This window comes from Camellia sinensis, chromosome 6 (genome assembly GCF_055761805.1).
Source record: "Camellia sinensis isolate YWXY chromosome 6, ASM5576180v1, whole genome shotgun sequence".
Classification (NCBI taxonomy): Eukaryota; Viridiplantae; Streptophyta; class Magnoliopsida; order Ericales; family Theaceae; genus Camellia; species Camellia sinensis.
This window is the reverse complement of record NC_138966.1, coordinates 77,234,402-77,306,490: the sequence shown is the minus strand read 5'-3', so window position 1 is coordinate 77,306,490 and position 72,089 is coordinate 77,234,402. Positions and strand designations below refer to the sequence as shown.

Sequence of the window (72,089 nt, the reverse complement as noted above, 5' to 3'; positions counted from 1 at the left end):
AACGACAACCTCTACATGTTGTACCCCCATTGATTTGGTCAGCAATAACATGTTCTGAAATTCTTTGTCATTGTCCAAATCATATCTATTAATTCCAAGTAGCCGACAGAACAATGAAATAAAACAAGTAGACAGCTCACTCAATTTTTCACACAAACACTCCACCAAACGCGAATAACACAATGCGTGAATTACATTTATTATAGTTGTACTGCAACCATATGTGCATACCAACATCGTAAAGGTATCCATCTCCTGTAAAAACACAATAATACAACAATCAACAACCACATTACAACCATACGAACAACAACGCATACAATAATCCACACAATATGAAAATTCACATTGTGCAGAAGTAAATGCCTATGTGTACAGTTCCACTGCTAAAGCCATTATGAAAATTATCACCACCATCCTTACACAACATAAAACATTTTACAATATCAAAATGACACCACCAAAATGAGGTGACAGTACACAACATGCAAGTAACCCTCCATAACTTCATATTGATAAAATGTGAACATTCACATTGTTACAGATACTCTGAATTATCTTGCCCATATGGAGCCTTATTAAGCAAATATCAAAAACTCATCAAACAAACACTTGCATTACCACATAAATCAAAACATAAAATAAAACGAATGTATATGTACATTTTACACTGTCAAAACCAAACTCAAAATATAACCATCATCATTAGAAATAAAATGTGAATGTGGGAGCCGAATTAAACTGGATCAATAGGGACGAATGGACCGGACCGGTCCGGTCTGAAACGTAACATCTATTCGGCATTTATCCTAGTCAATCGAAGAAAGAATAAAATAACTGGCACTCCAGCCAATAGAACAAAGGCCGAGTAGAAGTACATACAAAGGGTCAAGGATGGGCCTGGCCCTAAGGCCCAAAGAGAACACTATAAATACAGAATCATCAGTCAGAGAAAGGTATGTAAGAACCATTACACTTAACTTAAAATACAAGTAATTCAGACAGTAGAGACTGACTTGCCCGTCGGAGTGCTAATTCTGGCACCCCAGAGCGGAGTGTTAATTCTTTTTGAGGTGACGAGCTGAGGATCACTAGCGTCCCCCAGGATCTGAAGAGTATTTCCAAACCACTTCTCCATAATTGGCGCCGTTTGTGGGAACACTCAAATACACCCATGGCGGGCGTAACGGAAGACCCTCCGATAGTCACTAATGAAACCACTCAGAGAGACGACCTCACTCCAGAAAACATGCTTGGACCAGAGACTATCCCTGTAAGACGCGCTTTGAACTTCGCCTCACCCTCGACTTCAGAGCATGAGGCAATGTAAGCGATCATGGAACAAGCGAAGCAAAACGAACAGAGGTTGGAGAACATGATCGCTGAGAACGAACGTCTCTGTCAGGACTTAGCCTTAGAGATGGCAAAGTCCAAACAAGCTGTACGCCAAGATCCAAAACGACCTCTGAGGGCAGGTGGTCGACGACCTCGAGCCCTACAACATGACACTGATAGTGACTCCGACTTATTATCCCCGGAGCCCAAGAAGAAGGGACGACTCGAGACTTCCAGTTCCTCTGAAGAAAGTCCACAAATAAGGCATAAGCGCAGAAGAAACAGTTCAGATGAGGAAGACCAGCATAATCCCTTTGTGCAACGGATCGCAAGGGCGGTTCTGCCCAAAAAGTTCAAAGCTCCGTCGTTCACTCTCTATGATGGAAAATCTGACCCCACCAATCATATCCGTCACTACAAGCAAGCCATGACATTGCATGCAGACGATGAGGCCCTCATGTACCGAATATTTCCCAGCAGTTTGGGACCATTGGCTGTCAGGTGGTATTATAAACTGAAGCCGGCTTCGATCAAAAGCTTCCATCAATTATAGAAATCCTTCAGGGCCAGATTCATCACCAACGAGGTCTAGCCAAAACAAGCCGACTCTCTCTGGGCAATGCAGATCCAGCCAGGAGAAACACTAAGAGCGTATTCGGCGTGCTATTGGGAGTGCTTTAATCTTGTTGACGACGCCTGCAACGACTCGATGGCCATCACCACCTTCAAAATGGGTTTGCATCCTGACAGTGCTCTCCGTAGTTCCTTGACTAGAAGACCCCCCAAAACAGTCTGGTCGTTGATGAAGAAAGTTGAGGAATATTGCAAAGAGGAGGATGACGCCTTGCGAGTTAAAGCCGGAAACATGGCCAACAAGCCGGCCCCTTCTGAAATTGCTCAACCAATAAATTCTGTACCACTTCAGAGCCCCAAGCCATGGCATTGGGCTAAACGAGACAAGAGACGGGATTCTCGCTGATCAAGTGACCAATGCTCCCACTGAGCAAATGAACAACTACAAATTGATAGCAGGCGCACGAGGCACGCCGACAAGAAATATACGGAGTTGACAGAGCTGACTAATGCTGTTATGTCCAAAGCCCAATACCTTTCGTTCTTCAAATGGCCGTCCAAAATGGTGGGATCTCCCGACACGAGAAGGCGGGATAGACGGTGTGAGTATCATAAGGACCATGGCCATGATACTGAGAGTTGTTATGCATTGAAGGATCACTTGGAGGAATTGGTACAAGATGGTCGGCTACAACAGTGCGTCCGAAAAGGCAACTCAACCAAATCACTAGCCTTAAGACAGGATTCCCCTCCACTCGGCATGATCCACATGATATATAGCCTGCCAATGTCATCCACGGTGCATACGATTCAGTCAAATCCCGACCCTCAAAGTCAACTCACTCCGACTAAACGGCCCCATGAAGCTGCGAGCATTGCTTTTGATGATTCAGATTTGGCTGGAGTGACACTTCCCTACATCAATCCCTTGGTAATTGAGTTATGCGTAAACCGATTCACAGTGGAGCGCGTACTCATTGATCTGGGGAGCACATCGAAAGTTATGTACTACAAGACATTCACCAAACTTGGTTTCTCCGAATTGGATTTCTCTTCGGCTCCTTATCCACTATTTGGCTTTAACGCCAATCTAGAGTACCCGTTGGGAAAAATCACACTACCCGTTCGAGCGGGCTCCCGAATAGTGGATGTGGAATTCTTGGTCGTCAAGCTACCATCGTCGTACAATCTCATCATGCGGCGATCTTGATTGCATGTTATGCAGGCCGTGCCAAGCACCTATCATCAGCTGCTACGCTTCCCGACAGAACGCGGCATTGAGCAAATCTGTGGCTCTCAGAAATCGACACATGCATGTTATCTCCTTGCTTAAAAGACACCAAAGGAGTTACAAGTGAACTCTATTGAGGTAATAGATTGGGAAAGCCTCGACGATGTTGGGCAGCTCCCAAATGAAAAGGCCCTGGAAGACCTAGATCTAGTTAAAATCAACGACAACCCAAACAGGTTCTTCATGGTCGGCGCCTCCCTCAATCAAGCCGACAGACAGCAGCTAATTTCCTTTCTACTCGGCAACCTTGATGTATTTGCGTGGACTCCTTATAAGATGCCGGGTGTAGATCCGTCTGTTTCGCAACACCATTTAAATGTTGACCCTACATGCAAGCTGATCATTCAGAAAAGTCGGCGATCAGCTGTAGAGCACACTGCCGCAGTTGTTGAAGAGGTTGATCAGTTGCTTGACGCCGGGGCAATCAGGGAAGTGACTTACCCTACATGGCTCTCTAATACTGTGGTTGTGAAGAAGAAAAATGGGACGTGGCGAGTCTGCGTTGATTTCACGGACCTAAACAAAGCCTGCCCCAAAGATTATTTTCCTCTCCCTAGGATAGACCAACTGGTAGATGCTACAGCACGTTATCAGCATATGAGCTTCCTCGATGCCTACAGAGGCTACCATCAAATTGCCATGTATCCAGAGGACTAAGACAAAACTGCATTCCTCACCCCAAGAGGAACCTATTGCTATAAGGTTATGCCTTTTGGGCTGAAGAATGCAGGGGCAACTTACCAGAGACTAGTCACCACCATGTTCAAGGAGCAACTCGGCCACACTATGGAAGTGTACATTGACGACATGGTGGTCAAATCCAAGGAAGAACAGAATCATATAGCCGATCTGGAGGAGACATTCGGCATTCTACGCAAATATGGAATGAAGCTGAACGGTTCCAAATGTGCGTTTGGGATCGACTCTGGTAAATTCTTGGGTTACATTGTCAACCACCGAGGAATCGAAGCCAATCCAAGGCAAATCACAGCAATCCTGGAACTCGGCTCCCCTCGATCGGTCAAGGAGGTTCAGAAGTTAATGGGGATGGCCGCCGCACTTAACAAGTTCATCAGTCGTTCCATGGACCGCTACCGACAATTCTTTCATACACTTCGGCAGGGCAACGCTTTTGAATGGTCCACCGAGTGTGAAGCCACTTTTAATGGCCTCAAAACCTACCTCCGATCAGTTGCACTCTTGACAACACCTTCGGCAGATGACTCGCTCATTTTGTATCTAACAGTTTCCGACCGGGTCGTCAGTGCCGTATTGATAAAAGAAGAGCTGGGGGAGCAGCGGCCAATATATTATGTGAGCAAGGCAATGATCGACGCCGAAACACGCTACATTCCACTGGAAAAACTCATCCTTGCCCTAGTCATAGCGGTAAGAAAACTGATGCATTACTTCCAGGGGCATAGCATCGGGGTACAAACAGATTACCCCTCCGATCAATACAACGCAGTGCGGAAGCATCAAGACGCATTTCAAAGTGGGCTCTTGAACTCAGCCAGTACGATATTCAGTTTCTTCTTAGAACCTCATTCAAGGGACAGGTGCTTGCCGACTTTGTGACCGAATTCGCTAGGGGTCTTGCCGACTTCAAGTCTGATGAAGTTCGACCTAAGCCGAACTGGAGAATTTATGTTGGGGACATTTGGCAGTTGTACTGTGATGGATCATCCAATCAATGGGGCAGCGGAGCTGGAGTAGTAATTATGGCTCCCGACGGCGCAATAATTGAGCAGGCCGTCAAACTTGGCTTCGAAGCATCAAATAACGAGGCCGAATACGAAGTCCTTTTGGCCGGTTTGAGGAATGCACACATTCTGGGTGCTCGGCGTTTGCTGGTATTTTGCTATTCAAAATTGGTGATCAACCAGCTAAAGGGAGAGTATGCAGCCAAAAATGACCGTATGGCGGCTTACATGAAATCGGCTAGCGCTTTGCTGGCCAAATTTGACCATCATGAATTGAATCAGATAACACGTGACCAGAACACATATGCAGACGCCCTAGCTTGCCTAGCCTCTGCCATTAACTCAGAGATTAAACGGACCATCGAAGTAGGTTTTATCCTGGAGCCGAGCATTGGCCCTTCGGAGGAAATCCAGGTCAATGTCATAGAGTCAAGACCGAGTTAGATGGACCCCATTGCTGCATTCCTGTCTTCCGAACAGCTCCTAGCGGACAAAAAAGAAGCGCACAAGCTGCAAAACAAAGCCCTGCGATACTACTTGGATCCACAAGGAAAGCTTTATAAAAAATCCATTTCTGGTCTATACCTGGAATGTGTACACCCGGACAAAGTCGAAGAGTTTCTGATTGAAATACATGAAGGCAGTTGTGGTGCCCATTCTAACGGGTGCTCTTTGGCCCATCGAGCCATACCACAGGGGTATTACTGGCCGACAATGAGAGCTGATGCCGAATGCTATGTGAAGAAATGTGAACAGTGCCAGACGTTCTCCCCGTTAGCCCATCTGCCTGTTGAAGAGTTAAGCTCCATTACCAGTCCCTGGTCGTTCGCCCAGTGGGGACTTGATATCGTAGGACCATTGCCGAGGGCCCCAAGGAACAAGCGATACTTGATCGTCGCGACAGATTACTTCACAAAATGGGTCGAAGTGGAGATATTAACCCACATTCAAGATGCTGATGTTAAGCGCTTTGTATAGAGAAATATCATAACACAATTCGGCATTCCAAGAGCTCTTATTTCAAACAACGGCACCCAGTTTGATTGTGGCGTCTACCGAGAGCTGTGCAGTAAGTATGGTATCCGGTCTTACTTTTCTACACCGGCTTACCCACAAAGCAATGGTCAAGCCGAAGCCTCTAACAAATCCATCTTGGACGGCATCAAGAAGAGGAGAAAGATAAAGGCAAATGGGTCGAAGAGTTGCCGAGTGTATTGTGGGCTCAGCGAACTACACTGAGGCGATCCACTGGAGAAACACTGTTTGCTCTATGCTTTGGAACCCAAGCGATCATACCCCTAGAGATCAGCCACCCAACCCTGAAATCGCAAGTTTTTGATATGGACTGAAACGACATGATGCTGGCTTTGGATTTGATTATGATCGAAGAACGACGAGACCGTGCCCTTGCGTCCATGGCGCGATACCAGTAGCAGCTTACCAAGTCATATAATCAACGTGTTCAGCTGCGCCGCTACACACTAGGAGAGTTGGTCCTGAAGAAGGTAGTTCCAGCTGCCAAGAAACTAGCGGATGAAAAATTGGGTCCAAACTGAGACAGCCCCTATCAGATTGATTCGATCGCAGGAGTAGGGGCATATCGGCTCAAAGACATGTCTGCAAGGAGTTTGCCACGGCCTTGGAATTCAACGCACTTGCGCAAATTCTATCATTCCACTTTTGTAATGCAAAGATTCCTGTTTACTCATTGTGCAATCCAGTTCAAAAGATTTTTTATAAAAGCCTCCGAATTCGGAGCGCCGTTTGTGGATATCACGATTGGCCAAATAAAGTCTCTGGATTCGGAGCCCAATCGGCACATGACGTCTTTGGGCCGAAAAAGCCTCCGGATTCAGGGCACCCTTCGTAGATATCACGATTGGCCAAAGTCTCCGGATTCAGAGCCCCATCGGCGCATGACGTCTTTGGGCTAAAAAAGCCTCTGGATTTAGAGCGCCCTTCGTGTATATCACGATTGGCCGAATAAAGTCTCCGAATTTGGAGCGCCCTTCATGGATATCACGATTGGCCAAACAGTCTCCGGATCCGGAGCCTTATCGGCGCATGACGCCTTTGGGCCGAAAAAGCCTCCGGATTCGGAGTGCCCTTCGTAGATATCACGATTGGCCAAAGTCTCCGGATTCAGAGCACCCTTCGTGGATATCACGATTGGCCGAATAAAGTCTCCGGATTTGGAGCGCCCTTCATGGATATCACGATTGGCCAAACAGTCTTCGGATTCGGAGCCTCATCGGCGCATGACGCCTTTGGGCCGAAAAAGCCTCCGGATTCAGAGTGCCCTTCGTGGATATCACGATTGGCCAAATAAAGTCTCCGGATTCAGAGCCCCATCGGCGCATGACGTCTTTGGGCAGAAAAAGCCTCCGGATTCGGAGTGCCCTTTATGGATATCACAATTGGCCAAAGTCTCCAGATTCGAAGCGCCCTTCGTGGATATCACGATTGGCCAAAGAGTCTCCGGATTCGGTGCCCCATCGGCGCATGACGCCTTTGGGCCGAAAAAGCCTCCAGATTCGGAGCGCCCTTTGTGGATATCACGATTAGCCAAATAAAGTCTCCGGATTCGGAGCCCCATCGGCGCATGACGTCTTTGGGCTGAAAAAGCCTCCGGATTTGGAGCGCTCTTCGTGGATATCACGACTGGTCGAATAAAGACTTCGGATTCGGAGCCCCCATCAGCGCATAACGCCTTTGGGCCAAAAAATCCTCCGGATTCGGAGCGCCCTTCGTGGATATCACGATTGGCAATGTTTCTCCAAATTGGGAGCCAGGGCCGTGCGTAACACATGTATGCCGAATAGATGTTTTATGAAGAATGCTCTGTTATGTCGAGCCAGCAAAAACTGTTTATACATTAAAGCATTTAAAATACATTTATTCAAACATTTATACAATGAGACATGCAAACACGTGTGTGCCGAATAAAAAACGAAACACAAACATTGAAAGTAAAACATTTTATTCGATCAACCAATGATTACATAGTTTTGAACGCAATATGCGTTTGAGTATTACAATGAATATTTTTATCTGGCAGCTCCCTTATCGTCACTTTTCTCAACTGCAAAAGTAGAAAAGGGGAAATCATTCTGTTGGTACAACGGCAACACAGAATTTACACCTGCTGCCTGGAGAGCCTCAGCTTCCTGAAGTGCCTTGATCCAGCCGTGTCTAAACCCACGATTTTCACATTGGCGAACTTCTTCGGCGAGTTTTTCCTTGGGCTTCTGAATTCCAACCTTTTAGCCATCATGAAAGCCTTTTTCATAGGCCGCGGTCGCAGTCTCAATCGCGAACATGCTAACCGTGTTCTGATCGGCAATAGCATCACTAATCAGCCTTTGAGTCACTCTCTCTTCTGCAATTGGGTTGGAATGGCTGGCTGATTGAAACTTGACGGACTTTATTTTCCTTAGCTCACACTCGGCCTTCTCCGCGCGAGCTTCTAACTTCCGAATGCGTTCATCTCTCTGCTCTATATTGCGCCGAGCGGTGCGGAGACGCATGTTGATTTCATAAGCACTGTACAGCCCCTTCACCGCCCCGTGAACGCCTTCACGAAACACTTCAAAGTCCTGCCGACCTACCATCTACTGCTGAACTTCGGGTGGAAAAATCTGTCGAGCGAACTCGACTGCCACATTTGGATCTCGAACGATCGAATCTGCCTCTGTCATTGGTCTATTTTCCACAAAGACCGCAAAACTCAATGGGCGCGGAGTCGCGTCGGATTCCCTTCCAGAATGGGGTTAAGGAGATTTGCCCTGTGGCTGCTTGTCCCTCATGGGCGACCTACTTCGACGACGAGGAGATTGGTGTCTCTTCCGTTCCCTCGAAGTCCTACTTCCCGTGCGTGAAGGTTCACCACTTCGACTCATATCTCCTCCCAGCTTAGCTAGCTCCTCACTTCCCCTCTGCTATTGAAGAAAAGTCTATTCGACATTCGAACTTGTTTGGCCTTCCTCAAAGAGCTGGACTGAGTTACTGACTGAGCATATAAATAGGACCTTCGTTCACAAAGTACACACCCATTTATTCCCTACGAGGGCAGCACCTCCTAGGCAATCTCATTAGTATCGAAACCTCAACAGCCCGGAACCGATTGACTCACATGCCCCAATCGCCCCATCAATCTCTGTTATTTGGCGTTCTATGCTCATGAACTAGCTGGGGCAAGGGCAGATTCATCAATCTAGTTGGCTTGAGTGCCCCAGCCATTCCACGAATCGATTCATCAGTACAATATTCATAAGTTCATTTTATTCGGCGTTTTATGCTCATTTCGTTCTAGTTCACGAACCTCCATTATTCGTCATTCTATGTTCATAAACCAGCTGGGGCAAGGGCAGATTCATCAATCTAGTTAGCTTAAGTGCCCCAGCCGTTCCACGAATCGATTCATCAGTACAATATTCATAAGTTTGTTTCATTTGGCGTTCTATGTTCATGAACCAGCTGGTGCAAGGGCAGATTCATCAATCTAGTCGGCTTAAGTGCCCCAGCCGTTCCACAAATCGATTCATCAGTACAATATTCATAAGTTCATTTTATTCGGCGTTTTATGCTCATTTTGTTCTAGTTCACAAACCTCCGTTATTCGGTGTTCTTGTTCGTGAACCAGCTAAAGGCAGATTCGTCAAGCTGCCTTATGAGCTAACCTATCGGCACCTCATGAATTCATTTTATTTATGATTAAATCAAATTCATTAATTTAATTGGCTATTAAGTTTTCCGTCTCACGTAGTCGTGACATTTTGTTCTAACTGCTGATTCTTTTAATTTTGTACTCATACAGCAAACAATACAAGCAATAACTTGAGAGCATAGAAAATTTTCATTCATAAATTGGGCGCTAACAGCGGACATTTTACACATGAAAATCCAAAAAAGATGAAAATCAACTAATAAAAAACATACATTGAAATCAAAAATACCTAACAAAAATAATTTGATCCCCAAAATCAATCCTCGGGATCAGATTCTAGCAGCTCAACGTCCACTTGCTCGTATGGAATCGACATGTCCAATGTCACTCCAGCGGCAGCAAGGGCTTTGAGCCAGCCATGTTTGAATCCCCGGTTCTTGAATTTGGGGACATTTTCTACATAGTTTTCTAGAGCGGCGCTCTTCCCAGCCTCGAATGCTTCGGAAGCCTCGGAGTTGGCCTTTTCTTTCGCCGCCTTCAACTCTACCAATTTGGCCTCCAGCTTGGTAAGCACCTCCTTGGCTAACTTGAGCGATTCCTCACTCGCGTTTTCCCTCTCCTCGGCGTCCGATCTGAGTTGGTTAGCAGTCCGCGCCCTTTCCTTCTCGGCTTCGACCCGCGCACTCTCTATTGTGGCCCTCATCGCCTCAAACTCGGCCCTGCTCCTCTGACCGTCGACCTCCGACTGCAAACAGCCAATCCTTTCAACAGCATCATGCTGGCGGCGCCCTAATTCGGCGATCCTTCCGACCATCTGCAAAACAAGTTGGGATCGTCAGATACCAAGAAATACCGTATGCAATCAAAACCAAAACAAGGAGTTAGGATGAAGTCACATACCAGGAGGGCCGACTGGGCAGCTAACGCTATGGCTACCAAATCTGGCTCCGCCCGAAAGGTTGCCTTGTCACCCGGCAACGAGACCGAGGCAGCCAAGCTTAACGCCACAGCGGGATCCTTCAAGGCCGACGCTTTGGAGTAGATCGGCGTGTTTTTTATCTTTGGTTGAACAACGAAAGGAACAACCACATCCGACTACTCTAAACGTGGCCGTTTATCAACAGGGTTCTCTTCAGAGCCGGCCTCGCTCTCGGCGGCACGTTTCTCTCCCCGATCTTTTGAAATCAGCAGTTCTTCTGGATCCGGCCGATCGACTTCCTTTTCTGTCTCAGCCACGTCAATGTGAGTCATTTCCTCTACAATAATGGGTTCAGAAGATTCAGTTGGGGCAGGTACAGAACGGGTGGCCTCGGCTTTCTGTCGGGCAGCCAGGCGTTTGGCATTTCTCTTTCGCGCCATCTGCATGAGACTTTCCCCAGCCATACCCTCAGAATAAGCGCTGGGAAGGTCTTCCAAATTTGTAAAAATATCTTCGAAGACGTCCTCTCGGCCTGATGTGGACGGAGGGTCGAACGAGTTCAGTCCAGCTTCCTCAAAAGTTGAGTTAACAACTTCGTCAACCTCCGCTGCCAACTGATCCGAGTCCTCGGCGATTGGTTCCGCTGCTTGTTCTTCTAAGTGTTCAGAATCGAATGTTTCTAAACCGATATGCCTCAAGTTTTTAAAGCTGGGAAAGATGAGAGATGTAAGATGGTTGTTGCCTCGCACAATCGGAATGTTGTCTGCCGCCGAGAATGTAGTATAAGTCGGCTCGTACCGCAGGAGAATGTGGGCTGCCCTCCCTTGTTTTTGAAGGTTTGGACGGCCGACGAACTGTAGTGCGGTCTTAATTTCTACAAGCATAACGTCATCTTTTGAAACTAACACTCTCTTCAAGTCGCTGCTTGCACAAACAAAACGATTAGATGTGTATAGTGCCGAACACAGATACGGAAATAACAGAAACAAGTGATCTAATCGGCCACCTGGTTCACTTTTTCGCCTTGGAACAGGGTCTAGGCGATCTTCACCTTCGCCGAATTCTCAATTGCCACGGACGACGACCATCACATCATCGATACGCTGGCCAGAGCTGGCAAGCATAGTCACTAAGTAATGATCGGTATCCTTGGCTCTAAGAATGTAGCGTCCTAGCCGGCCGGTAGATTTGGCTAGGACATAACAGTGCTAAATGGTGGATATACTTAAATTAATCCTAAGACACCGATTTATCTCTACAATTCCCATTATGATGCGAAAGAAATTTACGTTGGGCTAGGAAGGGATTAGATCCCAGTATCGAAGAACGACCCTCAAAAATGGGTGAAGAGGAAAGCGGACTCCGCCCTCAGCAATTGATAGGAGAGAAAAGACGATTGTGCTCACATCTTCCCTCTCCATATCAGTAGTGTTGTCTGCCAAAAGTGACAGATGGACGTCATCGGGGATGAAAAAATGACGTCGAAAGCCAGAGATTCGATCCGCTGAAAGGAGCTCCTTCATATGTTTTTCCATTTTGGCCAAACCAAGGACTATGGAAAACTAAAAGCAAACAAGGAAGCGAGATCAAAAATGAAGGAGAAAAAAACTTACAGGAGACGAAGGAACAAGGAGTTGCAGGAGCCGCGAAGTGAATGAGTTGCACTAGAAGGCGAGCCAGATATCTTTGAGTATTCAAAACATACATTCGAAGAGAAAATTTCAAATCGCATTAAATGGAGGCAGTGTACGAAGGGAAGGGAAAGCGTTACAATGACCAAAAAGCGTGTACGCATTCTGACATGCATTGGGAAGAGGGTTAACCGCCGATTTTTTGACTTCCCAGGCTAGAAGCCAAACACGCCGACTAACTGATGATAGTGGGGTGTTTGGGGGGCAATGGTGGGAGCCAAATCAAACTGGATCAGTAGGGATAAATGGACCCGCCCGGTCCGAAACGTAACATCTATTCGGCATTTATCCTAGTCAATCGAAGAGCCGAATAAAATAACCGACACTCCAGCCAATAGAACAAAGGCCGAGTAGAAGTACATATAAAGGGTCAAGGATGGGCCTGGCCCTAAAGCCCAAAGAGAACACTATAAATACGGGATCATCAGTCAGAGAAAGGTATGTGAGAACCATTACACTTAACTTAAATTACAAGTAATTTAGAGAGTAGAGACTGACTTGTCCGTCGGAGTGCTAATTCTGGCACCCCCGACCAGAGTGTTAATTCTTTTTGAGGTGACTAGCTGAGGATCACTAGTGTCTCCCAAGATCTGAAGAGTATTTCCAAATCACTTCTCCACAGTGAACATCCACATTCTTCACATAATCTGAATTACCTTCCCACCATATGGTCACGTAAAATGCATATAATTGAACAACCAAAGCATCCGATCCATATCAAACAAAAAACAGAGCATCCAATCCATTAGACAATTCAAAACATAAATTGAACATGCAGTCATAACCAAAATGATACTAACCTTAGTCATGCAATCCTGCACTCATCCTCTACCTCGAAAACGACTTATTTCAACTAGTTATAATCCAAAAAATGTCACAACCGAACACCGTTTGAGCCGTTGTCTTCACTCCTAAATCACTGAACCCTACCACAACAGCAACAATGAAACGCTAGCACATCGAAGCCTTCAAACGAGCCAACAAAATTGAAACGTATCCATCTAAATTAGAATCATGATCAAAAGTGTGAATATAAAAACTACCAAAATAGAATGAACAAAGACAAAAGGAAATGTCTATATCTGATATTTCTATCAACACTATAGATAAGGGCATAATAGTCCATTAAAAAATATAAAATTAGTAAAAAGGATCTCATGGAATAAAAAGATAAGTACATGGGACTAATCAGGCTATAACAATCCTTTGTGGACTTAATGGGTTACAACAACTCTAAAATGGATTTATTAATAAAAACCCCTAAATAAAAACAAACATATTCATATTTAACAAATTAAATTACAGAACATGAAATCACGGGAAATTACAACTAAATTGAACAAAAATACATAACAAGATAAAACGAGAAAAGAAAGCAAACCGAAGCCTATGTGATACCACAATCTCCTTAAAACAGATTTGCCTCCTCACCATGGGTACTGGAGGTATATCGGCTTCTGTCTCCCAAGATACGATAGTATAGACCTACTAATGCAAAAGCACCTTCTGTTTAGCTCCGACGAACTGACAATGGCAGCACTCTCTCACACAAGAAGAAGAATATATGAACACACTGACTGTATAATATGAGCTCAAAAAATTCTGTGTAGAAACCAAGGAAGGTGGCCTCCTTTTATACACAATGAGGGAGAGATGAGAAGCCTTCCAGCTATGAAGGCTGGTAACAAATGTAGCCAATTACTCCTACAAAACTAATAGAGTAATCCACAGAACTAATGGGGAATAAGTGTGTGAGTTACACATTCTATATACATATGTATATATCTGCAACAACCAAACAGTCCTGCCCCAAAAAAATTAGCTTGATGGGCCACCAATCTAGCCTAACCTAAACCTAACTCATTCCAGCAAGCCTCAAGCCTCAAGATCCAAGATCCAAGATCCACGATCCACAGACCACGGACCCGGACCTGGTCCAGTCCGATCTGGTGTAGTGAGTGGCACGTGTGTGCACACGCATGTGGCAATTTTTTGCATAACCAACTTGGACCATAGTTTTGGCACAAGCCCATCCTTGAAGCATCTATAACTCCCTTCCTTCGAAAAATTTAGATGCCCCAAAGGGCTTATGCCCTTGTCAAAATCTTAAAGTTTAAATACCCATCAATGCTTTCCTTTACAATCAATATGGGATTGATAGTTATACACAATTCCCAATATCTCATCCAAGAGGCCAACTTTATGAGACAATTTCTCATTCAATTTTTAATGATTTTTCGTTATTCTTTTTGTGGTATAAAGATCTTGTTACAAAGAATCTAAACATATTTGATCCTACCTCAACCAATGGTTAAGACCTACTTTAATTTCCCATTAAAGTCACCATGAAACCATTTTTTTCTAACAATCCCCTATGTGAATAAAATTGACCGAATAAAGAAAATAGACAACGTTTACAACAAAGACTCGGAGAGAGAGAAAGGACACAGACTAATCCTGCATCAGAAAAGGTAGCTATTGGCCTTGAACCTTTCACAGTGAAAGCCTATCAAATTTACTACCTGACCAGTGAACGTGATGTCTTGAACTGTTATGTCATTTGTGTAAACCGAGATACTAGACCTCACACTCGAGTTAGTCTACCCATTGTTCTTGTTCTCATTGGTGTGTCTGGTATGGCCCTAAAACATTAGCCTGATTTAGTGAGTGTTTTTAAAGAAGTCAACCTTACTAATTCATAAAGAAGTGGCCCCACTTCGCACTCACATGGGTGACCTATATGAGGTATCTCATTATACCACGATTGATTATTCAAATCATTTAGGTCATTAAAAGCATTAGCTTAACCTTCCACCCCCACAGGGTATCACTGTACAAAGGAACGGACAAGAGGATTTACCCCTTCAGTAACTCTCCTGTTATACACAATTAGTTTGTCCCTTTGAACCTAGATCTTGAGATCTCCAATCAACTAGGTTTGGTTTTCCGTTCCGGTGACATTACTAAAAGCCTTAACCCTATTCCTCTTGACGACTTTTTTACTAACTCTCGAGTTAAGTCTTTGATTAGTGAATCCGCAATGTTGTCCTTAGACTTTACATAGTCACAACTCCAATAGAGAGTAGTTGTTGTATGGAATTATGTCTACGATGGATATGTCTAGACTTTCCATTATGCATATTACTCTGTGCTCAACCAATCGCTGATTGGCTATCACAATGAATATAGATAGCAAGTACAAGTTTCAGCCGACGTAGAATATGCTTAACGAACTAGCGAAGCCATTCAGCTTCTTTAGTTGGTTTATCTAAAGCAATTAATTCAGATTCCATCATTGATCTCAATATACACGTCTGCTTGGAAGATTTCTAAGACACAGTTGCCCCTCCGAGGGTAAACACATAACCACTAGTGGATTTAGGGTCTTTTATATCAGATATCCAATTAGCGTCACTATACCCTTCTAGTACCGTTGGGTATTTGGTATAATGTAGCCCATAATCCCGAGTGTAGCGTAGATAACCTAACACCTACATAATGCTCTTCAAATGAGCAGCATTAAGATTACTCGTATATCTACTAAGCCTGCTAACAAAGTAGGTTATATCCTGCCTTGTACAACTCATTAGATATATCAAACTCCTAATGACCCAAGAATATTCTAGCTGAAAAACACTTTCACCATTATTCTTGTTTAAGTGTAGACTCAAGTTTGCCGATGTCCTAAACACACTCATATCTAATTTACCAATTTTCACAAGTATCTTCTCAACATAGTGAGGTTGAGAAAGTACAATACCACAAGATGTTCTAATAATCTTAATACCTAGAATCACATCTGCAAGATCCATATCTTTTGTGTCAAACTTAGAGTTTAATAATCTCTTGGTAGTTCTATTCATTTCATCATTACTACCAACAATGAGTATGTCATCGACGTATAAACATAAAATGACATAACCACTGTCAGTATCTTTGACATATGCGCATTTGTCACACTCATTGATTCTAAACCCACTTGACAACATAGCACTGTCAAACTTCTCATGCCATTGCTTAGGAGGTTGCTTCAAACCATATAATGACTTGACAAGCTTACAAACTTTCTTATTTTGCCTTGGAGCTGAAAACCCCTCAGGTTGCTCCATGTATATTTCTTCATCTAAATCTCCGTTTAAGAAAGCTATCTTCACATCCATTTGATGTATCTCCAGATCACGTAAAGCAGCTATCGTAATCACTATGCGAATGGATGTTATCCTTGTCACAGGTGAATACGTATCAAAGTAATCTGGGCCTTCTCGCTACCTATATCATTTGATAACTAGCCTAGCTTTATACTTATCAATTGACCCATCAGCCTTCATTTTTCTTCTAAAGATACACTTACTCCCCAAGGCCTTACAGCCTGGGGGTAGATCAACCATTCCCAAGTATGGTTTTGTAAGATGGAGTCAATTTCACTTTTAATCACTTCTTTCCACAAAGGACTTTCAGGTGAAGTGATAGCTTCATGGAAAGTTTGAGGTTCTCCCTCTAACATATAAGTCAATAAGTCCTGTAATAACCCAACCCTCTCCTATGCTTTAATTCCCTCTTATGTGTGTGATTATATATGTGGTTAAATGTTTAATATGAAATAAATGCTTCAATGTGTGAATTATATGTTTATCAATTTGTATCTGTCGGTTATGAGAAAATATGTTAAAATTATCACATTTGGATTAAAAATTGAAGGCCTTAGAGGCGCAATAACCCAAAATTGACTTTATAGTTATGATTAGTATGATTTTTAGGACATAATATGAAGTTTTATAAAATTTTGATTCGTAATGATTTAATTGGCTTTATTTGGTTAATTTCTTAATTAAGCTCACTTTTGACTAAAATAAGCCAAGCTTAGTCAAAAAGAGATATATAAGAGGGCCTTATAAGGGATTTAGAAGTCAAAAACTCATAACAACACAAAAGTTCTCCTGGGAGGAGCTCTAGAGAAGGAAAGAAGAGAAAAGAGAGAAAGAAGTAAGAACTCAACCTAGGGTTTGAAGAATTGAAGAGGGGATTCAACGAATTTAGCTTAAGGTATGTTTAACTCATCAAGAATACTCTATATCTTCGCTCAATTTACTAGAATCAAGACTCAAAATGAACCTTTGATACCCTTGGAGGTTAGGGTTTATGAGGCATGGTTTTGTTTGACCAAATCATGAAATGATCATGAATATTCTACATTTCTTTGATTTAAGAGCTAATTATTGTATGTTTAGTTTGGTTTGAGTTGGATATGAGAAATTGCTGTCTCATCTTCTTTCTTCAATGCCTTGGGCTCATGTTGGATATGAGAAATTGTTATCTCATCTTCTTTCTTCAATGCCTTGGGTTCATGTATCTATGTGCATATATGTGTATCTATGTGCATATATGTATATCTATGAAAAAGTGAAGGAAAATGGAAAATTCATGGAAATTAGAGTCCTATTTGAAGTTGATTTCATGGAGCTTATATTTCATGCTTAGTATGTTCCTATATTATGTTTGTTGAAGAGGAATTGCTTGACTTGAGCCTTGGAAATGTATTTGAAAAGCTTGTTGTTGTTGCATTTTTAAATTGTCAAACAGGGGTCAAAACCGCACATGTGGGGCTCATGGCCGCACGTACGAAATGCACAGCTGCACGTGTGGGGCTCACAGCCGCACGTACGGAAAATATGGGAGACTGAGGTTAGTATTCTGAAATAAAAGCACATGCGGGGTTGCACGTGCAGCACACCTCACCACACGTGCCGTGAGGGACCTCCGCACGTGCGGGAAGAGGGGAAAAATTTTGTTGCTTTTCGGTACCCTTTTCGACTTTTTGAATGTTAATATGTATCTTTTGTCCTTCCAAAATACTTAAAGAATGAATAGAAAGTAAACGAAACAAAAGAATGAGGAAAGACAAGAACGAAGAAAATAATGCATTACTTATCAGTTTCTGTGTATGATGTGTAGGTCACTCGCCAAAAGAAATCATTGCACAACTGGATCACTGTAAGTAATATTAATGTAACACTATGTTGAAAGTTATGAATTTTATATTTTTGTCCATGAATGATATTGTTTATATAACTTGTGCTTGGGTTAAATTAGTTGAACACTTAACCACAATGACTTATGAAATGGGACTGAGGTCGTTCTGTTATTATTGGGCCCGAGGCCACCGTTCTGTTATCATTGGGCTTGAGGTCGTTCTGTTATTATTGGGCCTAAGGCCGTTCCGGAATGTGTTGATGTAAAGGACATACGCGCAATACATGCATATTCTTCAAGACACATGCTTATTTATATGCCTTCATATGTTATTATTATTCACTGAGTCTGACTCATTCCGTATTCATGTATGTTTTGCAGGTGGTCAACTTGGAGGCCAGCCCTAGGTCAACTTCAAGAGCCTTTTGTGGACATTTTTGTTAAGTCCTACGTTGGAGTCTATTTTCTCTTAAGGAGGTCAACGCCACATTTTGTTAAGCTTTTGGTGGCTTTTGGTCAACATGTTATGATTTTGTAACTTATGGGTTATTACTCTTCGTATTTACACACATGACTTGGACTTGTATTTACCTAAACTAGGTACGTGGACTTTTCCGCCTACAATTAGTTGTGTAATGATCCTGGCATATATGCACCCCTCAATGGACATTCTATTATTTTATTGCTTCTGTTTTGGGCTCCCTTAGTGAATGAAATATTTGTTTTGGAACTTTTGATTTGAGGCCTAAGTACAGGCCGGTCATGTCCTAAACTTTTAGGGGCAGGTTTAGGTCGTGACAGTTGGTATCAAAGCACGAGTGAATACCGCACACACATGTCCATTGAGCTATAAGGAGTCTAGAAAAGACTTAGGCCACATGCATGATGTTTCTCTCCTCTGTGAATTTCCTATGAAAGATGACTAATGATCATTGTCTATATACACTTGTGTCTCTTTTGTGTGTATTATAGTCCTTTGATATGTAGATCATGGTGAGGACAATAATGGATGATATGGAAGACTCTACCTCTGCAAGGCTTGATTGGTTAGAAAGGATGATTGCAGACATGATAGAAACTATGAAACAACAATAGGAACAACAACAACCACCATCGCCACCAGTGCCTATACCACCACCTGTGGTGCAAGACCATCAAGTTGAGGACCGAACCATTGCAATGACAAAGGAGTTTAAGAAAATGAAGCTGCAGTCGTTTAAGGGAGACATTGAGCCAATGAAAGCTGAGGCATGGGTACTAGGCATAGAGAAATTGTTTGAGGTCTTTCCTTGCACCGAGGCACAGAAAGTACAACTTACTACTTTTACTCTTGAAGATGAAGCACGAAAATGGTGGATGCTCACTAGGAATGAACATCAATGATTGACCTGGGGTCGATTTTTGGAGCTTTTCTATGACAAGTATTTTCCATAATGTATGAGGGATAAGAAAGTGATAGAATTCGAGACTTTGAGGCAAGAGAACAAGACAGTGGCAGAGTATGAAGCCTAATTTTTTGAGTTGGCCCGTTTCGCACCACACATGGTGGATACGAACTACAAGAAAGCAAGAAAATTTGAAGGACGACTCTGAAATGCTATTCTGGATCGGATTAATGTGTTGAAATTGCCTACCTATGTCGATGTGCTGGAAAGGGCAGTAGTAGCCGAAGGCAATATAGCTGCTCAAAACCAGATTTCTGAGTAGAAGGGGAAAAGACAGAATACACAAGCACCAAAGGGACCGGTAGCATCACAGAACAAGAAACCGAACTTGGGCACCTCTAGTACTTCTACCTCTACTTGTGAATCAGCACCAGTTTGTTCGGATTGTGGGAGGAGACACCGCGGGATTTGTCATCGGGTAACTAGAGCTTGCTTCAAGTGTGGAAAAATGGGACATTTAGCAAGAGATTTCCCTCAGAGAAACCAATAAAATGGGAATAGAACTACTACAAGTTCAGCCGGCTCAACTCCAGCTCCAACTACAAAGACTGCTGCAAAACCCACCAATACCAGAGATAATGCTAAACAGGGCAGGTTATTTGCCCTCATTCTTGGTGATGTGCAAAATACTGAGACTGTGGTGTCAGATACTTTCTCTATCGATGGTCACTCTGCTTATGTATTATTTGATTTGGGTTTTACCCACTCTTTTGTGTCAAAAACCTTTGCTAGTAATTTGAATAGACCTAAGGAATCGTTGCATTATGTGTTATGTGTCTCTTAACCATCGGGGGGTTCCATGTTATGTACGTCTATTTATCCTGCATGTGAGATCTTGATTGGGGATCTTCAGTTATATGCTGACTTGTTGGCTCTTGATATGGATTATTTTGATATAATATTGGGAATGGATTGGCTAAGTAAATACCATGTGACTATTGAGTGTATGTCTAAGCAAATCATTTTCCGCCCTCTGGGACACTTTGAATTTATTTTTACGGGCCATGGGTAATTCCACCGCCGTACTTGATCTTAGCTATGAAAGCGTGTAAGCTGTTGCAAAAACATTGTCAGGGATATTTGTGTAGTATTTTGAATGGACAACCAACAGATGTGTGCGTTTATAATATTCCAATTGTTCAAGAATTCCCAGATGTTTTTTCAGAACAATTACCAGGAGAGCTAGTGGACCGTGAAATTGAATTTGTAATTGATCTAGTGCCGGGAACTCAAACAATTTCAAAAACTCCATATAGAATGTCACCAGCTGAAATGAAAGAATTGAAGGCACAGCTGCAAGACTTACTAGATAAAGGGTTCATTCGCCCGAAAACCTCTCCTTGGGGCGCACCAGTTCTCTTCGTAAAGAAGAAAGATGGACGCTGCGGTTATGTGTTGACTACCGGGAACTCAATAAAGTAACTATAAAGAATAAGTATCCCTTGCCTAGAATCGATGATTTATTTGATCAACTACAAGGTGCACAAGTCTTTTCAAAGATAGATTTGAGGTCCGGATATCATCAATTAAAGGTGAAAGCTGAAGACATTGAAAAGACTGCCTTCCAAACCAGATATGGGCATTACGAATTTTTGGTTATGCCATTCAGGGTTACTAATGCACCGGCGGCCTTTATGGATTTGATGAACCGTGTTTTTAAACCTTATTTGGATGACTTTGTGGTTATGTTTATTGACGACATACTCATTTATTTGAAAAGCACAGAAGCTCAGGAGAACCATTTATGAGTAATTTTTCAAACATTGAGAGAGAAGAAATTGTACGCGAAATTGAAGAAGTGTGAATTTTGGTTGCATGAAGTGATATTCTTAGGGCATGTCATTAATATAAAGGGTGTCTCTGTGGATCCACATAAAATAGAAGCCATTGTGAATTGGCCAACTCTTACGAATGTGTTAAAAGTGCATAACTTCCTGGGTTTAGTAGGGTACTACCGGAGATTTGTACAAGATTTTTCTAAGATTGCAATACCACTTACCCAATTGACCCAAAAGGGGGTTCCGTATGAGTGGACAGAACAAAGGGAATCTGCTTTCCAAGAGTTGAAAATAAGGTTAACTACAACATCCGTTCTTGCTCTACCAATCGGTATCGAGGGGTTTATTATCTACAGTGACGTTTCTTACAAGGGATTGGGCTATGTTCTCATGCAAAATGGAAGGGTCATTGCCTATGCTTCTCGTCAACTTAAGCCTCATAAAAAGAATTACCCCACACATGACTTGGAGTTAGCCGCCGTGGTGTTTGCTTTGAAGATATGGCAGCATTATTTGTATGGTACCACATGTGAGGTTTATATCGACCATAAGAGTTTAAAGTTCTTTTTTACCCAAAAGGAATTAAACATGAGACAAAGATAATGGTTAGAACTTATCAAAGGTTATGACCTGCAAATCCATTATCACCCTGGCAAAGCTAATACAGTTGCAGATGCTCTTAGCAGAAAAGTTATGGGGAACTTGGCTAGCTTGTTTATAGGACAAAAAGAGTTGTTATTTGAACTAGAAAGAATGGATATGGAAATCGTGCTACATGGTCAAGATGCAGTATTAGCACCAATGTCAACTCAACCGGCACTTATTGAAGAAATCAAACAAAAACAAATGGAAGATAAGTTCCTAAAGAAAATTTGTGATGAAATAGAAACAAAGCCAAGGCCTAGGTCCATTCTTGAAAGTTTAGGGTTGAAATTTAAAGACAGATTGTGTATTTCAAATGTTCTAGAAATTAAGAGAAGGATTATAGAGGAAACACATAAGTCTAAGTTTTCACCACATCCCGGCAACACTAAAATGTACCAAGACCTGAAGCAAAATTTTTGGTGACCAAGTATGAAGAAGGAAATTGCAGAATTTGTTTTGAAATGTTTGCAATGTCAGCAAGTAAAAGCGAAGCACCAACGATCGGCGGGTTTACTTCAATCCCTCCCAATCCTAGAGTGGAAATGGGAACATTTGACTATGGATTTTATTGTTGGCTTACCCCGAACACCCCAAGGTATGAATTCCATATGGGTTACTGTTGATAGATTAACTAAATCTGCCCATTTCTTGGCCGTAAAAACTCAATATAATGCGGATAAACTTGCTACTGTGTATATGAATGAAATTGTGTGGTTACATGTGTTCCAGTTTCAATTGTATCCGATAGATATTTGAAATTTGTCTCTAGATTTTGGCAGAGTTTACAAGATGCGATAGGAGCAGAGTTGAAACTCAATACGATATTCCACCCCCAGACTGATGGCCAATTAGAGAAAATGATACAAACATTGGAGGATATGCTTCAGATGTGTGTCTTGGATTTCCAAGGGAGTTGGGAAAGGTATCTACCATTGGCGGAGTTCACATACAACAATAATTTCTACTCAAGCATAGGAATGGCACCATATGAAACTTTTTACGGAAGGAAATGTAGCTCTCCAATGTGTTGGACTGAAGTTGGTAATAGATCATTGTTTGAACTTGAAATTGTACAATTGACGACGAAGAAGATTAAAATTATTCAGCAAAGATTGAAAACCGCTCAAAGTAAACAAAAGAGTTATGCGGATCACCAACGAAGAGATTTGGAATTTGAGGTTGGTAATTATGTTTTTGTGAAAGTCACTCCGATGAAAGGGCACACTAGATTTGGCAAGAAAGGAAAATTAGCACTCCAGTATGTTGGTCTATTTCGAATTCTGGAAAGAGTAGGCCCAGTGGCTTATTGTGTTGCTCTTCCACCAAGTATGGAGCAAGTACATAACATTTTCACGTGTCCATGTTACGGGGCTACCTCTAAGATCCGTTCCATATTATAGATTACCAATAGATTGCTTTGGATGACAACTTGATCTATAAATAAAAACCGATTCAAATTTTGGGATCGACAAGTGAAACAGTTATGGAATAAGACAATTCTGATGGTAAAAGTTGAATGGCATGAACACTAAGGGAAAGAAGCCACTTGGGAAAGAGAAGAGGAAATGAAACAACGGTACCCAGAGTTATTTTCAACCTGAGGTAACATAAGTTTGAGGGACCAAACTTCTTAATGGAGGGATGAGTGTAATAACCTGACCCTCTCCTATTCTTTAATTCGCTCTTATGTGTGTGATTATATATGTGGTTAAATGTTTGATATGAAATTACATTCTTCAATGTGTGAATTATATATTTATCAATTTGTATCTATTAGTTATGAAAAAATCTGTTGAAATTACCACATTTGGATTAAAAATTGAAGGCCTTAGAAACACGATAACCTGAAATTGATTTTATATTTATTATTAGTATGATTTTTAGGACATAATATGAAGTTTTGTAAAATTTGGATTCGTAATGATTTAATTAGCTCTATTTGGTTAATTTCTTAATTAAGCTCACTTTTGACTAAAATAAGACAAGCTTAGTCAAAAAGAGATATATGAGAGGGCCTTATAAGGGATTTAGAAGTCAAAAACTCATAACAACATAAAAGATCTCCTGAGAGAAGCTCTAGAGAAGGAAAGAAGAGAAAAGAGAGAAATGAGTAAGAACTCAACCTAGGGTTTAAAGAATTGAAGAGGGGATTCAAAGAATTTAGCTTAAGGTATGTTTAACTCATCAAGAATACTCTATATCTTCTCTCAATTGACTAGAATCAAGACTCTAAATGAAGCTTTGATACCCTTGGAGGTTAGGGTTTATGAGACATGGTTTTGTTTGACCAAATATCATGAAATAATCATAAATATTCTACATTTCTTCGATTTAAGAGCTAATTCTTGTATGCTTAGTTTGATTTGAGTTGGATATGAGAAATTTCTATCTCATTTTGTTTCTTGCATGCCTTGGGCTCATGTATCTATGTGTATAAATGTATATCTATGAAAAGATGAAGAAAAATGGAAGATTCATGGAAATTGGAGTCCTATTTGAAGTTTGGTTTCATGGAGCTTATATTTCATGCTTAGTATGTTCCTATATTATGTTTGTTAAAGAGGAATTGCTTGACTTGAGCCATGGAAATGTATTGGAAAAGCTTGTTATTGTTGTTGCATTTTTGGACTGTCAAACAGGGGCTAGAACTGCACATGTGGGGCTCATGGCCGCACGTGCGGGATGCACAACCGCACTTGCGGGGCTTATAGCTACACATGTGGAAAACAAGGGAGACTGAGGTTGCATTCTGAAATAAAAGCACATGCGGCACACCTCACCACACGTGCGGTGAGAGACCTTTGCACGTGCGGGAAGAGGGGAAAATTATGTTGCTTTCCAATACCCTTTTTGACTTTCTGAATCTGTTAATATGTATCTTTTATCCTTCCGAAATACTTAAAGAATGAATAGAAAGTAAACAAAACAAAAGAATGAGAAAAGACAAGAATGAAGAAAAGAATGTATTACTTATCAATTTTTGTGTGTGATGTATAGGTCACTCGTCAGAAGAAATCATTGCACAACCGGATCACTGTGAGTAATAGTAATGCAACACTTTGTTGAAAGTTATGGATTTTATATTTTGTCCATGAATGATATGGTTTATATAACTTATGCTTGGGTTAAACTAGTTGAACACTTGACCGCAATGACTTATGAAATGGGCCTAAGGCCGTTCTGTTATTATTGGGCCCGAGGCCGTTCTGTTATCATTGGGCTCGAGGCTGTATGTTATTATTTGGCCTAAGGTCGTTTCGGAATGTGTTGATAAAAAAGACACACATGCAATACGTACATATTCTTCAAGACACATGCTTATTTACATGCCTTCATACGTTATTATTATTCACTGAGCCTGGCTCATTCCGTATTCATGTATGTTTTGTAGGTGGTCAACTTGGAGGCCAGCCCTAGGTTAGCTTCAGGAGCCTTTTGTGGACATTTTTGTTAAGTCCTACGTTGGAGTCATTTGTCTCTTAAGGAGGTCAATGCCACATTTTTGTTAAGCACTTGGTGGTTTTGGTCAACATGTTATGATTTTGTAACTTATGGGTTATTACTCTTCATATTTGCACATATGGCTTGGACTTGTATTTACCTGAACTGGGCATGTGAACTTCTCTGCCTACAATTAGTTGTGTAATGATCCTGGCATATATGCACTACTCATTGGACATTCTATTATTTTAGTGAATAAAATATTTATTCTGGAACTTTTGATTTGAGGCCTAAGTATAGGTCGGTCATGTCCTAAACTTTTAGGGGCAAGTTTGGGTCGTGACAAGTTCGGACCAAAGGACTTGGAAGTCCTAGCGCTCTTACTCCTTCTTGGCTCATCTATTTCCTTATCTTGATCACTATCACTAGGATCATCTTCAAGTTCCTTTCCAAAACTTTGATCCTCTCCTCAGGTTTGACAAGGAAACAAGTCCTGAAAGAAAGACGCATGTCTTGACTCCATAATGGTATTCTTGTTTATATTTGAAATATTAGACTTGTGCACAAGAAACCTATATGCACTACTATTCTGTTCATAACCAATGAATATACAATCCACAGTTTTCGGACTTATCCTAACCTGCTTGGGTGTAGGTACTGCCACTTTGGCAAGATACTTCTACATTCGTAGGAAATTATAAGAAGGCTTGCAGCCTTTCCATAATTCATACGAAGTCTTGCTCACTTTCTTCTAACGTATTTTATTTAGAATGTAATTCGCAGAGAGAATTGCTTTCCCCCTACAAGTTCTGTGGCAACCCAGAACTTATCAACATTATATTCATCATTTCCTTCAATGTCCTATTTTTCTACTCAACAACAGATTTAGGGGAATAAGGCGTTGTAGTTTGGTGAATAATTCCAGATTGAGTACAAATCTTAATAAAAGACGATTCATATTCTCCATCACGATCACTTTTTAAAGCCTTGATCTTTCAGCTTAGTTTATTATCAACTTCATTCTTAAAACAAATGAATTTATCAATCGCCTCATCTTTACTTTTAAGCAAATCACATAACAGCATTTAGTGCAATCATCAATAAAAGTGATGAAGTAGTTATTGCCACCATGTGATTGTACAACTTTCAAGTCACACGCATCACTGTGAACTAAATCTGAAGGCTCGGTATTTCTTTCAACAGAATGAAATAAAATCCTTGTCAATTTAGCTTCTACACAAGTTTCACACTTATGATTTGGATTAACCTTGAAAGATGGTATGTGATCTAACTTGATTAATCTATGCAAAGAGTCAAAACTCACATGACCAAGTTTACCATCCCATAATTCAGGGGACTCAAGCATATAAGTAGAAGAAGAAGCTTCCTCATTAATCTTAGGAATAATAGTCATTACATTGAGCTTAAACATACCGCCCGACATATACCCCTTCCCCACATAGACTCCGCTCTTGGTCAACATGACCTTATCAGACTCAAACACCATATGGAAGCCATGCTTGCTTAAAAGCGACCCCGAGACAAGGTTCTTACGAATGTCTGGCACATATAGGACATCATTCAGAGTCAGTTATCTTCCTAAAGTCATCTTCAGGACCACCTTGCCTTTACCCTCAACAGTTGAAGTCGTAGAATTTCCCATGAACAACTTCTCACCGTTTGAAACCGGTTCGAAAGTTGTAAACATCTTCTTCTTAGCACAAATATGGCCAGTGGCCCCAGTGTCCACCCACCATTCCTTTGGGTTAGGCCCCACCATGTTCACCTCACAGACGACAGTTGACAGATGCATGTCATCCACATCTTGTGACAGATCCTCCATTTCATTCATGTGAGCCTGATTTTTATTCTGTGGAAGGTTCTTCTTGTAAGGCTTCTTCTTCTTACAGCAATCAATCACCTGATGCCCATCGTTTCCATAGTTGAAGCACTTTCCATTGAACCTAAAAGTAGGTTCTTGCAATTTGTAGACCGGCCTTTTGGAGACACCGCCTCTAGCCTCCAGTTTCGAGCTTTTTCCTGTCGGTGGCTTCTTTTTCACCCCAGAGGATTGGCCATGCTCAACCATGTTCGCTTTCATATTAGAGGTACTCCCCATTTCTTTATGTTGTCTTCATTAATTCAGAGCCTGACAACGAGCTCTTTGACTGTTATCTCCTTTCATTTGTGCTTCAAGTAGTTCTTGAAGTCTTTCCAACCGTTAAGCGGCTTCTTAATCAAAGTAGCTGCCTGGAATGATTCACTCATGAACATTCCCTCTGCATCTTGTGTAAAATCACTTGGAAATCTTGGACTTGGCTAATGACGGTTTTTTAGTCCACTATTTTGAAGTCTAGAAATTGGCCAACGACAAATTTGTTTGCCCCAACATCCTTGGTCTTGTACTTCTTGTCCAAAACATCCCATAGCTCCTTCGCCGACTTCTTGCCATAAAACACGTTGAATAGTGTATCTACCAAGCCATTCAGAACATAGTTCCGGCAAAGGAAGTTTGACCACTTCCAAGCATCTATAGCCATGAGCTTCTGCTTGTCTTGCTCATTATCTTCCACGGCTGGTGGATCTTCACTCAAAAACCTCGCAAAGCTAAGAGTAGTCAGGTAGAATAGCATCTTCTACTGTCACCTCTTGAAATTCACTCCAATGCACTTCTCCGATGGTCCTCCCGAAACAGCAGGAGTAGCAACATGGTTGACCACAGAAGTCACAACAACAAGGTTGACCACAAAGGTCACAGTAGGGGTTGGCAAGTCAGTTGTACCGGGGTTCTTATCCCCACCAACATTAACAGCAGCAGTAGCGACATTAATGACAGTTGCCATTTCTAAAAAAAAAAAAACAACAGAATTTCACTATTTTGTGTTTCCAAAAATTAAATCTCACCACTTACCTTAGAATCGAACATGCTCAGGAAAGTTTCCAAGAATACTGGAGAGGTCACACCGGTCTCACTGAAGACCCAATTAAACTTAGACAAAACTTTCAAGAGCATGTTGACTCCTAATTCATGGGAAACAGTTTTAGAATTAAGTTTTTCAAGAGATAAACTAGGTTAAAACACGTTCCAAAACTTACAAGCAATTAAACAATTGCTAACCAAATTACAAGCAATTAAAAAATTGCTACAACATTTTTAAGCAAATAAAATGCTTCCAAAACATTACAAGCAAACAAACTTGCTTCAACATATTGGTAAATAATCACAACTAAAGTTCAAGCAAAACATGCTTCAATCAATAGAAAAAATAACCAATCCATAAAGATTCTATTTGGTCCAAAACTCATTTCCACGCTTAAGTATTTCTATTTAACAAAAAGGTTAGTAGTCCAAAACTTTTGTTGTAATCCTAAATTCTATTCATTTGATTTTGTATATGTTTTTCCATTCTCTTTCGCATAGGTATTCCCGTAAAGAAAGTTAGCAGAAAACCTCAACAAAATACAAAACAGATAATATAAAGAAATTGTAAAAGTAATAAATTATTTAAAACCTTCTAGCAAACTATTTAATAGCAAAATTAATGAATGAATTGAATTGCTAGAAAAGTTACAAAAAAATTTTAACTCCAAATTATTAAATTAAATTAATAGGCAAGAGTTATATATGAATTTATCACACAATAAACATGTAAATATTCTAGCCATATAAATAACTCATGTAAATAATTCTAGAAATTAGAAAGCAATTAGCATACAAATTGCATTATAAATCTAGAAAATAATAAGCATGTAATACAAAATCACATCTAGAAAATATGAACGTGTATATTATACTAGAAAAGTATAAATTAATTAACATGCCAATTTTAACTAAAATATTTAAACACTCATAAGCTTACAAATTATATTATAAAATTATAAAATAAAAAGACATGCAAAGTGTGGTATGAAATTATGAATCATGCTCATAAAATAAAATTATACTAGAACCAAACAGACATACAAATTATGTTAGAAATTTAAAAATAAAAAGCAATCTTATTAAATTAAAAAATTAGAACATAACATTGCATATATTACCATACTAAACTAAATATGAATTTCTAATCATGGATTCCAAGGAGTGAAGCAATGGACTATTTAGAAACAGTTTCGGTTTTGTTACAACAGACAGTGCTATACTTTACAAAGCATGCCACGCATAAAATTATGATTTTCAGGAAACAATACCAAGCATATATATATATATATATATATAAAAGTTAATGTAATTTTCTAATCATGACTTTCATATAACAATCAGTAGTTTTTACATATTCTGCAAGCATGCTATTATACACGAAAACCAAAACAAAGATTATGGGCAATTGTAGCGTGCAGTTTCTGTTATTATTATTATTTTTGTATTATTATGAAACACAAACAAGTATACCGTACAATTGGTCGGTAAGAGGAGAATTGTTGATAGGGATGGCAATTTGAAATCGGTCTGACGGGGACCCGATCCCGATTCGAATGATTTTTTCTCGAAAAATACCCCTGACGGGACGAGGATGGTATTTAAAAATTAATCCCTGATTAATTTCGGGCCGGAAACGGTGACAAGTGCCCAATCCCGGCCCCGGCCTCGGCCCCAGTCCGCTTGTCCCCGACGTAATATATATATAATATATACTGAGTCTGTCTTTCTATTCTATATAATGTATACTGAGTCTGTTTTTATATTTTATATAATATGTAATATATATACTTTCTATTCTATATAATATATATTGAGTCTGTCTTTCTCTATTTCATTTAACATCTACACACTCTCTCTCTTCCCTCTACTCTCTCTCTCTCTCTCTCTCTCACACTCACAGCCTTTGATCTCTCTTTTCTTTTCCTCGCCGTCTCTGTTCTCTCTCTCCCTCTCACTCACTCAGAGTCTCTCTCTCACTCTCTCGCACATCTCCCCCTCCTTAGCGCCACCGTCTCTGTCTCCTCGTACCACCGTCCTCCTCCATTGTTCGTCACAATCACCGTCGCCGACCTCCGTCGTCTATGGCCACCGACCTCCGTCGTTCGTCACAGTCACCATCGCCGATATCAGATTTGTTTGATCACATACAAATCTCAGATCTGTGTTGATTGATGATGATGCACAGTCAGATCTGTGTGTATCTTTATTTGTCTTTTTTTTATTTTTTTTATTTTTATGCTCACAGTGTTGTTGTTGATGATAATTTCGTCACTACTTATTGATGATTTTGTTGATGTTCAAAGTTGTTGAAGATGTTGAAACAGATTGGGCCGGGGAATTTTCGGGGTCGGGGAAACCCGATCACCGTTAGAGGGTGGAGATGGGGACGGTGACAGGTTCCCCGTTGGGGATCGGGACCGGGGACGGGGATATTTTTACCATCGGGGATCGGAGACGGGAAGTGTGATCCCCGGCCTCGCCCCGCCCCACCCCACCCCGCCCTGTTGCCATTCCTAATTGTTGGGTATACCTCCTTATTGGAGTGTGGGACCCAATTGGTCTATTAAAAGAGTTTAATTTGGTTTGGTATTAGTTATAATATATTTTTATATATTATATCTAATTTGTGGAAACTCAATTCAATTTGGATACAACTAGGGTTTTAATAAAACAAACACAAAATTTAACAATATATATAATATTGTTTTGTTTGTCCCCGTGGGATATAGAGAAGCAGCATTTTGGTGATCAAATTTTAGTGAGAGTGCTTTGTATATCACTCTAATTTTGTGAGTTTCAATTAGTGTTGTTTGTTGCTCTAGATTTGACTTGGTCAAACAAGCTTTGGTGATTTTTGGTTTGGAGTGGCAGTGCTTGAATTCAAGTTAGTGGATTGGTTTCGGCAGCCATTGTGTGTTTGATTTGGATTATTATTTTGGGTCTTTTACAAATTTGTTTCTAAACATTTTGGTTCATCTATTTGGTGAGGTTTTTCCTCTTGTTTATTTGTGATTATTTGGAATTCACCTAAGGGTGGTTTGTGAGACCATTCGTGTCACGTTTGTAATCGTTTGGAAACTTTTTGGTTGATAGTGGAATCGGATTTTAATCCCGTGGACGTACCTCACATTGAGGGAACCACGTAAAAATTCTTGTGTTGTTTTTTATTTAATTTTTCTGCATTAGTTTTATTCCCATTGATTGATTTACTTGTGGAGAATCATATATTTTCCCTAACAACTGGTATCAGAGCTTACGGTTTATTTGAGTTTATTTATTTGTGTAAATCAATGGAGGGGAATGTGGGTCATATGTCTAGCTTCAATGGAAGCAATTGGGTAACTTGGAAAACTAAAATGGAGGACCTATTATTTTGTAAAGATTTGTATGGACCCATTGAGGGTGATAGTGGCAAACCCGAGGGTATGAAAGATGATGAATGGAATAGGCTTAATCGAAAAGCTGTTGGTGTTATCCGTCAATGGATTGATGATAGTGTGTTTCATCATGTTGCTACTGAAACTTCAGTACATGATTTATGAAAAAAATTAGAGGGCCTTTATGAGAGAAAATCAGCCACAAATAAAGCTTTTCTGTTTCGTAAGTTGGTTAATTTAAAATATAAAGAGGGAAGCCCTATTTTGGAACATCTGAATGAAATAAAGAGTATTGTTAACCAACTTGTTTCTATGAAAAAGTTTTTTGATGATGAGTTGCAGGCTTTGATGCTACTTAGTTCTTTGCCAGAAAGTTGGGAGACTTTGGTTGTGACAGTTAGTAACTCGGCACCTGATGGAGTTGTCACAATGGACCAAGTCACTAGTAGCTTGTTGAATGAAGAAACTAGAAGAAAATCAGCGGGTTCCTCTCATTCGGAAACATTTATTGTGAGAGGCCGAAGCAAAATAAGGGGAAGGTGTAAGACTCCTCATGGCCGTGATCAAAGCCGTAACAAATCAAAAGATGGTTCTTTTTCAAAGAAAGACATTGAGTGCTATTATTGCCATGAGAAAGGGCACATGAAGCGGGAATGCCGAAAGCTCAAGAACAAGGAGAAAAGGCGTGACAAAAGTGTGGATAGGAAGCAAGAAGACACAACGGCAGTTACTACCAATGATCTCATGGTCGTTTGTAAAGATGATTATATCAATTTTGTGGGCCAAGAGAGCAATTGGGTGATTGATTCTGGTGCTTTTTTTCATGTGACTTCTCGAGTTGACTTCTTCACTACCTACACCAAAGGAGATTATGGTTTTGTTCGAATGGGTAATGAAGGTTTGTCCAAGATTATCGACATGGGTGATGTTTGCTTGGAAACAAATTTGGGCTGCAAGTTGTTGCTTAAAGATGTGAGGCATGTTCCCAACATTCGCCTTAATTTGATCTCTACTGGGAAGCTAGATGATGAAGGCTTCAACAACAAATTTGGTGATGGAATATGGAAGCTCACAAAGGGTTCTTTGGTGGTGGCTAAGTGCAAGAAGACTCATACACTTTATTCGATGCAAAAAAATTTTTGTAAAGGTGTTGTCAATGCACTTCAAGATGATACTTCTACCGAATTGTGGCACAAGCGGCTTGGCCACCTGAGTGAAAAGGGGCTACAAGTTTTGTTCAAGAAAGAGTTTCTACCCGGTTTGAAAGGTACACATCTTAAAACTTGTGTTCATCGTTTGGCGGGTAAACAACATAGAGTTTCTTTTCAGAAAAATGTTGCTTCTAAAAAGAAAATGTTTTGGAGTTGATTCATTCGGATGTTTGTGGTCCTTTAAAAGTTAGAACACATAGTGGTGCACTTTATTTCGTTACTTTCATTGATGATTATTCATGGAAAGTTTAGACTTTTTTACTAAAAACTAAATATCAAGTTCTAGAAGTATTTAAGCATTTTCAGGCCATGGTTGAAAGAGAAACAGGGCAAAAATTGAAGTGCATCCGATTTGACAATGGTGGTGAATACATTGGGCCATTTGATGAGTATTGTCGCAGCCAAGGTATTCGGCACCAAAAGAAAGTTAAGAAGACTCCTCAACAAAATGGCGTTGCCGAGAGGATGAACCGCGCAATTGTGGAAAAAATAAGGTGTTTGCTTTCACAAGCTAAATTGCCAAGATCCTTTTGGGGTGAGGCAATGAAGACAGCGGTTGACGTGATCAATTTGTCTCCTTCCTATCATTTGAATGGTGATGTTCCAGAAAGAGTTTGGACCGGTAAAGATGTATCTTATGAGCACTTGAGAGTGTTTGGTTGCCGAGTTTTTGTTCACATTTCAAAAGATGAGAGGTCCAAGCTTGATAGCAAGTCAAGACAATGTATTTTTCTTGGCTATGGGCGTGATGAATTCGGGTATAGATTGTGGGATCCGGTCGACAAGAAAATCATTCGAAGCCGTGATGTTGTGTTTCTTGAAGACCAAACAATTGAAGGCTTTGGCAAAGGTGATCAACCAGAGCCAAAAACTAGTGATCTCATTGACATGGATCCATCTCCTTCATCTTCGGTGGATGATGAAAATTGGGGAGATGTGCAGCTACCTATTGAAGATGTAGAGAATGATGCTAATCCTAATGAAGTTGAGCCAGAAATTGAGGAAGAGCATCCAATTCAAGAACCGCCACCACAACTTGAGTTGAGGAAATCAACAAGGGACCGACAACCTTCAAGAAAGTATCCTCCCAATGAATTTGTGTTGATTTCCGATCAAGGGGAGCCTGAGAGCTACCAAGAAGCAATTGAGCATGCAAAGAAAGGTGATTGGAAAAAGGCCATGGACGAGGAGATGAATTCCTTGCTTGAAAACCAGACTTATGATTTAGTGAAGTTGCCTAAAGGGAGGAAAATTCTGAAAAATAAGTGGGTTTTCAAACTGAAGAATGATGGCAAGAATCTGAAGTACAAAGCACGTCTTGTTGTGAAAGGCTTTGGGCAAAAGAAAGGTATTGACTTTGATGAGATTTTTTTGCCAGTTGTGAAGATGTCTTCTATTCGGGTTGTACTTAGCATGACTGCAAGTATGAACCTTGAAGTTGAACAACTTGATGTAAAGACCGCATTTCTTCATGGTGACCTTGAAGAAGAAATTTACATGGAGCAACCAGAAGGTTTTGTGGAAAAAGGAAAAGAGAAATTTGTTTACAAGTTGAAGAAAAGTTTGTATAGCCTCAAGCAAGCCTCGCGACAATGGTACAAAAAATTTGACTCTTTCATGATGAATAATGGTTTTTCTAAAACCACTTCGGACCATTGTGTGTTTATGAAAAAAATTTCGGATGACAAATTTATTATTCTTTTGCTTTATGTTGATGATATGTTAATTGTGGGTCAAGATTCTACGATGATTAACAAGTTGAAGTTAGAGTTGAGTAAATCTTTTGCTATGAAAGATTTGGGACCGGCAAAGAAAATACTTGATATGAAAATTGTTCGTGATCGCAAAGAGGGGCTGATTTGGTTGTCTCAAGAAAGCTACATTGAGAAAGTTCTTGAGAGGTTCAACATGGATAAAGCAAAGCCGGTTGGTTGTCTACTTGTGGGTCACTTCAAGCTTAGTTCGAATCAATGTCCTACAAGTGAGAAAGACAAAGAAGAGATGTTGAAAGTTCCTTATGCTTTAGCAGTTGGTTCTTTGATGTACGCCATGGTTTGTACAAGGCCGGATATTGCTTACGCCGTTGGTGTGGTGAGTCGGTTTCTCTCTAATCCGGGTAAAGAACATTGGGCAGCGGTAAAATAGATTCTAAGATATCTTTGAGAGACTTCGAAGGTGTGTTTGTGTTTTGGGGATAGTAAGCCGATGCTTGATGGGTTCACAGATTCTGACATGGCCGGTGATATTGATTCTAGGAAATCTACTTTGGGGTATTTGATGACTTTTGCAGGGGGGGCTGTGGCATGGCAATCTAAATTACAAAAATGTGTTGCTCTCTCAACTACCGAAGCTGAATTTATTGCTATTACAGAAGCTTGCAAAGAAGAGTTATGGTTGAAGAAATTTTTGCAAGAGTTGGGTTTGAAACAAGAAAAGTATGTGATTTATTGTGATAGTCAAAATGCTATTCACTTGAGTAAAAATTCTACTTTTCATTCAAGATCGAAACACATTGATGTGAGATATCATTGGATACGTGATGTGTTAGATTCGAAATTGTTGCAACTCGAAAAGGTTCACACGGATGATAATATTTCGGAGATGTTGACTAAGACTTTGTCGAGGGACAAACATTTGAAGTGTCAAACTTTGGCGGGTATGGTTAATGTCTCCACCTAAGTCAGTAAGGGGAGAATTGTTGGGTATACCTCCTTATGGAAGTGTTGGACCCAATTGGTCTATTAAAAGAGTTTAATTTGGTTTGATATTAGTTATAATATATTTTTATATATTATATCTAATTTGTGGAAATCCAATTCAATTTGGATACAACTAGGGTTTTGATAAAACAAAAACAAAATTTAACAATATATATAATATTGTTTTGTTTGTCCCCGTGGGATATAGAGTAGCAGCATCTTGCATCTTGGTGATCAAATTTCGGTGAGAGTGCTTTGTATATCACTCAAATTTTGTAAGTTTCAATTGGTGTTGTTTGTTGCTCTAGATTTGACTTGGTCAAACTAGCTTTGGTGATTTTTGGTTTGGAGTGGCAGTGCTTGAATTCAACTCAGTGGATTGGTTTCAGTAGCCATTGTGCGTTTGATTTGGATTATTATTTTGGGTCTTCTACAAATTTGTTTTTGAAGAGTTTGGTTCATCTATTTGGTGAGGTCTTTCCTCTTATTTATTTGTGATTATTTGGAATTCACCTAAGGGTGGTTTGTGAGACCATTTGTGTCACGTTTGTAATCGTTTGGAAACTTTTTGGTTGATAGTGAAATCGAATTTCAATCCTGTAGACGTACCTCACATTGAGGAAACCACGTAAAAATTCTTGTGTTGTTTTTTATTTAATTTTTTCGCATTAGTTTTTATTCACATTGATTGATTTACTTGTGAGAAATCATATATTTTTCCTAACACAATTCACCTAGAAAAACCAATCTAAAAAATTTGTTTTATTTTAAAACACTAACAGAAACAAATGAAATGTAATAAATAATGTATAATCTTAATTCCATATGAATCTATTTGTTCAATTTCATAGAAATTATATAATTTATTTTAAGTTTATTATACAAATTGTGTAATTAAATAAAAATAAACATATTCATATTTAATAAATTAAATTACAGAACTTGAAATCATGAGAAATTACAATTAGATTAAACAGAAATACATAATAAGATAAACAAAAAAAGAAAGCAAACTGAAACCTGTGGAATACCACAATCTCCTTAAAACAAATTTACCGCCTCACCGTTGTTACTGGAGGTATATCAGCGTCTGTCTCCCAGGATACGACGGTATAGACCTGCTAACGCAGAAGCACCTTCTGTTTAGCTTCAGTAAACTGACAATGGCAACACTTTCTCACACAATAAGAAGAATTTGTATAATATGGAAGTCAAAAATTCTATATAGAAACCAAGGAAGATGGCTTCCTTTTATATACAATGGGAGAGAGATTAGGTTGATGGATCACCAATTCGGCCCAGTCAAAACCTAATCCATTCCCCTAAGCCTCAAGTCCAAGATCCACAGACCTGACCCGGTTTGGACGGGCGCCACGCATGTGTGGCAATTTTTACATAGCCAACTTGAACTATAGTTTTTGTCCAAGTCCATCCTTGAAACATCTATAACTCCCTTTCTTCGGAAACTTTGGATGCCCTAAAGGACTCATAGCCTTATCGAAATCTTAAGGTTTAGATACCCATCAATACTTTCCTCAACAATCCATATGAGATTGGTAGTTATACACAGTTCTTAATACTTCATCAAAGAGGCCAACTTTATAAGATAATTTCTCATTCAATTTTTAATATTTTTTGTCATTCTTTTTGTGATATAAAGATCTTATTATAAATAATCTAAACTCATTTGATCTCACATGATGATTGAGACCTACTTTAATTTCACATTACAATTATCATAAAATTATTTTTTTTTTTAACAGTTTTAAGTGAAGTGTATCTCATTTGAATCTTGAATCTTTGCATAAAAAAAAATATGTAGATCCCAGAATAGATGGTTGAATTTATTTTGTACAGTTTTTCTTGCTTCAAAATGCAAATCGCATTACACACCGAACTCGTTACTCATTTATTTGTATTTCAATTTAAAAGTTCATGGTTTGATTTTTCTCATTCATATATGTCACATAGAAATCCAGACTTTTCTCTAATTTTTTTAGCAATAAAAGAATCTCAAATAACCTATGTACAGATATCATCATAATAGCCTTAAATATTGCAATGGATTCACACATTTTAATAGTATTGTATAACACTTTGAGCAACAGGTAAACTAACAACATTTTTTTTGAGAACTTTAAACAAACATCCAATATTCACATAGGACTCAACCCATACAAATTAGTAACAGTCACAAACCCACAAATCATTTGAAAAACAACAATGATTCATCTCCCTTTTCCTCCCACTCCCTTTGATCCCCTCTCTCTCTCATTGGTTACATTTTCTTTTTTTTTTCTTTTTTTTCCTGCTCCTCCAATCACCACCCGTCACGTGGCAAAGGGGGTGAGGGGGTGACCCCCAAAAGGGGTCCCAAGCATTATTCATTGAAAACAAAATTAAGAAAAATCAACAATTTATTTCATTTTTGGTGAAATCTTGCCGCCGACACCTTCAAATCAACGCACAGTAGGCGGAGATGTCATTCAAAGGTGAGTTTGAAGCTCTTAGGCCAAGTTTGGGAACACCCCAAAAAGCTAAAAAGTCAAAAAGTTACTCAAAAAGTTAAAAAGTTATCACTATTCACCAAAAGTCAACAATTACGGCTGCACAACTCCCAATTCTAATTTTCTCCTACAAATCAATTTTTACAATTTTTTATTACACATTTTTTCATAAAAAGTCAAAAAGTTAACCCAAACATTCATATTTTCAACCTTAACTTTTTAGTCTAAAAAGATAAAAAGTGCACTTATTTAGTCTTTCCAAACTTGGCCTTAGTTTGCCCGTGGACAGCTGGTGGTTACAGATGTGATGTAACTGAGCACGTGTGGGTGTGATGAGAAAGATAGAAAAAGGAGAAGAGAGAGAATATAAATGACGATAGTCAATGCTTCCCGGTGATAACGGTATAGCTTTTGCGAGAAGTGAAATGATTTTTTGATTTTTTAATTTTTTTTTAATTATTTTGACTTGGGGTAAAAAGTTTAGTTTGAAAAGGATTTTTTGACTTTTTAAATTTTTTTTGTAAAAGAAGAGTGTAATGATTATGAATTAGATATGATGTTTTGTTTGTTGTGATTAAAATAGCCTATTTTATCTTTTGTGACTATTTTAGTCTTAAAATTACTTGCCAAACACCACCTTTGTTGTCTTGCTAAGTGTGAAGAAATGTAAAGAGAGAGAGAGAGAGAGAGAGAGATTGAATGGTGGTGAAGAGAGAGAATATATATGGTTCGGCCTTGAGGTCAAAACTTTCAAATTTAAAATAGGATAGAAATTTTAAAAAATTATTTTAAATTAATTATACTAATGGTCTCTATAATTTGAGTTTTATATTATTTTAATTTTTTATTTTTCAATTGTGATATATTGATCTTAAATTTTAAATTTTGTTCTAAATCAGGATAATTGAAAATACCATGGCTCAATTTCAAAGGTAAAATCGTCAATTTGATAACATATAAACTAATTTAATAAAATAAATGTCAAAAAAATATTTTTGAATTGTTAAAAATTATTTCTACCCACTAAAGATAAAATTATGAAAATTTGATAAATCGTTTAGACATTTATTTATTTTTTTATCAAATTAATTTTTATTATGTGTGTTGATGATGATTATGTAAAGAGTGGCTATTTTTATTTTTTCAAAAGTCAAATATGGTGACAACTTTAATATCATTATTAAACTAATCCATTAAATCAAAAAATCTAAAACCAAAAATATTTCATATATTAAATGTATTGATTACACATTAAAAGCATAATAACCACCCATTACATGGTCATCATTCAAACACATAATAAAAAATAATTTGGTAAAATAAATAAATAAATAAATGTCTAAAAGATTTATCAATTTTACATAATTTTATTTTTGGCAGATAGAAATTATTTTTAAAAATTCACAAAATTCTTTTTTGACATTTATTTTTATCAGATTAGTTTATATTTTATCAAATTGATGATTTTATCCTTAAAATTGAGCAATCATATCTTCAAGAGTAATGCTAGAGATTCAAAAATTTCTACAAAATGTCTCATATGGGTGTGAGACCTACACAATGTGGGTCCCATGTGGGCTCACACCCATGTGAGACATTTCGTAAAATTTTTGGTAGAATTTTTTTGGATCTCTAGCATTTTTGCATCTTCAATTGTCTTTATTTGGAATAAGAAATTCAAGGTCAAATGTATTATAATTAGAAAGTCAGGGATCAAAGTAACATGTGTCCCAAACTATATGGACTATTAGTGTAATTTGCTCTATATTTGTAAGGCACTGGCTTCCCTCTAGTCCTAAATTGGACTAAAGGGTGTTGTTGGGCCTGTGGGGGTTCACCACATGTCCCGTTTTGATAATCTGAATCGTTTAATGTGTAAAACTCGTCGAGTACTATATGCTTGTAAAACATCACGTTGATAGGATATCGATAGTTACGTGATCAAATCAGTTTTGTGTAAAAAAATAAATAAATAGTGAAAAAATAAACGGTTGTTACAAAACTGATCTAATGAGATAGCTATCGATATCTGATCAAAGTGATTTTTTACAAGTATAAAATACTCAATAATTTTTACATATTGAATAGTTCAGATTATTGAAATAGAAACCGTAATGAACCCTATAGGCCTAACAACATCTCCCAATCTAATCTAAGACAAACGAAGCTTGACTCTATTTTTAATTTGTTTGAGTTTAACGTTAACTCCGTTTGCCATTCTTCAAATCTATGTGGTGCTATTGTCCACGTAGGGAAATTATAGATTATTTTCGAATTATTATGTCCTCTTAATTAATTATAATTTATTTTGTCCTTTCATATTCTTTAATCACCTAATTTATGAGTGTTTTGAAAAATTGAAAAAAAATTGACTTTTTAATTTTTTGATTTTTTTGATAGTCTTTTTTTGACAAAAAGTTGCCTTCTTTTGGCTAAAAAAAAGTTAAAAAGTCAAAAAAAAAAATGATTTTTTTAACTTGTTGCCAAAATGAGCCATAATATCTCATGAATAAAGCTTCCGACCCCCGTGGGGTGCTGGCGGGTCGTGCGTGTCGTCCATTGATTGGCCAAAAATTTTTTTTTTTTTTTTTTTTGTGTTTCAGTGGATGGCGCAGCACTACGTCATTGGGGGTGCGACCCCAACTAGGGTCTGAAGCACGGCTCAATATCTCATTTACCGACTTCTCTACTAATCATAATAATATGGAATAACACGAGTTTCTATTCCGGAATTACTAATGAGTTATTAGATTGGTGCACCATCTGGCACTTCTGATGTGGTGCCGTAGGGGCAACGAATAATTTCTCGCAAAAGTGTAAAGTGAGTGCTAGCGTGTCAGTGTATCACGTGAGTGTTATTGAAAATATAAGTCATTGCGTCAGGTGGTCTTACAGCTGTTTGTGTACTTGTTATATTGTGAGGGCATTTGTATGAGTGTTTTAGGCTTATTTTGGTAACATAGCTTTAGTCACTTTTTTTTTTATTATTAGTAAAAGTTAAAAGTTAATTTTTTTGGCTTTTTTTTTTATTTAGGAAGTTAATTTTTAGTCAACGGTGAAATTATAATTTTATCTTTTATGGGTCAAAATGTATTACATAGGTGAAATTGTAAATATTTTAAGTAAATGGGGGTAATTTGGTCATTTTATTATGATTTGACATCATAAACAAATATTAATAAAAAAAGTCAAAAGTCACTTTTTACCAACTTCCCAAATCATTTGTCTAAAAAAGCCAAAAGCTTGGTTAAAAGCCAAAAAATTACTTTTTACTATCTTCCTAAAACAACCCTTATTCATAATATAAATACAAGAGTTTATTGTATAATTTTTTATAATAATATTACATTCTTTTAATTTGTTATTCTTAAATTATTTTTAATGATGTGGCATTAAAATTAGATTTTATATGCTAAAATATTTGACAAATTAAAATTTAACAATTGTCAAACACATCATTAAAAGTGATTTTTTAGATGTGATATATGGTACTGTTTGGTAACACTTACGTTTTCAGTTTATATTTACAAAAATTTTAAAAATTCAAATAAAAATTTGTTTGGTAAATTTTTAATTTATAAATCAGTGGTCTCAGTTTATAAATTTAGCCAAAAAATGTAAACTCAAAAAATGTGTTTTCATTTTGAATTTTCAATTTTTTTTTTACTACCCAACACTAGCCACCACTTGTCACCATTTTCCACCACCATCTTCCGCCACCACTACCCACCTGGCACCACCACCCACCACCTGCTCGCCACCACCACCCGTCACCGGCCGCCGCTACCACTACCACCACCCACCTGCCATCCATCCGCCGCCACCACCCAACATCCACCACCACCACCACCGCCGCCGCCCACTTGCCACTCACCAGCCATCTGCCGCCACCACTACCACCACCACCACCACCACCTACCATCTACCCACCCACCTACTACCCACCCGTCGCCACCACCTACGACCACCGCCGCCGCCACCACCTACCACCACCACCATCCACTTGCCACCCACCCGTCACCACCCGCCACTACCATCCATCCATCCGCCACCACCCACCACCCGCTACTACCATCCATCCGCCTGCCACCACCTACCACCACCACCCGCCACCACCACCCACCATTACCACCCACCACCCGCCACCGTCACCCACCCACCCACCACCACCACCACCACCCACCATCTACCACCCACCTGCCACCACCATCCACCCACCCGTCACCGCTTTTCACCACCGTCTTCCGCCGCCACTTGCCACCACTTTCTACCACCGTCTTCTGCCACCACCACCCATCCACCGACCACTTGCCACCACTTTCCACCACCGTCTTCTGTCACCATCACCCACTGCCTGCCACCATTTTTCACCACCGTCTTTCGCCATCACCACCTATTATCATTTTTCACCACCGTCTTCCGCCGCCACCATTCGTCACCACCCACCACCCGCCACCACTTGTTATTTCTCACTTTTTTTTATATTTTTAAATTTTTAAAAACATTTTGTCTAAACCAAACGCGTTTGTAGTTTATGTTTTTCTAAAAATAAAAATAAAAATCAGTTTATAAAATTTTTGTAAATATAAACTGAAAACGTAAACGTTACCAAACAGGCCGTATTTCAACTATTTTTTAATTTTTGGGTCTCAACCTAGTGTGTCAAACTTAACAGCACGGGACACGGACATGATACGAACATGCATATATGTAAATTTTTTAAAAATAAAAGACATAATATGTTAAGAACACGCGCAAAATATATAATTTTATATATTTGTTATATGTTATATTTTATGTCAAATATTTAATTTTATTGAATATATCAACTCTAGGTATGCTAATTTAGTTTAAAAAAAATTAAATTTTTTATTTTATTTTTTTAAAAAATTATTTTTCAACATGTGAAGCATACATAACCTTAGAGAGATGCCTGTACTTCATACAAAGGTAAGATAGATGGTGATGGTATGTTGGGTGGGGTAGTGGAGGTGGAGCTTTAAGTTTGATTTTACAAACTTCCTATTAACCAAAAAAAATCCACCACTACACTCTGTTAACATTAATAAAAAGAAAAAAAAAATTTATAACTCGGTATTCAAAAAATTATAGCTTGTTTGGTTCTGATTTTGAGAAAATAGTTTTCAAAAAATTCTATATTTTTATTTTTTATATTTTAATATTTTTAATGAATTTTTTTAATATTTTAAGTATTTTTTTAAATTTTTAGACACACCTAATATAAATATACTTAAAAAATATAATATTTATGAAAACAATCTTTAAAAAATATACTAAATACCAAAAAATACAAAAAAATATATAAAAATTTAGTTCATTTTTTATATTTTCGTGTATTTATTAATTTTTTAAAATATTTTTTTACAAATATTTTACTATTTAAATACATCTAAATAAGGTGCATCTAAAAAGTAAAAAAAAAAATTAAAATTTTAAAAAATGTTCACTAAAAATAGAAAATTACGAAAAATAAAAAATAAATTTTTAAAAAACTAAATTTAAAAAACTAAAACTAAACACACTTCTACTTTAAAAGTTTCTAACTTAAAACCTTAAATAAGTACATTCATAGATTCTAAACGTTAACTACCAGACCAATCCATGAGGTTAACGTTAACATTTCATTATTTGATAAATTTCTTCTTAAATAGTTTTAGGCTATGTTTTGCATGAGTTTTTTTTTTTTTAGTCACAAAAAAGATAAAACATGCTAAAAAGTTAATAAGACGAAATGTTATATCAAATAATAATCATTTTATTTTTTCTTTTACAAAAGTCAAAAAACTCATCACAAATATAACTTTTTGATCTCAAATTAAAATAATTAAAAAGTCAAAAAATCAATCCTCATCTCAAACCAAGACTTACATACCAATATAAATCATAGTTGAGTGTAGCGGTGAGAACTAATGGCAGTGAATTTTTATTATTCACATGCTAAACATGTATAGTAAAATTTTATTACCAATGTTAATTTATATAATAGACTTTCATTTTTATTTTTATTTTTATTTTTATTTTTTTATAGTTTCAACAAAAAAAAAAATCTAAAATTATTAATTTTATTAAAATAGATATCTTTTTCAAAAGTAATAAAATTTTAAAATTTGTAGAACAAAAATAAGGTATTTTCGAAAATATATTATACACGACGTAATAAGTACCTGTTTGTCCTTTCAACAATGTTAGGTAACTCAAAAATTTATGACTCAAATGACTCAAATCACTCAAAACGACGTCGTTTCGAGTGTAAAACGACATAAAACGGCATCAATTTTGACAGATTTAAGCAATTTAAATTTTAAAATTTTGAACTATCAAATATTTTTACAACAATGATTCATCCCACTAAAAATATCACCACTAATAGCACTAATGTATTAAAAAAATAAAATAAAATAAAATAAAAATACAACTCCAAGACCAAAACATCACATCATTAATGACGGGACCCATTGCCACCTAATTAGTGGGAGTACTAATTAGTGCTCCCAAGCATTTTTCATATTTTCATTATCCTTTATACAATCAAAGTTCATTAAAGTTGTACGGGGGATGGACTTTTTTCAGCAAGGCAGTGGCTTTCCTCCAGTTTCGAGAAAAAAAAAAGAAAGTTGAGACCTCTATCACTCTTAATGTATTAGGATTGATTAATTTTTTACTTTTTATTTTTATTTTTTTTTTCCTCCTATCACTCATTGGCATGTGTCTGTTGATTAGATAAAATTTGTATCAACGATAATTATGATTTTAAAAATAAATTATTTATACAAATGTGATCTAATCAAGTGACTATTAATATCCGGTCAACATGATTTTTTATAAAAATAAAATACTTGACAAGTTATACGCATTGAACGGTTTGGATCGTCAAGATGGATTCAAAATTATCCCACAATGGATTAGACTGGATTGTTCAATTGTCTAGTCCAACTGGAGACCGTCCACGTCCTTACAGTGAATCCCAATTAACTAAGCCTTCATTTGACATGTTGGTTATTTTAGTTAGCTTTTTGACTATTTGTTTTTTATGAGAAGAAAAAAAGGTTTGTTTGGGTTGATTTTTGAATATTTTTGTAGTTGAATAGATAGTTGTAAGAAAAAATGATTAATTGATATGTATGATATGATTATTTATTTTATTTTATTGACTATTTTAACTTTTTTTTAAAAATTTTTATTGACTATTTTAGCCGAAAAAAAGTTGATAACATTCTCACGAACGTCAAAAAAATTTAAAATTTGAAAGAAAACTCATGGAAATAATGTGATACAAATTTTGGAATGTGTAAATACTTTGAATTTGAATTTGAAATTTTGAATTTTTTTTGACATTTTTCTCAGATTATTAACCTTTCTTTTTGACCTTTTTAAAATCTATTCATTAATTGCAAAAAATGATAAAAAGAATCTGATTATTTTTTTTATAGAAAAATTCTCCGATATGCAATGTACACCATATGTAATCTAACCATAAAATTACATTAATTTTTACAAATTTATACAAATGATCTTATGTAATTTTCTAAAAATTTATGTAATTTTATGATAAGTTTATATACATTGGATTATCTTTTTACAGAACTCTAAAGATTGTTCTCGCTTTTGGATTGAGTTAGGAGCATCTCAATGTCATGTATTCCTTTTTTTTTTTTTTTTTTTTGTCAATAATTAGATGGTAGATAAGAATTGGATTACATTAAAATAAAACTTATTAGCTCAGGCACCAAATTAAAAAATACATATTATAAAAAAAAAATTGAAAAACAAGGTCATATATAATAGTTTATGTTAAAATTAAACAAATTCAAATCTAACACGTACAATTTATTTGTCATTGTTTTTTAATGGTTAAAATACAGTTATCTGTCACTATTGCTGAGGATACATTAATTTATTTGTCATGACATCATCAAGAAATTAAGAAAGAGGGTCCAAAGATGATAAAGAGAAGTGTACAATACAAATCAACTGCTTGGTTCCTTTTGGATCGGTGACCCTTTGTTCTTATCCCCCACTTGCTGTGTCGCTGTTATTGATTGCTTCCAATTAAACACAAACTTGGCTTCAAAAATGGCACACTTGCTTTTGATTTTCATGCTCTCTCTTTTGATGATTGCTTGTTCATCTAAGCTCGTACTCGGTTACTCTGTGGTTGAGTCTCTCCCAGGATTTGAAGGACCCCTTCCCTTTGAACTTGAAACCGGGTGGGTGGGTGGGTCAACTCAGTATACTTGATTCATTTTTTTTCTTCTTCTCTGTTTGTGCATGAATATATAGTTGATTAATGTTATGTTATGTTATGTTATGCTATGTATTGTGTATACATGTATGTGTCAGGTATGTGGGTGTGGATAAATCAGAAGATGTACAGCTTTTTTACTACTTTGTTAAGTCTGAATCCAACCCCAAAGAGGACCCTCTGGTTCTTTGGTTGACAGGAGGCCCAGGCTGCTCCGCTTTCTCTGGTTTCGCTTATGAAATAGGTAAATCTTTCATCTCCAACTTCACTTTCTTTTCTCTCCTCAAATCCTTGTATTGTATTTCCCATTTCCAACACAATAGTGATGATAGATTTGGGATTTACTTGTTCACGGATGGATGAACCGTAAAGCATCTGTATTATTACGGCACCCACCCAACAATATTCTGCATATCAGTATTTAGTTTGACTTTCACATCATATGACCTCAAAAAGAAGACAACAGCTTCCCTTAAGTGAGAGCTGTAAGACCATCTAAATTTGAGTAAACTTTTTAATTTTTTTTTTTTGATATTCTTCATTCTAATGCTAAAACTAAAATTTTCATTACATTTTTTTACATTCCCGATTGTCCGGGAGGACGTCTGAATGAAAATAAAAAAACTGTCAAAATTACTCTTGGTAGACATTTGGAAGGATGTCTAGCCGAGCCGTAAATTTAAATTTAATGAAAGATGAAAGGTTCCATTCATTTGATGAAAATTTGAGTTATTTCTTTATTTAATATGATTTTGATGAAAGAGTTGGAACGTCTCATTTGACTCTTTTCATCAAATTTTAAATTTGATAAAGCATCGATACTGGATTGGAGATGCTCATGGACTATAAGGAGGTAAGGGTGGTTGTTATGGGTAGAAGGTCTAGACACTGGTTGTCGGTGGTGGTGAGGCAGAGTCGAATAGGCAAGAGGAATAGGCAAGAGGGGAGAACAGGGAGGAAGGTAATGAGATGATGAGGTATAAGATTGGGTGTTTTCGGCATGGTTTTTTGTTTTTTTTGGGGGTGTTTTTTTTCGGGTATGGCTTCTGTCCAGTCCGGGATCGAACTGGACCGTGCTGTTGGGCTCGTGGGGGTCCACCACGGGTCTTGTTTTGATAATCTGAACCGTTAAATGTGTAGAATTCGTCGAGTACTATATGTCTGTAAAAAATCACGTTGATCGGATATTGATAGCTATATGATCAAATCAGTTTCGTATTAAAAAAATTGGACGGTGAACAAATTAACGGTTGACAAAAAACTGTTTTGATCACATAGCTATCAATATCCGATCAACGTGATTTTTTACAGGCATATAGTACTCGACGATTTCTACACATTGAACGGTTCAGATTATCAAAACGGGACCCGTGATGCGCCCTCACGGGCCTAACAGTACGGTCCAGTCCGATCTCGGACTGAACAGAAGCCATACCCTTTTTTTATCATCTTTAGTGTACTTTTTTTTGAAAATTATTGAAAGAGTTTTACGTTTTTAGATTCAGCTTGATAAGATGTACCAAAAAAGTATAATTTTTCTTTTTCAAAAAAATTCAAAAAACAAATATAGAAAACACAAAAATAAATCAAAATAAGCAATCTTTTTTAGTTTATTTTCATCTTTACTGAGGTTTTTAAAACTTCTTTAAAACAAATATACTTTTTAAACAACTCCGATTGGTAGCTCGAAAAAGGCGTGGCTCGAATGGCCCGACACCAAAACGATGTCGTTTTGGTGTTTTTTTTTTTTTTTTCGTTGTTTTTCTGAAGATGAATAAGAAGAAGGGAGAAGAAAAAGAAGAAGGGTCTGCCGCGCTGGGTCTGGAGATCTTGTTCATTATCTTCATCAACATCAACATCAACATCAACATCAACAAATTGCAACAACATCATCATCATCTTCATCAACAAATAAAAAAAAAATTCCTTGGGTCTGCAGATCCGGATTGATATTATCATCATCAATAAAAAAAAATTTCAGATCCAGATCTACTTAGAAAAAAAAAAAAAGTTTGAAAGAAAAGATTAGGCCGTCGATCGCCACCACCATCACCGACCATCACCGTCGATTCTCTTCTCTCCTCTCTTTTCTCTTTTTTCTCTCTCTCTCTCTCTCTCTCTCTCTGTCTCTCATTTTCTTTTCATTCTCTGTCTATGTTCGAAAGAATGAAAAGGAAAGAAAGAAGAAGAAAAAAAAAAAAAAATTTGCCCAAAACGACATCGTTTTGGGTAGTTCGGGTCATTTGAGCCGGACAAAATTCGAGTTACGAGTCATTTTTCCTTTTTAAATTCATCTCGATAAGGCAGATTAAAAAAATAAAAAAAATTGATACGATTTCAAAAAATACTAAAAAAAAAAATTGAAAAAAAAAGTGGCTTTTATTTTTCTCCAAAATGGGTAATCCCCTCATCTCTCATGTAGCTGATTGATATATTAGGTAAATTATAAATACACTTCTTCAGATTTGCTTAAAATATGAATTGTCCATTGTGGTTTGAAAAATTACAAATATCTCTCTGTCAGAATTTTTTATTCAACAGAATTAATTGAAAAAGTAAAATTTTTAGGGAAAATTATTTATAGGTCCTATTAGGGAGATTTATGCTACATATGGTCCTACTAAAAAATATATGTTCCTATAAATCCTGTAGGAAGTTTGTTGACACATTTACCCTCAATATTAGTTGTTAATATCATAAATAATAGTAAAATCATATATAGGAAATTGAATGTTATCATAGATCATATCTATATAAACGTAACATAATGTGACACCTACATAAACGTAACGTGACACCTATGATCTATGACAACATTCAACATTTAATTTCCTATGTTACCAAAGACCATATTTATATGAAACGTAACGTGACATCAACATAAATCAGCAATATTTTCACATTTAATTTTAAAAAATAAAAACTCATTAAGTTTGTGAAACGTAACGTGACACGTTACGTTACGTTTATGTAAGTGTCACGTCACGTTACGTTTATGTAGGATCTTGTGAAACACATTCCTATCTAAATAGGACTTGAGCCTCTATAAGAAATTACACAGGATTTAACCTATCATAAGTGTCTGACAAAAGACTTATAAATAAGTCTCCCAAATTTTTAACTGTTTACCAATAATAAAATAATCTGAATTATTAATTGAAATAAAATTTTAACATTATTAAAAAATGTTAATTAACTTCATGATTTATTAATAAAAGGATCTATTTGTTATGAAATTAGAAAATTTAGGGGATATAATATAATTTCTAGAATTACAAGAGATAATTTGTAATTTAAATAAATTTTAGAGGGTGTGTTTGCAATTTACCAAAAAATAAAGATGTAGTTTAAGTTCGTTGATGTGTGACAGCTAGTTATTAATCATCCGTAAATTTGGGATTTCATCCATGAGCTGTGAATAGGGGTTGTTTTGGAAGTGGTAGATTAGTATGGTTTTTGAATTTTTTATGAAAAATGTGAAATATGGATTAGGTTTGAGTTGATGTGGTAGGGAGGTAATGTGACTTGGCGTCGTTTGGGAACAGACTAATTTAGTAACTTTTTGGCTAATTGGCTAAAAAGGTAGGTAAAAAAAACTTGTATGTTTGGGATGACTTTTTGACTAATTACGAAAAGCTGTGCAAAAAATAGAGAGAAACCGTAATTGTTGACTTTTTGGTATGACTAATTGGCTAATTGGTTAATTTAGTAACTTTTTGACTAATTGGCTAAAAAGGTAGCATCCCAAAATAAGATAATAGTGACTTAAATAGAATAATGTGCTAAGATAGCATGTGCTATTTTAGCATATGCCAAACAGCCACTAAATGCAGGTTGCAGATTTACTATACGTCAAACCTTCGTTAGACTGGATAGATGTTTTATTTTTGAGTTCTATTTCAATAATATAAATTGATTATATTTTAAAATTTATTAAGTATATCATTCTTATAAAAAAAAATAAGTTGATCGAATAATAAAAATTATGTGTTCGAATCAGTTTTGGATAAAAAAAAATATATGGTAAAAAAATAAATAGTGCATATAAAATTAATCTAAACACATATTTTCTGTCATCCGATCAACTTAATTTTTTAGAAGAATAACATATTCGATAAATCTTAAAATTTAAACGATTTGAATTATGAAAATATGACCAAAAAATCAGCCCAATAGACCAAACTAAATTGTCCAGTCCGATGAAGAACCGAAGACACTCTAATCTCATCATATATATATATATATATATGCTATATGCCATCATTTGGGAAGTAAGTTGATTTTTTAGTTTTTTAATTATTTTAATCTAGACTAAAAAATCTTATTTATGATAAATTTTTAATTTTTTTAACTTTTATAAAAGAAAAAATAAAATAATTATAATTTAAATATCATATTTTATTTTATTAATTTTTTAACTTATTTTATTTTATTTTATTTTATTTTGAACTATTTTAATCCTAACCCATTATGCCAAATCTAGCATATGAATGTAATTTCATTCCAATGTTGCTTTTTTAACAGCAACAGGTCATTCTGACAGTTCAACATGATCATTGATCAACAAAAGTAGTCATGATTGTTCAAATGACCTTTTTCTGATGTACCCCAAAAAAATTATGATGTCCCAAAAAAAAATTGTTCAAATGACCTTTTTCTACGGTTTGTTTTTGTTTTTTTTTTCCTTTAAAAATCTCCCTCCATTTGTTGACTTTTTTTTTGTAATAAAAAATAAAATTTAATTGTCTATATTAAAAATTAATAGAAATCAATAATAATATAAAAATAAAATATAACCTAATATATGTACGCTTTTAAAAACATTTAAATTAAATATATTTTAAAAATAAAAAATAAAAAATAAACAATAAAACGAAAACAAAAAATTAAGCAGTTAGAAAATAATGTTTGAAAATCAAACCAAATACACCCAAAAAAATAAAAATAAAAAATAACTAAGGGGTGTTTTGGGAAGATAATTAAAAGTGAACTTTTTAACTTTTTTGACTTTTCGACTTTTTTTATATGAGAGAGAAAGTATGCTAAAGAGTTAGAAAGTAACTTTTAACTTACTTTCCAAAGTACCGCTAAGTAGTGTTTTGAAAAGTTGATAAAAAATTAACTTTTGGACTTTTTGACTTTTTGGATAGTTTTTTTGACAAAAAAAAATTGGCTTCTTTGGTTAAAAAAGCTAAAAAACCAAAAAATTGACTTTTTTAACCTCTTCCCAAAGTGCCAAGTCCTATGTTACTTTTAAGATTAGTGTTGAGATCTATCAATTTTTAGCGTTTTTCATAAAATATTCCCAACAAGTTCATTCTTCATAATGGTATATGCTATCTCAATTTTACCCCTCATTTATTATGAACAATAATTTCATAAATATTTCTAATCTAAGCAAAATTATATTTTTTTAATCTTAAAAATTATAAACCACAATAAAAAAAATTATCGATAAGTTTTATTTTGTTTCAAAAACAACTATTGAGTTACATCAAATTTCAATTGACAAACCCTTTATATTTTATTTTTTATTTTATAAATTCTTATAAAAAAATTCAATTATTCATAATAGTATATTTTATTTTAAACTTTCATTAAAATATGAGCCAAAAAATTCATAAATAATTTTAATTTATTTAAAATTTTATAATAATAATATTTTTAATTGTTTAATTAAATGAATTTTTATAAACAAAAACACATCAACTATCTCATGTATTGAGAAATATATAAATTTGCCATAGTGTTATTTTTCATAACTCTTTGGAAATTTAATAGAATTTAAACTTTTTAAATTGTTTATACTAAATAAAATTCATAATTGGAAATAATAAAAAATGATGCATTTTATACTAAAGTTGTTTTGATCCAATTGTTACTTATATTTTTTAATTTTAATTAAGTTAAAATTATTTATAAATTATTGTTCATATTAAATGAGAAGCGTAAAATTAAGATAAAATATATCATTATGAAGAAATAAACTTTTTGAAAATATTTTATGACAAATAGATCTTAATTCTTCATATTCAAACTTGATAAGATTTAATAGTAATCTTAATAGTAAAATAGAATTTATTGATTATTTTTCTATCGGAGCTACTGCAGAGCTCTAATTAGAGCTGATGCAGAGCTCTAATTAGAGCTGTCCAGCAAAAAAAAAAAAAAAAAAAACAACAGTGAAGTAGAAGACAAAAAAGGGAGAAGAAAAAAACAAATTAGAGCTTCATTAGAGGTCTTTTTTCAGAGGTCTAAATCATTTTTCTTTTCTTATTATTTTCTCATTGGTTGGACCATGACCATATACTAGCTCAATGGTTTGACCATGACTGTAAATCGGTTCGTTGGTCCAACTGTGGCCGTAAATTGGTTCGTCTGGATGGGATAAATCCTAGTCAAATCTTAGCCATACATCGACTCTTCGCATTAGATTTGACAATATTATAAATAAGTTATTTATTGATTTACTTTTATCATATTAATTTTATTTATATATATATATTTTTGTAATAAGTAAAAAAAAACAATTTATAAATTATATCCAAAACAATCTTTAGAGTGTGGGAATTGAATTGACTGTTTACGAAAAGATATAAAAAAAAAAAAAGAGTGATGAGACAATTTATAATGATTTTTTTATTATATTTAGTCACTTTCCAAACAAGGATTCCAAATATTACCAAATACACATACCCACACCCCTGTGGAATCATATCACATGAGAAGTTTCGTAAAAATTTTAGTACAACATCTGTGATCCGAACATTTTTGTTAAATTTTATCTCAAATCTTTTTTTAAATCTTGAGTTTGACCTAGCGATCTTATAATCACTGATTATAATCTACCTTTACTAAAATTCTCGAATCTCTTGCACTTCCATGCACTTGCACCTTGTGTGTGCCGTCTATCTCTGTTGGATTCTTTATGTCACGTTTTAGAATATAATTGAATAAAGTCAGAACTTTTCTACGGTATTATCATTAGGGTTGTATAAAATGTCGCTAAAATCGTATCAACTTGTTTTGATTTATTGGTTAATCGTGGATTAAGTTTTAAAATTTATAATCCGTTTTTGAAATCGTTCCATTCTATTAGAGTTAATGCATATATTTTTTTAACATCTAATGAAATATAAAAATAAAAATGAGTGTGAGTGAGATTTAAGATGTGAATTTTAATAAACATTAGTAGTAGTTATATATATGAAAAACATTATGTAAAATTAATTTATGTTATATATATGAAAAATATTATACAAATGATTGATAATTATTTAAAAATATTTTTCAATCAACTAATAAATTGAAACCGCTCCAAACTGTGATTTTGTTATTTATCAATCCACTATTCACGATTTACTTCATAATTTCACTTTTAAAATGGCCGAAGCGCGCACACCCATAATCACCAACATAGACACTTTCTTTTTAGGGAAATTACTCAATAGTTGGATAGAAATAAAAAATATTAAATAAAATTATACAAATATGGAGGGGTGCAACTCAAAGTAATAAATAAAAAATTTCTAATAAGGGAATATTTGTAATTTTTTAAATCACAAAAATAATTCGTATTTTAAGTAAACTTTAAGGGGTGTATTTGTAATTTACCCTCAATAATTAATACAATCTTCTCATTTTTCCTACAATTCTAACTAGTGTTAAAAAAAAATTAAAAAAATAAAAACTATGTTGACCCCTATAAAATCTATACAATTTTACTACCGTTCCACCAAATATAAGTAATTTTATCATGCTCGAAGCTTTTGAAAAATCTCACTCCTAATGCAATTTTGAGTATTTAAATATATCTATATATATATATATATATATATAAAATTTGGTCCCACTAACATGCATATAATCTTAGGGTTTGGCTTCACGGACTAGAGTTTGTTGTTGAGCTTGTGAAGGCCTGCTACAGGTCTTGTTTTGATTATATGAACCGCTTAATGTATAGAACTCATCGAGATTTATATGCTTGTAAAAAATCACGTTGATTGGATATTGATAACTACGTAATCAAATCAGTTTTTTTTTTTTTTTTTTTTTTTTTTTTTTTTTTTTTATAAAAAAAAATGGAAGGTGAAAAAATAAACGGTTGATAGAAATCTGATCCGATGAAATAGCTATTGATATCTGGTCAACGTGATTTTTTACAGGCATATAGTACTCGACGATTTTTATACATCAAACAGTTTAAATTATCGAAATGGGACCTGCGGTAAGCCCCTACGGGTCCAACAACACCCTTTAATCTAATCACGGATTGGAAGAAAGCCAATCTCATAATTTTACTTCGGCACCCTTACAAATTCTAAATGATTACACTTTAGCCCTCTTTGTACAATTTTTATGTTCCTCACTAGTCATGTATACATGTAAAAAAATAATTGATCCTAAGGGATTTGTGTTGAGTGAATAGTGCAGAAAACAAAAAAGGAAACAAAATTGAAGGAAATAAAATCAGAGAATAAAAAAAAATTTAGAAAAAAAGGTGCCCAATCGATTTGAATTGGTGATTTATTGAGAATATATAATGGCTTAACTAATTTGCAGGTCCACTAAATTTTGAGGCCAACCAGAAAGAAGGGAGTTTGCCTACTTTAGTCTTGAATCCAAACTCATGGACGAAGGTAGATAGAATATACGAAGGCTGAGGCTATTATTGTCATACTAGTTTTATATGCTTTAAAGAGCAACTATATATAACTATCTAATGCATTAAAATGTTATATGTTACCTTAACATCAACCATAGTTTGTCTAAAAAAAAAAAAAAAAATCAAATTGATTTACTAATTATAATAACGTATTTCATCACGTTTATCTTCAAAAAATAGATGATTTATTTTTAAAGGCATATATGGTATTTTTTTTAAAAGATAAATACATAATTGTGATTTTAGGATAAATTTTATTTTATTTTTTTATGAATGATCTATACACAGGGGCTCACTTCGAAGAATGACCCCTGATGGGACTCAACAACAATGCCCAGCCCATTCCATTTCCAAATGAGATGGATTGGAGACGAATTTGTGAGAGGGAAAATGAATCCCACAATGAGATCCACTTGTCCTCTCACAAAAATTTGGATTGAAAGTCAAATTGACGGGAGAGAAGTGAGTTTCCTCCAATGATTCTGTGCATGCGCACTGTTAATGTAAATGTAAATCACCTACTACACTCCACCAAACCTACCTCCACCACTCACTCCTATCACCTACTACACTCCACCAAACCTACCTCCACCACTCACTCCTCACCTACCTCCACCACTCACTGCTCACCTACTCCAGAATCATCTCCTATATAATAGGAATTCTTGTACAAAATCAATACAACAATCTTGTAATTCAATACACATCAATCAATAATAATACATCAATTTATTTTAACATGGTATCAGAGCTAGGTTAACAACCTAGTCATTCTGCTTCACCGGCGGGCGGCAGTCTCGCCTTGGCCGCCCGCCGGACCTTTACACATACCTTCACTGCCGTGAACCATCACTATTTCTTGCTGCAGCTTTGTTACAACATGATCTTACCCACGTCGTCGAGCACTCCGTCGGCCCACACGACAGCCACCGACGCCGTGATCTGGCCAATACCGAGCCACCACCAGCGGCACTACCAACTACACCACTGCCGAGCCGTTACCGCTGCAACTCCACAACCGAGCCACCATCACCACCATCTCCAAACCGTGACCATGCACCACCATCTCCAAACCGTGACCATGCACACATGCAGAACTTCTCTCTCTCACAGCAAACACCCACACCACCCAACACACCATTCACACCCAAACACACGGCACAGCGCACACACACACAAAAACACATGGGGCTTTCTCTTTCTCTCGCATGGAACACACACCACACATGCATGGCACCTTTTCTCTCTCTCTCTTGGTCTCTTATCTCCCTCTCTCTAGGCTCTTTCCCTCTGCAGCTTTGAGCTTTGAAATGAATCACACCCACGGGTAGCACCTTCACACCCAGCAGAGGCATACACAACACACACAAGAGACATACACACACACGCCACCAACTTTTTATATCCACTCATCCAAAAGGCACCGCATTACACCCACTCATCCAAAACCCTATAATCTATTCCACCGACCAAACACCACTTGGTTCCCACTAGTCCTTTTAATTTTTAATCTATTCACTTTTTTTTTTGACTAAAGGCACCGCATTACACACACTCATTTTTTTTTTATATTCATTTTATCATCATCATTTTGCACCCCACTTTTCCTTTTTCATTTCCAAAAAAAAAAAAAAAACAAAAAAAAAAAAACAAAAAAAAAAAAACACAAACGTGAACCACTTTCCTTGTCCCTCCTTTATTTTCACCATCATTTCTTTCAAACTTTTCATCACCTTTATTTTGTTCTCTTCCTGACACCTCTTTTTATATCCACCACTTTCTTTTATTTATTATTATTATTCTTATTTTCAAAAAAAAAAAAAAAAAAAAAAAAAAAAAAAAAAAAAAAAAAAAGTCTTGCTGATTCTCAACTCTTGCTGATCCACCACTTCATTTTATTTATTATTCTTATTATTATTATTATTTTCAACAAAAAAAAAAAAAAAAAAAAAAAAATCCATTCACACCCAACTCGGTTTTCATTCCACAAATTTGTCATTTTTTTTTTTCATGCCGGGATCAACCCCGATCAGCATTTTACACCAAAAAAAAAAAAAAAAAAAAAAAAAAAAATTCAAAACAAAAAAAAAAAAAAAAAAAAAAAAAAAAAAAAAACCAACACACAAAACAACCACCTCCACAGGCAAGATTTTTCTTCTCTACTCTGCTGCCGGTCTTTTCTTCTTGCCTCCGTCCTGGACGGCCCTTGACCGTGCTGCCTCTGTGCTTTCTCCTCCACTGGGCATGATCACTACTCCCTGCTCCTCCACTGCAGCATATGGCGGCCCTCCAAATCGGAACATCACGGTGGCCTTCCGCTTCAGCTCCTTGTTTTCTGCCCTTAGCACGCTCATCTCTGCTCGCGCATCCTTATACATGCGTTGGAGCAGAGCCAGCTGGGAGTTTAACTGCTGCACCTCATTTGTCCTACTCTGTAGCCGGTGCGACAGATTTGTGACCGCCGTCATGGACTCCACACATGCCTTCAACGTATACTGATTGGCCTCCACATCCGACTGCACCGCCATTTTTTGCTCCACAGACCGCATCGGAAAGTTCAGCGGAGCAAACCCAGCAGTGTTTGGTTGAGGTTCACTGGCCACCGCACCAGTTCTCTCTCCTGTAGATTCGTTGAGGTCGGGAAAGAGGGTAAGCAGCCCGCGGGAAGACGAAGCCATTTTTTCTGGGCAACAGAGTGTTATAGAGAGTGTTACAGAGTATCTTCTCAGCAAAACCTTCTCAGCAAAACGAAGAGTTTTTCAGAGGATTTTCGCCAATTGTTTGTCTTCGCCTCTGCCTCAGCTCTGTCTTGGTTAAATAGCCGAGGCAGCCACGCGCATCGCGCGCCTCTTCTCGCCGACAAACAGGCACGCCTTTTGATGCATTCGGGCACGCCTTTTGATAGCACGCCTTTTGAGGGTGCGGGCACACCTTTTGAGGGCACGACTTTTGAGGGCTCGATATCTACATCCATGTATATTTTTTTTTGGGCAGCCTATATACACACTCATACAGTGTCTTTTACACCGGTCAGCTTTATCAATCCCTTTGTTTCAACCTCAAATAGGTTTCTATCTTCACACCTATTTGAGTTTGAGGGGGGGTTATACCAGTATCATGTATCATGTTCAAGTCACCCCATGGCGCACTCCCTAAGTCGCCCCCTTGGTGCACCACCACAAGCTTCAACAACGGTCTGACACGACCACACAGTGTCTTCTACAACGGTCCGACATGACCCCGTAAACTGTCTTCTACATCGGTCCGACATGACCCCGTAAACTGTCTTCTACAACGGTCCGACATGACCTCGTAAACTGTCTTCTACATCGGTCCGACATGACCCCGTAAACTGTCTTCTACAACGGTCCGACATGACCCCGTAAACTGTCTTCTACACCGGTCCGACATGACCCCATAAACTGTCCCGACATTGATTCCGGTCAGCTTCTACATCGGTCCGACATGACCCCATAAACTGTCTTCTCCAACGGTCCGACATGACCCCGTAAACTGTCCTGCTACAACGGTCCGACATGACCCCATAAACTGTCTTCTACATCGGTCTGACACGACCACACAGTGTCTGCTACAACGGTCCGACATGACCCCGTAAACTGTCTGCTACAACGGTCTGACACGACCATACCGTGTCTCCTATCCTGTTTTATTTTTCAGTTTATTTTTTCTGTTTTGTTCCTCTCTCCAAACTCAAGTTGGCTAGTACCTATCCTCCTTGAGTTTGAGGGGGGCTGTTAATGTAAATGTAAATCACCTACTACACTCCACCAAACCTACCTCCACCACTCACTCCTATCACCTACTACACTCCACCAAACCTACCTCCACCACTCACTCCTCACCTACCTCCACCACTCACTGCTCACCTACTCCAGAATCATCTCCTATATAATAGGAATTCTTGTACAAAATCAATACAACAATCTTGTAATTCAATACACATCAATCAATAATAATACATCAATTTATTTTAACACGCACATATGATAGCATTAATTTGATCATAATACAATGATAAATATCAGGTGGCAAGCATAATCTTTGTAGACTTGCCTGTTGGTACTGGATTCTCCTATGGAATGACATCAATTGCTTCTCAATCTACTGATTTGCAATCATGTGACCAAGCTTATGAATTTCTCAGAAAGGTACCTTTTTAACTCTCCAATAAAAGCAACATGAAACAATGCTTTAGAGTGGCTTTTGGAGAGTAAATGAAGAACAGTTCATAGCATAAGCCAGATGTACATAATTTTAGAATTAAAAAAAATATATATATAATTTTATTGTTTGAAAACATTTTGCAGTGGTTGATTGATCATCCAGACTTCCTCTCAAATCCAGTTTACATGGGTGGAGACTCGTATACAGGCATTACTGTTCCAATTATTGTTCAACTGATATCAAATGGTAAGAAAGTAAAGGATGAGCGAGAGAAAATTTACAGAAATTCTATTGGTACAACTCTACAATTTGCTGCTAACGTATACATTGATATGTGTAGCTAGACATCTAACGGGCATATCTAAGTAATTCGAGTAAATCATACACGAAAAATCTGAAAAACCCTCGAGATATTGATTCATGATTATATTTCAATTTAAAACAATGAATATCAATCCCAATCAAACAATCAACGACAAATAGGTATAACGATTTAATGTGAAAAAAAAATCACAATTGGAGCACCTTAATGAACAAAAATCACAGGCCAAAGTCACAAAACAATTCATTAAAATGACAAAAACGAATTACACATGAATACCCTCAATTAACTAGCGAATTCACGCTTGAATTAAACTAAATCCAATGTGCCTCTTCCAACAGCATCTTCACAGTCTGACTCGGGTCCCAAAAAGCCCAAAAGGTTGAGGGCTGGTCCTGACTAGACACTCTTATGTGATTCCATGTAACATAAATATATGTTCAAATTGGTGAAAATTACCCAGTAACAAATTGATACTATTTTAAAAATTTAGGATTTAAATAATTAAAAAGTTTTGGTTTAATTAATTATTGAGGTCAAACTTTGGAATTTATTTATTTATTTATTTTTTTGTAATTTCCAAAAAAGAAAATAGAAAAAAAAAAAAAAATAATGCTATATGCATTGATTTGAAGAAGGGATTAATCAAGTGTACTGTGTTGCAACGCAGGAAACGAAGCAGGCATTAAACCTCTTATCAATCTCAAGGTTTGTACCTCTTATATCTCTTTTCTGTTACAATAACTAGGCCAGTGGTGTTACATGTACTAATTAGTATTTTAACTATTGTACTAACACTAGTTATGATATTATTATTGATCTCACGCATTAATTACATTATAAATACCAAAAACCTTTTAAATTATGACACATTATCAATTGGTACACTAGTTAATATACTAATTGGTGCATATAACATTATTCTAAATAGGCCACTTATATAGTATCTTTTGGGTTGATAGAAATATGAGAATTAAATTTTAATGCTTCACAAAGTTACGAAGCGTTTTCTTGTGATTCTAAAGGTGTGGGGCAAATTATATTGGTAGTCTACATTTAGTTTTTATAATTTTAATTGTCTCGATTTTGATTATGAATTTTTTGCTTTGTCTCAATTTGATTTAATTGATTACAACTGTTAGCATTATTTTATAAAAACAAAACACATGAGTGGAATGTCTCATACTTTTAGGGGCATAATTGTATACATGATCAATTCAATGAGTAAACATCAACCAATTTAGAGATAGTTTTCGTAAAAAACCATAATGGCATTACCAAATTGACACAAAATTTAAAATGAGAATCAAATAAAAGTATAAGTACAAATGATACAAGGGTCCACATAAGGATTACTAGTGTAATTAAAAAAAAATCATATAAAATTTTCATGCATAATTATACATTTATGAAGATAAATTTGTTTACAAAAATGATATTATCATATTATTTTTGTTATTTATTGATTTATTTATTTTTTTCCATAAATTTTATATATGTATAATTCTTTTCATTCTGAAATGGTTTAGGGATACTTACTTGGCAACCCATCTACAACTGCTAATGACCGCAATTATGCAATCCCATTTGCTCATGGAATGGGACTTATTTCAGACGAACTTTACGAGGTGATTTAATACTTCGAAATAAATCCTCTCTCTTTTTTAAAATCTACTTAAATTAATGTCATTTCATCAGCAATGATAACAAATCACAATTGTCCCATATTTTTTAAATAAAGTGTCGATCAAACTGATATTCCTCCTTACATGTGACATGGTTTCATAGATAAGAAGAATAGACTGAACAGATTGAGTGCCTAATGGCAAAGGTAATGAAAGAGACCATGAAACACCGACACTTTGAAACATCTGCCGTAGTGGAGTTAGACATTGGGACAAGTATGGGACACGCCAATAGGTGCAGGGCAGGCTCTGGATACAAGTCGGGGAAGTTGTCGCTTTGGGCCCCGGAAAATTAACTTAAAAAAGGCTTCAAAATTTGGTTAATTATTATATTAACCTATAAAAAAAAAATCTCATTGAAATTTAAAGGCCTAGACAAAATTCAGTTATGATTTAAAACTAATTGATATAGTGAATTGTTTGAAGTTATTGAATAGTTATTTTCCAAATGTATAGCTTATATATAGAATATGATTGCCGATCAAAATATATATATATATATATAGAATATGATTAATTATACTACTTGCAATTATTCTTTTCAAATTAAAATTAATTAAATCTTACCTTTACTCAACTATGTCAAATGAAAGATTAAATAAATTACCAATTTTATCCATTGAAAATTATTTAGCTTATAAGTTGGATTATGCAAACTAGATTAGTAATTTTATAGTTAAAAATGCCAGAAAAATGATGTTTAAGTGATTTTTGTTACATTTTGTTTACTTTTTATTTGATACTTCATTTTATATTATTTTGGTCATTTTCTTATTGTAAACTTTAACGTATATTTAAATAAATTTTAATAGATATATATACTGGAAATAACCTTTTTACGAGTACTGTCATATACAAGAAAAAATAAAAATAAAATTAGACTCATAATTATTTTTTTAAAAAATATGTATGAAGGTCCCTTGTTAAAAGTCCACTTTGGACCTCGAAAAAATCAGTGTTGACCCTGAATAGGTGTCCTGTTATTTAATTAATTTATTTCGAGCAAATACCCTGGGGACACACCAATTAAATCTTTTTTGTTTGTTTGTTTGTTTGTTAATGCATTTGATGGAGGTTAGATTTTGAATGGCGATTACTTTTTACTTTATATAAATAATTAATTGTTCATCCATTAAAGAAAACATGAACGACAAGAGATAATATAACAGTGAGATTTATTTTTTAAATATTGAATTAGTATTAATTTTTGTTAATTTAATTATTTGTGGATGTAAAATTAATTTTATAGCAATTAAACATATATATAATATTTTTTTTATTGTCATGTTCCTCCTTTGTTTGAGTCCTCATTTTTTTGAAAAAGTAAATTACACTAACCTCCCTTGAGATTAGAAAAAAATACAATAAGTCCCATAAATTTGACATAATTTTTGATAACTCAGTATCCGGTCCAAAGGACTGACTAATCCATAGAACCAATCCTACCGTCCACTTGTGGTAGTTCTAATTAAAGTCAAGGTAAAGCCTCATATAGATTGATTCCTCTAATAAATTGTTTGCACGTAAGAGGTTTTTAACTTAAAACCTTGGAGGGGAGCATACTTCCAAAGCCCCAAGCCTTGACCACCAGGCCAATCATTTAGGGTTACAAATTTGACATAATTACATTGGGTTCCCTTAAGATTTTAATTCATATAATATTTGGTCCCCTTTTCATCAAATCAGTTGTACGAATGAAAAAAATAACATTATTACGTTTTACCTATCTTTGTGTCTTCATACCATCTGCATTAGTTTTGATCTCATTAATATTACTGAAAATGAGGTTAGTATAATTATGTCAAAACTGTAGGACTTGTTGTATTTTCTCTAAAACTCAAGAAAGGTCAGTGTAATTTATCCTTTTTGAAATCACTATATCACATGCCATGTTTGTGTATATGTCCGTACTGCTTAAGATAGAGACAATATGTGGATTCTATTTTTTCAGTCATTGCAAAGAAGCTGTCAAGGAGAGTATTTGAATATAGATCCCAACAATACATGGTGTTTGCAGGATCATCAGGCTTACTCTCAGGTCAATATATTATATTCTGTTCTACAAACCCTTCCATTACTTTATTGTGTGCCTTTTCTTGGATACTAAACTGATGAAACTTCTTTGTTTGTGTTTGTAGTGTATTGATGGAGTTGAAACTTCTCAAATTTTGGAGCCATCATGTGGTTTTGCTTCTCCAAAACCACAGGAATTGTTTACTGAAAGAAGATATGTCGACGAGAAAAACATAGAGCTTGTTGTTCATCAACCATCGCCTTGTGATTCTAGTCGTGTAAGCCCTCCTAACTTTTCCAATAAGTTGCTCCCAATTTAGACTTAGCATGGTATATCGTTTAAAACAAAAACATGAAAAATTAGTGGTAATATGCTATGGCATTAAGAAAAACAAATGGATCAAATTTTGATTTTTAGTAAGGTTTTCATAAGCTATGGTCCATTTTGGATTCAAAATTTTATACCAATACCGAATGAATTGATTGAAATATTAAATTTAAATACTTTTTGTGTTATGACTTTTAAACATTAGAAGATGAGTTATCAATTTTACACATTTTACAATAGAGGAGAATGATTTAATAAGTGAGGGATTCCCATGTAACTAATCCAGCCAAATTGAAGAACTGCAAAAATGGCTTTTGTCCAGGGCATGGATGTGAGAGGCCTGTGAACCCCACACTTGGTCCTACAGGTGTTATTGAAAACATAAGCCTCTCACAGCCAATATTAGATGGTCTAGTGCACAAAAGAGAAGTTTGGCAAAGTTTGGCAATTACAAAGTTCAGTCTATCAAAATCTTTTTGAAGCTTACAAAATTAATGTTGGAGCTGCCAATTGTAAGAGTAGCTCCAATGGGAAGGCTATTTGAGTTCCCATACCTATATTATAGCAGTCTGGTGCTTTAATGAAGCTATCATTCAAGTTGCTAAATTTTAGCATTTCTACCTTGGTATCAAATTTGGCACAAGTTTTAGTAGATTGGCAATTTTTTTTTTTTCATTGTTTTGTAAAAACTAATACAAGTATTTCACAAAGTAGGTGAAGACCAAAAGCGCAAACCCCAACGGGAAACCTTTCACCATACCACATGTTTGCAGCAAGGTTGCCAAACTTTTACATTTTTGTATCATGGCATAGCTAAAATTTGACAATGCAATTCAACATTGTTGATGCTCTAATATAGCATTTGAAATTGCACTGATTTTATCCCAATGATCCCGTAAGTATGGTTTGATAAGGAGATTATCTTATGACTATTTGTTTGCCATCCTTGATTGTAGATCAATGTGTACAAACTTTCCTATTTTTGGAATAACAATGACAGAGTTCGAGAAGCGCTCCATATCCGAAAGGTACATTTGAAATTATTTCTTTAGAATCAAATTTTTAAATAGCTGTATTGAAAGAAGAATTCTTATTAGTTGCAATATAAAAGTATTGAGTGGATTGAGCAAAACGTATTAGAAATTCACAGATTTGGTAACTCAAAAACAGGCCATAGTTGAAGGGAGTTTATTATAATTTTTTCCTTTTTAAAATATCATCAACTGCAAAAATTAAAAAAAAGAGTGTTTTATAGTAGCTTACCTGTCGTATCATTATGAACCAATGGTATCGGTTATAATTGATATGTATTTTGAATTGGTTAATACACATGCATTTTTTATTGGGTAAATTACACTTTAGCCCCCTCAAATATTGTCCCATATCACTTTATTCCTTGAATTAAAAATTGTAACACTTTAACTCCCTCATCTACTAGTTTTTCAATTTGGACATTTTTGACAAAAATACCTTTTTAGCTATAGGATAATTACCCTTGAACGATGCCCAATATTACTTTGTTTTACCCCTCAACTAAAAAATGCTACATTTTTTGACCTTGAATTATAAATTTATATAATGTAAATATTCTTTTAACGACATGTTTCTTAAAGAGATGAAATGATATCTCAAATGGAATGCCTAAAATGATAATTTATTTGGTGTAATTTTTAAAAACTATTTTTGAGTTTTTTAGTTTTCTTGTAGTGAACTTTTTTAATATTTAAAAAATATAATATTTTTACGTACCTCTAATTTAGATACATTTAAAAAGTAAAATATTTATGAATAAATCTAACAAAACATTCACTAAAGATAAAAGAAATACAAAAATATACCAGTTTTAATTTTTTTTATATCTTTATATTTTTTAGTTTTTCATCTTTTGTGAACTTTTTTTTAAAGATTTTTCTTCACAAATATTTTACGTTTTAGGTATATTTAAATTAAATGCATTTTGTTTTTGATTAAAATATGAAAAAGTTTTACTGAAAACAAAATAACTCAAAAACTGTAGTTGAGTTGAAATACCAAACAAAGTGTAGTATTTTTTTGGTTGAGGGAAGTAAAGTGATACTAAGGCCAAGTTTGGGGACTTTAAAAAAAGCTAAAAAGCCAAAAAGTTACTCAAAAAGTTAAAAAGTTAATACTATTCACCAAAAGTCAACAATTACGGCTGCACAACTCCCCATTCAAATTTTTCCCTACAAATCAATTTTTACAATTTTTTATTACACATTTTTCAATAAAAAGTCAAAAAGTTAACCCAAACATCCATATTTTCAACCTCAATTTTTTAGTCCAAAAAGACAAAAAGTGCACTTTTTTAGTCTTCCCAAACTTGGCCTAAGGGCTAGTTTGGCATGTACTAAATAAGTCAAAAAGTCAAAAAGTCACTATCTTATTTAAGTCACATCATCTTATTTAAATCACATCACCTCTCTAACACATCACATCAAACCCAACCCAAACCCAACTCAAACCCACCAATAAGTCAAAAAGTGCACTTTTTTAGGACATCCCAAACCAACCCTAAGTGATAGTTTAAGAAAGTAAAGTGCTATTCACCCCAATAGATGAAAGGGTACGTTCACCATTAAGGTCCAAATTGAAAAAAATTAATAAATAAGTGGGATTAACCGTTATAATTTTTAGTTTAGGGGTTAAAATGACATACATACTTGTCTATATTTAAAATTATTTATAAGAAAATGACAAGAAAATGAATTGTACTTCTAAAAACAGGGAAGCATAACGGAATGGATAAGATGCAACAAATTGTCTTACACTCGCACAATTGGGGACAGTTTCCCATACCATGTAAACCTCAGCGCCAAAGGTTATAGGTCCCTTATTTACAGGTGAAATCACTATGTTTCTTGCATTAAAAGCTTTTAAGTCCAAAAAACAAGGGTGCTTCTATTTGCACACTATTTTGCCTCATTATACTCATTTTAAAAAGTATTGTTAATAGCATTCACCAATCTTTGAACCCTTATTTTCTTTGAACTCTCACCTCAAAATTTAAATTTTTTTTCTTTTACTTTGAACACTGACCTTAATCTCAATTCTATCATCATCTGTAACATTTGAAACCCTAAACCTAGCACCTACTTCCAGTTTTGGCAGTCCTTCCTCTCCCCCCCCCCCCCCCCCAACATTTTTGCCACTGTTCAGCCCACCCCCACCAACCTTGCTAGCCCTACTTCGAACACCATCCTTAAATCTCAATTCTATCATAATTCCTAACATTTGAAACCCAAGTCCTTAGCCTCTACCTCCAATTTCTACAGTCCATTCTCCATCTTCCCGCTAGCTATTAACCCATCTCCATCCAACCCACCAGCTCTCAACACCATTCCTGCCATCTTCTCTGTTTCCCCATCATCATCTCTATTCCACTCCTCCCAATCAACACTTTCCTGTTCATAGTCGTCATCTCTCGACACCACCCAATCTCCTTTTCTTCCCTCTCATTTCTATGAGTCTCTTTCTCTCTCTCTCTCTCTCTCTCTGATGCACGCACGATTCCTCTTTCTCTATCAAGGGGTTGTGGAGAAGCGAAAAGGGGATAAGGATCGTTATGAGAGGAAGAGGAAGATGAAGAGAAACTGGGAAGGGGTGGGGAAAGGTAGGGAAAGAAAGAGCTGGGAAAGGTAGAGATGGAGTTAGGGGTGGCATGGATGGAAAGAGGTTAAATGGTGGTAAGGAGAAGTGAGGAAAGGTGGGAAGGGGTTGGAGGTCATAGCTGGAGATGGTGGTAGTGGTGGTATAGAATTAGGGTTAATTTTGGAAAGTTAAAAATGGAAATAAAATTGGAATTTTATGATAAGGTAATAATAATAAAAAAATTATGTAGTGGATGTCCAATATTCCAATCTTATATGCATCCCTAACCTCACTCTATTTCTCTACACCCACTCATTTCTTGACTTTTCCACTCATTTCCTCATTCTCCTACCTTTTTCACCCTTCTTACCCTCACATCTACAAGAAGGAGAGTCTAAATATATCAATCTAGGGTTTCGAAGGTGGCAACAATGACGACGACTAGGATTTTAGGTGGTGAGAAGAGGTAGTGGAGGTTGTGGAGGAGAATGACTGGCCAAGAGGATAGTGAAGTGAGAGAGATGAGGTTGTCAAGAGGAGGATGATATAGGAGAGAGTGGAGAGGGTTTGGCAATGGTGTGGAAAGGAGATGAAAGGGGTAGCAATGGGCCTCAACTGGGAAAATGGGTGGCAGGGTGTAATAAGGAAATTGATCTTTAGAATTTAAAGTTTCAATTCTTAAATGGTAATTTCAATGAGAGATAAATGGTAATAAAAATAATTTAAAAAATGATGAGTGTAGAGAGATTAATGAGCGGTGTACAGAGGCTCCCATAAATAAGAACCTTAAAGGAAGTCTAGTTCTGTCCATTCGGCTGTGAGCGTTACAACATATTTTATTTTGATGATTTAAATTACTCATTTTTGGAAAGTCTTAGTGTGTTGATCATCTACCAAAAATAAAGAAGATTGATCTAATAATTTATAATTATATAATTTTATTATATTTGTCTTTAAAAAAAAAATTTGAACAACAAAGATTTATCGTTAAAAGAACATACCACTTGCTTGAAATAGATACTTGTGATTATTTTTTTAAAGTTAAATATGATGAAATTATATAATAATAATTATTAGATCAATTTAATTTTTTTCATGAATAATCTACATATAGAGAGACCTACCTAATGAATTATTTGGATCATTAAAGGACCTAACCTAACCGGACATAACCAATTTTTCGTTCAACTAAAGATAATTTGGTTTAAAAAAAAAAGTAATTAATACTTTTCACCTATATGATTTGACTTAAAATTTTACTTTGATCCCTATTGTTTGAATTTGAACAATTTAGTCACTACATTTTAAGTCATGTTTCAATTTAATTCTTCTGTCTAAATTTTCGCAAGTGTCTCAAAGTCATTAATTTTACCTTTCAATTTGAACAAAGTGGCCAAATAAAAACTGAATTTAAAGTGTAGAGTCTAAATTATTTAATTTAAATTAAAAAAATAAAAATGAAATTTAAATCAATAAATTAAAAATGTAATTTCCCCTAATACTAATTAAGAAAGTTGTCGGTGGAATGATGGTTGAAATAGTGGTGATCACGACATGATAATTCCATTCTTGGGAACTCAAGCATGGATTAAAGCTCTTAATTATTCCATTGTTGATGAGTGGCATTCATGGTGGGTCCAAGGCCAAGTTGCGGGGTAAGTTCACCTCAGCTTTTCATATTCATTTTTAAAGTTTATTAAAAAAGTTATTTTATTTATTTGTTTATTTTTCGTTGCCAATGTGTAGTTATACAAGGACTTATTCAAATCGGATGACATTTGCTACTGTCAAGGTATGAAATTTCTCGTCTTCACTTGTTTTCCATATTTTTCAAATGTGTTTGGTATTGTTTTGAAATTTTTTATTTTTGTTATTCACGTTTTTGAAAATAAATAATAAAAAAAATTGAAAACACTTATCCCTTTCATTTTTGTTTGAAAGCAGTTCTTAAAAATTGAGAAAATAATTTAGAAGTATTTCTTAAAAAAATAGATGTGCTCAAAAATATTTTCAAGTAAAAAAAAAACAATTAGCCAAAAAGTTTTCTGCATCACTTTTTCTTTTTCTTTTTAATTTTAGAAGAAAAAAATGAAAATAGTACCAAACATGAAGTATGTTTTTTTTGTTTTTTATTTTTTGTTTTTCCTCTGTATTTTTTATTAGGTTGTTTTCATTTTTATCTTTTAAACTATCATCATTTATTCTTTTTCTTTCAATTTCGTCTAATTAGTTGCGATAGTTTCTAATGTGATCTAATTGGAGATGATTGTCTATTGACAAAAAGACTAATTCATTGGTTAAAAATAACTACACATTGGCAAATGTTTATTTTTCGTTGCCAATGTGTAGTTATACAAGGACTTATTCAAATCGGATGACATTTGCTACTGTCAAGGTATGAAATTTCTCGTCTTCACTTGTTTTCCATATTTTTCAAATGTGTTTGGTATTGTTTTGAAATTTTTTATTTTTGTTATTCACGTTTTTGAAAATAAATAATAAAAAAAATTGAAAACACTTATCCCTTTCATTTTTGTTTGAAAGCAGTTCTTAAAAATTGAGAAAATAATTTAGAAGTATTTCTTAAAAAAATAGATGTGCTCAAAAATATTTTCAAGTAAAAAAAAAACAATTAGCCAAAAAGTTTTCTGCATCACTTTTTCTTTTTCTTTTTAATTTTAGAAGAAAAAAATGAAAATAGTACCAAACATGAAGTATGTTTTTTTTGTTTTTTATTTTTTGTTTTTCCTCTGTATTTTTTATTAGGTTGTTTTCATTTTTATCTTTTAAACTATCATCATTTATTCTTTTTCTTTCAATTTCGTCTAATTAGTTGCGATAGTTTCTAATGTGATCTAATTGGAGATGATTGTCTATTGACAAAAAGACTAATTCATTGGTTAAAAATAAGTCGACAAATGCGAAAAAAACTAATTTATGTAGCACATTCTTAACTTTAATGATTTTTCTACAGGTTTTGGAGTGGTTAATTCATTGGCTAAAAATAAGACTACAAAAACTTAATGCGAAAAAAACTAATTTATTTGGCACATTCTTTAACTATAATGATTTTTCTGCAGGCTTTTGAGTAGTTAAAGTTCATTTTTTGGTGAAACATGAATTAATTAGATATGATAAGGCTTTTGAGAAAAATAATTTTTTTTAATCAATAAGTCGGTTTTAAACCATAGCCAAATGAAAAATAAATTAGTAACCGCTAAGGCTAACTTGATGGGCAAAAATGTCATTTCAAAATTTGAACAATTAAACCACACAACGCAACACTTATTTTTCTTCCTCACTATTTTGAAATAAGGGGTGAAGAAGAATATGGGAATTTGGTTATGGGAAAACCTATGGTGTGCACCCTTTAAGGATGCATACCATATGTATCCTACCACAAATTGGTGTAATTTTACTGTAAAATTTCGTAACATCAATCATAAAATACGTAATCTCGACACAAATTAGCATAACGAAGTGTCCAAAATTTTGTGGTTCATGAAACAAAAGTTTGTGATTTGGTTATGACATTTTTTGTTACTCCAATTTGTGGTGTGGTTACATATTTTATGATTGATATTACGAAATTTTATAATAAAGTTATGCCAATTTATGATAAGGTACATATAGTATGCACCCCAAGCCATAGAGTTTTCCTTTGGTTACCTAAGTTGTGAATCATAAGACAAGTGGTTAATTATATGATTTAGATTTAGATTGTGCAGATTATAAAACTACCTTTTCTATGGGTGTATTAGGTTAGATTTCCAGCACTATTAATTTGGACATTTTATCTCGTGGACCAAACGAACTAAAATAAAAATAAATAAACAAAACATTCTATAGACTAAATAGATACAATTAATAATTTCAGAATAAAATTAAAAAATAAAAATAACAATAGTTAAAAGGGTAAAAGAAAGTGAAATTAACCTCTTTTTTGTGTGTGTGTTAACAGGGAGCAGGACATACAGCTCCAGAGTACAAGCCTATTGAATGTTATACTATGTTTGAAAAATGGATTTCTAATCAACCTCTATGATCAATCTTCATCTTACCCAAATAGGGGTGCCAAAACCCAAAAGTATGATCACTTTGATGCTGCCAAAACTCTAATATGAGATATGGTCTTGTCTATTGATACAACTATTTTTGTATGAACACCATTTTTTAAGGATGCAATGTTTGTTATTTTTCTATGACAAAGTGATCACTAGCTTCTGGTGGATCTAGAAATAAAATAAGGTACTCAAGTTAGAGGTCTACATTTAATGTGACCTATCTATTCACTACATCGCCACTAGTCGCCACCCTCGGTCCCCAATGACTTTTCTGACTAATTTTATGGCCATGATAATTTTTCAACGCTTGTTCTTATCACCAAAACTGTTACTAAGCTTGGGTTTCATCCTTGTAATAGTGTGAGCCAAGTAAAATATCCGCACAATCTACAAACAAGACATCTGGGCCCATCCATTATAGGCCCAAAACCCATTCAGGCCCATGTAGCTAGTTTTTTATGCTTCTTGGAGGGATTTAGTCTCCTCGGATACGATAGCCTTACAGTTCAGATTCTCGTAATTCTGAATCTGGTTTCACAAGTGCAATGTGAAACAAAATAATACAAATGAGAGTCCAAATTTGGCAAATCTTTAAAAAATTCATTTATCATCAGAGATGTCAAAAATGGATTGCATTGCCAGATTTTAGAGTCGCCACTAAAATATTTTTGAAAAATTTAGGAAACCTGTGACTTATGCCAAAGGTCACTTGTCCGTCATAACCAAAGTGTCTTGGCTCGGGAACTTAGGTATGAGAGGGGAAGGTCATGAATTGAGCACC

The 72,089-nt window shown here is 36.0% G+C and overlaps 1 protein-coding gene across 1 annotated transcript; it reads left to right on the top strand.

Annotated features, from left to right (window-relative positions):
- Positions 1-46,036: 46,036 nt before the first annotated feature.
- On the top strand, positions 46,037-71,539 carry LOC114278179 (serine carboxypeptidase-like 11). The gene is made up of 14 exons (XM_082874032.1): positions 46,037-46,402; positions 46,536-46,681; positions 55,000-55,076; positions 59,149-59,271; positions 59,431-59,533; positions 60,280-60,317; positions 61,139-61,237; positions 63,246-63,332; positions 63,433-63,585; positions 64,592-64,663; positions 66,381-66,496; positions 68,786-68,899; positions 68,991-69,036; positions 71,206-71,539. Exons 1-14 carry the CDS (start codon positions 46,269-46,271, stop codon positions 71,287-71,289), a joined length of 1,392 nt encoding a protein of 463 aa, XP_082730158.1. The 5' UTR covers positions 46,037-46,268; the 3' UTR covers positions 71,290-71,539.
- The last annotated feature ends 550 nt before the right edge of the window (positions 71,540-72,089 follow it).

What these genes read in the sequence shown, in the direction of transcription:
- LOC114278179 (XM_082874032.1), top strand. Translation starts at nt 46,269, where the DNA reads ATGGCACACTTGCTTTTGATTTTCATGCTCTCTCTTTTGATGATTGCT. An exon ending in ATCATCAGGCTTACTCTCAG is followed by an intron (nt 63,333 to 63,432) that starts GTCAATATATTA and finishes TTGTGTTTGTAG; the next exon opens with TGTATTGATGGAGTTGAAAC. An exon ending in AAGCGCTCCATATCCGAAAG is followed by an intron (nt 64,664 to 66,380) that starts GTACATTTGAAA and finishes TTCTAAAAACAG; the next exon opens with GGAAGCATAACGGAATGGAT.